The 56,697-nt window shown below is 38.5% G+C and overlaps 3 protein-coding genes and 1 long non-coding RNA gene across 14 annotated transcripts; 2 read left to right on the top strand and 2 right to left on the bottom strand.

Moving 5' to 3' along the window:
- Positions 1–20,599: 20,599 nt before the first annotated feature.
- LOC104414824 lies at positions 20,600–26,145 on the top strand. Of its 3 annotated transcripts, none has more exons than XM_039298993.1 (10): positions 20,600–21,053; positions 21,747–21,927; positions 22,610–23,043; positions 23,674–23,742; positions 24,162–24,220; positions 24,326–24,410; positions 24,800–24,939; positions 25,023–25,138; positions 25,556–25,682; positions 25,766–26,145. In XM_039298993.1, the coding sequence occupies exons 1-7, from the start codon at positions 20,994–20,996 to the stop codon at positions 24,929–24,931; spliced, it is 1,020 nt and encodes a 339-aa protein (XP_039154927.1). In that variant the 5' UTR covers positions 20,600–20,993; the 3' UTR covers positions 24,932–24,939; positions 25,023–25,138; positions 25,556–25,682; positions 25,766–26,145. The 3 variants fall into 3 exon arrangements, with proteins under 3 accessions (XP_039154927.1, XP_039154929.1, XP_039154928.1); XM_039298995.1 differs by having other exon boundaries at positions 20,602–21,053; positions 24,869–24,939; XM_039298994.1 differs by having other exon boundaries at positions 20,738–21,053; positions 21,756–21,927.
- Positions 26,146–27,051: 906 nt separating this feature from the next.
- On the bottom strand, positions 27,052–34,194 carry LOC104414823. Of its 9 annotated transcripts, none has more exons than XR_005545160.1 (10): positions 33,895–34,194; positions 33,019–33,199; positions 31,903–32,336; positions 31,206–31,274; positions 30,726–30,784; positions 30,534–30,618; positions 30,289–30,377; positions 30,153–30,199; positions 29,558–29,981; positions 28,675–28,809 (listed from the first exon to the last, which is right to left on the bottom strand). XR_005545160.1 is itself a non-coding variant. In XM_039298788.1 (9 exons), the coding sequence occupies exons 1-9, from the start codon at positions 33,952–33,954 to the stop codon at positions 29,821–29,823; spliced, it is 1,188 nt and encodes a 395-aa protein (XP_039154722.1). In that variant the 5' UTR covers positions 33,955–34,193; the 3' UTR covers positions 28,887–29,820. The 9 variants fall into 9 exon arrangements, 4 of the variants coding, with proteins under 4 accessions (XP_039154723.1, XP_039154722.1, XP_039154724.1 ...); XR_005545159.1 differs by having other exon boundaries at positions 30,153–30,202; positions 33,895–34,193; XR_005545163.1 differs by having other exon boundaries at positions 29,558–29,876; positions 30,120–30,199; positions 33,895–34,191.
- Positions 34,195–40,019: 5,825 nt separating this feature from the next.
- LOC120287670 lies at positions 40,020–41,045 on the top strand. The gene is made up of 2 exons (XR_005545902.1): positions 40,020–40,243; positions 40,485–41,045. It is a non-coding gene; the product is annotated as an uncharacterized LOC120287670 (long non-coding RNA).
- Positions 41,046–42,162: 1,117 nt separating this feature from the next.
- LOC104414821 (5'-nucleotidase SurE) lies at positions 42,163–48,946 on the bottom strand. The gene is made up of 10 exons (XM_010026009.3): positions 48,694–48,946; positions 48,199–48,293; positions 47,308–47,372; positions 46,857–46,900; positions 45,983–46,060; positions 45,685–45,841; positions 45,331–45,507; positions 44,774–44,833; positions 44,553–44,701; positions 42,163–42,411 (listed from the first exon to the last, which is right to left on the bottom strand). The coding sequence occupies exons 1-9, from the start codon at positions 48,837–48,839 to the stop codon at positions 44,615–44,617; spliced, it is 909 nt and encodes a 302-aa protein (XP_010024311.1). The 5' UTR covers positions 48,840–48,946; the 3' UTR covers positions 42,163–42,411; positions 44,553–44,614.
- Between the last annotated feature and the right edge of the window lie 7,751 nt (positions 48,947–56,697).

The raw sequence follows: 56,697 nt of genomic DNA, 5'->3' as shown, positions 1-56,697 counted from the left end.
TTAAATGAAGTGAAAGTAAGAAAAAGAGAAAAATGTTAAAAAGTAAAAGCGCATAACTGAATAGAAAAAGAGAGAGGTAGGCCCAAATGTGACACATGTCGCTCGTTAAATGAACTTATGTCAAAATTGACGCAGTATCACTTAAGCACCGGGTTGGAAGCACTTCCTACTTGCCTTGACCAACGATGGAGTGAAAGTAAGAAGAAGAGAAAAATTTTAAAAGTAAAAAGCGTATAAGTGAAGAGAGAGAAAGAGAATAGGCCCAAATGCAACACATGTCGCTCGTTAAATGAACTTGTGTCAAAATTGACGCGGCATCACTTAAGCACTGGGTTGGAAGCACTTCCTATCCAAGTCCTCCCACACCCTCTGCGTCGATGCTTGCCTTGACCAAGAAACCAAGGCCCTCCGACACTGCCTTCACCTAATCCATTGTCTTACATTCATTGTTGTCCAAATCCAACGTGTGTCGTCCACGGTGGAGTGTGACCAAGAGACCAAGGCCCTCGACACTGCCTTCACCTCATCCATGGTAAAGTGAAAGTAAGAAGAAGGAAAAAAAGTAAAAGCAGTAAAAGCGTATAAGTGAAGAGAGAGAGAAAGAGGTAGGCCTAAATGCGACTCGTGTCGCTCATGAACCATCGTCCATGGTGGAGTGAAAGTAAGAAGAAGAGAAAAAGGTTAAAAAGTAAAAGCATATGAGTGAAGAAAGAGAAAGAGAGGTAGGCCCAAATGCGACATATCATTCGTTAAATGAACTTATATCAAAATTGACGTGGCATCATTTGAGCACCGCGTTGGACGCGCCAACCCGGTAGAAGTTAAATGGACTAGGCTAAGAAGCTGTAAGCACATGCTGGCACACCACCTCGCAAATTTAATTAAAAGAAAGCTTGCAAGTGGCCGAGTGAATTTTACACTCATCACTTTTTCTCTGAATTAAACGTATGTGCTCACATCCATTCGACAGAGGGTGAAGATGGACAATTCATCGAGCCGACCTGGCCACCACCAACTCACTAGGCTCTCTTCCAATGAAACAAGAAAATAAATAAAGCGCCCTTTGTTTCGCAAAATAAAGAAATTTTTTTTCTAATTTTTCAACGTTTGACTCACCAAAAATAAATAAATTAAGGAAAATATTTTGCCCAAATCAAGCACATGCTCCTTAAACTTATTTGAATTTTTTCATTTTCTTTTATTTTTTTCATTAAAAATTTATTTTAAATTATTTTATTTTATTTTTTATCATTTTCTTTTCTTTCTTTTTCTTTTTCTTTCTCCTTCAACCGATCACCATGCTGGCCTTAGACAAGCTCATCCCTCGCATATGACTAGTCAGCAGCCATTGCGAATCAGCAGCTAGTCAAGGAAGAAAAAAAAAAAATTCAAATGTTTTAGTAATTTTCCTTAAGAAAATAAAATCAAGATTTTTATACCAAATGGTGGAAAATATTTTTAACTTATTTTCAGATTTCAGTCAAATATCAAAAAATATTGTCATTTCTCTAGAAAAATATTTTCCTAAAAAATATTCTCCAAAATTTCACATTTTTCATGAAGTAAACAAAGCCTATATAAAGACCTTCTAACCTTCTTTTTTGTGGATTTATTTACGTGATGGTATATAAAATACTAATGAAATGTAATCAATCAAAATGAAATTCTAATTGGAGTTCTCTAGAGAGAGAGATCATTGCGTTGCGAAAGCCTATTTTTAAATTGCCAGGTAATATTGTGCAATGTCCCTCTCTCTACGACTTGGACCAGTATCTTTGATCAGATAAGTCATTTCTTGACTGAGGGCAAGGCTGACGGCTATTTGGGCATGTGAGCAGCCTTGCCATCGAGGCCAAGAATTTCTTACTTCTTTTATTATTATTATTATTGAAAAAAATTCGAATACACTTATTCTTTTTATGATTTTTCGGTCAAGCTACTAAAAGTGTTCATTACCTATAATTATGACAAAGATAATCCGTACATTGAGAATTATAAAATTTCTTTAGTAATGTTGAATAAGTATTTATGGGGCACGCCCATTAGTAAATTATTTTTCTTCTTTCTTGTTATAATATTCCTGTCTCAATTATCTTAGGCTTTGTATTTGGTCGTTCAAATTTCTAAACAGGATATGACTAGATAGGATATGATAATAAATCCATGAATTTCTTCATATCCCATCAACTGTTTTGTGAACTACGGATTTAAAGTCAGATATTCTAATATCCTATCCAATCTACTGTTTGGTGGACTACAGATTTAAAGTCGGATATCTTCAAATCTTATTTAATCTATCGTTTGGTAAACTACGGATTTAAATTCGGATATTTTTAAAAACAATAACATTAGGCAAGTATAAATTTGTAGGTTTAATATTTACAAAATCATCCAAAACAATATATCTTTTTCAAATTAATAGATTCTCATCAAATTTCATGATTACGCATCATAATAATCTTTTTCGTTCCTTTGAAATAATCTTTTGGACACCCCCTTTAACATCAAACGTTTTTAGAATAACCTCAATTTCAATATATTCTTTACCCAATATATATTCACTTTGAAACATGAATTCTTTTTCTCTCTTACAAGTTTTCATTTGTTTCCATTTTGTTATAGGTCCAATACCAAATTAAACAAATGCCCAATTAGAACAAAGCATAAAGTCCAAAGTTCATTCGTTTTTTTTTTCCAGCTATCACGAGGATGCAATGATAGTTAATCACGTTAACGAACGATCTCTGAACAATTCGCATTTGTAAAGTACATTACATTTGTTGAATATCGGCTGCATTTTGACCAAAGTAAACTCATGTTCACGTCCATATAAAGCAGTAGATGCGAACTATCTTGACTTAAGGCTTCTTTTTAAGTTCATGGCTAGGTTTTTTGCCAAAGAGACAGAGAAACTATTTATGAAAACAAAAGACAAAGGCAAGAAACATGGTAGAAAATTTAATGATGGAAGATAACATGGTAGAGAAAATTTAATGATGAAGATAACATGGTAGAGAAAATTTATAATGATAAAGTCATAATTCAAACATCATATAGGAAATATATGTCTCAATAATGACAAATCAACACCATATTACGCATGTCTAATAGAAATGAGAAAAAAAAAACATCTTATAGAGCAAGTCTTGCAACAATGGAAAACAAATGATTTTTATAAATAATATGAAATCATACAACTCCTCCATGTCCTCGACTTGCATTCCACTCATTAAACATTTGTACTGCCAAATTTTGCCTCCATGTTGCCCAATGATCCGATGGCTCAACAACATCAATTGTTTCCACATCTTCAATAGTGGTAAACTTCATCTAACTATGCCTCGATTGGATCAATAGCCATTTCTCTTCTTATCAAGTTGTGCAGAAGGCAACAAGCTATGATTATTCGACCTTGCGTTCTAATTGGATAAAAAGATGGACTCTTAAGAATAGCCCACCGTAACTTAAGTAGATCGAAGCATCTTTCTATGACATTTCTAGCTTGAGAATGCTTCAAGTTGAAGTACTCCTCGGGTGAATTTGGTGTACGACCTTCTGTCCACTCAGATAGATGGTATCGAGTACCTATATAAGGAGCAAGAAAGCCCTCCCCATTTGTGTATCTAGTATCTACAAGATAATAATTACCTAATAACAAATGATGATATTATTAATTGTCTTAGAACCTGTAAAACCTACAATACATAGAATGCAATATATTGATAAAGGTTTATCTTACCAACGGGGATCTTTAAACCATTGGGTTTAACTATAGCATCTCGAAGCACTCTAGAATCCGCTGATAAGCCTTCCCATCCAGGTAAAACATAAACGAATCTCATGTCACGTGAGCAAACTCCTAATACATTGGACGTAATCTCACCCTTTCTATTTCGGTACCTCAGTTTATCAACCTCTAGAACATGTACCTTTATATATGTGCCATCTAATGCTCCTAAGCAACCCTAGAAACATAAAATTAATAAAATAACATTCTCTTTAAAGTATTAAATTAGTCCAGGAAATAGCATAACAAACATACCTTAAACCACTTCCATCTCTCATCGGCACATTCCTCTGGAACTGGTTCAGGTGAGACAAGAAACATACTATGCATTCTTATCACCGCATTTAAAACTAAGTTAAAATACCTACTTATTGTCTCCCCAGACCTCATAAATCTGAACTTGATGACTCGATTTTTCACGTGATGGGCAAGTATATGTAGAAACACGGCCATTTGTTCTTCTATAGTTACAAGTCCATCTTCTTTTAACCCACCAATTGTACGTGCCAACTCGCATAGTAGAGTAAATGTACGTCTATCCATCCTAAGTTGTTCCACACAATTCAAGTCATTGCTCTTAATGAGGCAGTCAAGATGATCTAAACGAGCTTGGATTCTAATAAATGTCCGATCCTTCAATATATGCTTGCGATAGTGCCTTTCTGCAACAGTGGACACTACTAGCATATACTTCATACACAAAAGCAACATTTGGAGGCTCATCTCCTCTAATATAAGAATGGTGAAAATTTCCTCTCTATCATTGTGATCCATTTCTAATGAGAAAAAAAAAATAACATTAGACAAGTACAAATTAATAGGTTAGATAATAGAAAAAATATATAAAATAATATCCTTTTTCAAATCAATAAATTTCAAGGAGGTTCTCCTTCCTCCTTGGAGCAAGGAGAAAATCCTCGATCTCGTGGATTTGCTTCGGCTGTTTTTCAAAGCCAAACTTTCAAGCATACCTAGCGAACATTCAGGTATATAATTCGTGCATTCTCACCACTCCCAAATCACTACCACATCAATTGTTTCATGGTATACTATATAGAGACTTCGAGCATTGAAATATGCTAGACTAGGTTTTTGATCTATTAAAAAATATTCTAAGCTTCTTCTGTTTTGGGTATTTGCCCCTTTCCTAACTAGATTTCCCCCGATTAAGTTAATGGTATCATGAAAACAATCTCTAGAATGAAGACAGGTGTGATGTTCTCAGTTTAGTAGGCGCTGCATAAGCTATTTCATAGCCAAGAATCTATTAACCTGCGACATGTGCATATTGTTATTTGCAGATTTTGCATTAGACATCACTTCCCTAAAATTTATGAAGTGAAAATTGAGAGCGCACATACGAAAAATATCCTAGTGCAGTGAGATTTTTTGCATATCTTTACATGATTGGTGTCTACATTTCTTTGGAAAAAGCTTTTTAGGTTCTTCTACAACACACGACATTTTCATCGTCATCAACAACGAATCAACATTTGGCAAGCCTCTTATCTAACTTATTCGGTTTCCTAAAGCTAATATGGGAAGCTCGTAACACTTGCCAATTGATCATTTGATTGAGTAAAATGGGCACATCTTGCTTTAGGAGCACCTAAAAATCTCTCGTGCGCGGTCGTTGTGGGAAAGGCGTTGGGGAGGGAGGGGGTGGTTGGAAAAGGGAGAGAAAAAGCACGGCAAGACAGGAACAATTGCGAATCTTTTGAGTCAGCCACCATAGGAACATTGTCGATTCTCCACAATTATTTAATTATCTTGGGGAGAGAGAGAGAGAGAGAGAGAGAGAGAGAGAGAGAGAGAGAGAGAGAGAGAGAGAGAGATGCAGTAGCCTTGGAAATCTGGGTATTGAAGAACAAAACCAAGAACAAACAATTCACGTTGAAGATATCAAATATTTTGCACAAAAACATAAAGGCCTTTATAGATCTACAGATTCAAAACTACTAAGAAGACGATCTCCAATCAACAAGCAAAAAAACCTAGAACTACAATTCTAACCTACGTAAGCTGAAACATAGATGAAACAGGAAAACAATCCACAACTACTTCAGAAATCAACGTTAGAGAGAGAGAATGATTATTTACCTTTGAAAATTCGTCACTTTCGTAAAATTTCGATGAGAATCGGAGAGCTATTGAGGAGAAGGCTTCAACGACCATACTTTGGAAACATAGAGTCATCTGTGGGTGAACAATAGAGAAAGAAAAAAAAAAAAAGCGAACGGTTTTATGTTTCGGATAAAAGAAATCCTATCCGACCTTATCCCAACCCCCCTCAAATTTTTTTATCCGGTCTATATCCCTTCTATATCCAACCTTATCCTATCCTAGACAGCTACCAAACACGAGATAGGATAAAACATATCCTATCCTAATTTTTATCCAGTCGACCAAACGCAGCCTTAGGGAATGAATAAAGTGAACGGATCAAGTGAGTAGGTTCTTTGATGAGTTAATATATGTATTATCTTACTTTTAATTTGTTCATTTGACATGGATTTGCATATTGTATAAATATGTATTAATGGTTGATTAAGAATGATGATGTATGACATACCTGGTCCCCCAACTCACTTTCTGGATGCACTCAAGGGCTAGGTGAAATGTAAATGAAATGTAACCTCTTGACACCTAAATTTTGGTGACCCTAAGGAAATAAAATAAAAAATTGCATCAAAGCAAATAAAAGGAAAAAAAAAAACAAGGGAAAATCAATCAGATTGATCATGAATGGAAGTTGGAAATTCTGATTAGCCACCCTTGCTTTGAAAAATATTCAAATCTTAGTAAATGTGGAAGCAATTCCCGGTCGAGGATCAAGAGCTAAGAAATCAGGTGAATAAAAGAAAGAATTTTGATAAAAGGGAAGGAATCGAAGCATTTTAGGAAAAATCAAACTGATCGTGAAATCACATTCCAATTTGCAGTCCACGAATTAAGGTAACAAAGAAAGAAAGCTCAAATATTGCCTTGGAAAGGGCTGTTTGGAACCAAAAGGGGGCATTTTGTGAACGGAAAAGAGGGGGAGAATCGGTGAGAAAAAAGCGTGAGAAAGTGTAGGAGAGAAAAAAAAAAAGCGGACTCCCATCTCGTTTTTTTTTTTTTTTTTGGGTCGAAAATGATAGTTACATTCATTCAAAACATACTTGACTTACAAGAGGATGATAGATAACATTCCAAACATAAGATCTCCGAAAGAACTTGTGGAGGATAGGACTTCCAATTTTCAAGTAGAGATTTTGTTATGTGCGCCTTCGCGAGCCAATCTGCGGCTTTAATAGCTTCCCTTGAGTAGTGGACCATCGTCATCGACTTTTAGATGGATAAAATGCCCTTGCATTGCTCAATAATGGGCTTCACATTCCAAGGAGATTCAGCCTAGCCCATTATACTTTGCATTGCAATTAAACTATCGGTCTCACATTCAACTTTCCCTATTTGTACTTGTCCAGTTGCTGCTTCACCCACATGCAGCTCCTTTCTGAACTGCAGAAGCTCCAGTCCGTGCAAGATTGCTAGGGTTTCAACTTGAGCAGGGGAGGAGGCTCGGACATCTCGCGCAAAGACATCAAGTACTTGGCCATCTTGATCCCGCAATATTCCGGCCACAGATCCAACGTGTTCTCCTTCTACCCACGATCCATCGACATTTAGTTTCAGTGACCCTCTCTCCGGCGGTCTCCATCTATGCTATAAGTTCAGATCTCTGATTTTCTCAGCCTCGTTTTTGTTTTGCCATCTACTGAAGTTTTGGAGATGTGCTTGCGCTAGATCAACTATGGTGTTCGAATCCGGTGTTTTGGCTCTGAAAATGGCGTTGTTTCAGGCTTTCCATACAAACCAAAGCACTGCTGCTACGAACTCCTTCTCGGGTGAGTCTTTGTTTCCTTCGAACCTTTCCATCAACCATTTATCAAAACGGGATATGACGTTGGGTGTGCAATTGAGATTGATCCGAGGGTCTGTCCATATGTTCTTTGTCCATTTGCAGAAAGAATAAGTGCTCCTTGGTCTCCTGATGGCTATTGCAGAGCACACAAATTGGGTCAGGTAACACCTTTCGTTTGTGTAGATTCTCTCTGGTTGGTATTGCATTTTGACAAATGCTCCATATGAAGAAACGCATCTTCGGGGGGATAGATAAATTCCAGATTTTTGTCCATAATGTTCTAGGAGGCTGGAAGGAGGTTGATGCTCTGTGTAGTTCTTTTCGTGGTGTATGCGCATGCTTTGTTGTAGCCGCTCTTTACTGAGTAAATTCCGATCTTGTTTCCTTTTCATACAAGTGAATCTTTCTTCTTGTTTGGGTTTATAGGGATAGATAGAATTTCATTAGCTATTCGTTCTTCAAAAAGGTTCAGCATCTCTGTTTCTTTCCACCCCCTGCTCTCTTCGCTTATAAGATCAACCACTAGTACATGGTCTTCTTTATTTGCCGACCGCCTATTACTCCAGATGCCAACCATTTATCTTCTCGTATTCTAATTTGCTTGCCATCACCTACTCTCCATTCCACCTCCTTTTCAATAGCTTCTCTCCCCGCCAGAATACTTTGCCAACCCCAAGATGGGCGCTGCCCTATTTCCTGCCTTCCACATATCCCCATTCGGAAAATAAACCCCCTTCAGAATTCTACTCTATATAGCTGAGGGAGATTAGGATAACCTCCAAGCTTGCTTACCTAGCATTGCTTTGTTGAAATTTGTGAAATCTTTGAATCCGAGCCCTCCTTCATCCTTTCTCATTTTCAAAAGTTCCCACTTCTTCCAATGCAACCCGCGCCTTGTATCATTGGTTCTCCACCAGAAGGATGCGATCCTTTTTTCAATTTCTTTACATATTGAGATGGGTAGTTTGAAGATTGACATTGCATATTGAGGAAGAGCTTGTATGACAATTTTAATGAGCGTTTCTTTACCTGCTTTGGATAGGATTTTCTCTTTCCATCCCTCCATCTTCATGTTTACTCTAGCTAGGATCCAAGCGAACATTTCTTTTTTTGACTGCCCCCAATCCGTTGGGTTGCCAAGATATTTCCCTATCTTATCTATGATTGGGACTCTGAGTTCTTGTGCCAAATTTTGCTTTAGAGTCGGTGGGCAGCCCCTGCTGAAATATACACTTGACTTGTTTAGATTTATTGCTTGTCCCGTTGTAAAGCAATACTAATTTAAGATAGCTGTCAGGTTTTGACATTCTGAAATAGTCTCATCCAAGAAAAAAATAGCATCATCAGCAAAGAGTAGATGTGATAATGTTGGGCAATGTGTAGTCAAGGTTATCCCTTTATAACTCCCATCTGCCATAGCCTTTTGCATTAACCATGATAGGACGTTCGATACCAGAATAAAAAGGTAAGGTGAGAGAGGGTCACCTTGCCTTAATCCCCTTGATGGTTTGAAGTAGTGCATAGGCTCTCCGTTTATCTTCACACTAAAGGTTGCTGTTGACACACACTACATAATTAGCCCTACCCACCTTGAACTAAATCTCATTCCACTCTATCATACGCTTTTTGCATATCCAGTTTCAGAATGGCCTGGAACTTCTTTTTTCTCTTCTTAATTATGAGCTGGTGAATTACTTCCTAAACTATTAATATATTGTCTTGAATTTGGCGACCTTGTACAAAGGCACTTTGTTAAGGATTAATTATTTCTGGAAGCCATCTCTTCAGCCTATTTGCCAATACTTTTGCTATGATTTTGTAGCTAAAATTACATAAATTGATAGGTCTGAACTGGTTTATGCTTTCTGGATTTTTTACTTTCGGTATGAGGCAAATATGTGTTTGGTTTAGGGAGGGGTCTATAATACCTGTCTCAAAGAAGAGTTGTACTAGCTAACCGGTCCTGAACCTGTTTCGATTCCGATTGGTTCCGGTTCCGGTTCTAATAGGAACCGGAACTGAACCAAATTACCGGTTCCCTCGGAAAATGGAACCGAACCGAAACCCCAGTCCCTTTAAGAATCGGGAACCGAACCGGAACCTGCTGCCTTTTCCCGATTCTACCCGGGAACCGCGCTCAATTTTACCGTAAAATTGCCCATGTAAACCATCGGGCCCTGGAGCTTTGAGTGAACCCAACTGGAATACCGCTTCTTCTACTTCTTCAATTTTCACATTGTCCATCAGTTGTGCATTGATTTCATCATTGACTAGACTAGGACACTAATCAAGGACTGGTTTGAAATTCCTCAGACCCCCCGTTGCATAGAGTGTTTGATAAAAATCCCTGATATGTTGCTTGATTGCATTCGGCTCCCTGCACCAAGTATCTTCATTTATCTTCAGCATTGTAATTATGTTTCTCTGCCTTCTTTGCACTGTTGTGGCATGGAAATACTTTGTATTTTTATCTCCCCAATTTAGCCAATTGATGCGCACCCGGAGTCCCCAATACTTTTCCTCCTGTCTCCATAATTTTTCAATTTGATCCACAATATGCCGATATTCCTCCTTGTTGTAACTTTCTGGGGGTCTATTTGTTATCTCTGTTAATGTCCTCTTCAGCTCTTTTATGCGAATGACAACATTAGGGAACTTGTTTTTGCTCCATGTTGCTAAAGCTTTAGAGAATTCTTGAACTTTGGCTGAAAAGTTGTTATCATTTAGAGCGTTTTCATGCCATGTTCGCTAAATAACCTCCCTACATTCTTCTTCATCTAGCCAATATGCTTCGAACCTAAATTGTTTTTTCTTTGTCTTACTTTCAGGGTGCAGCACAAGAAGAAGCGGGCTATGATCAAATCCGACAGCTGGGAGAGCTTGAACTTCAGCATTTGGGAAGGTCACCCTCTAATCCATGGTACAAAGAACTCGATCTAATCTTTTTTTAACCAAATCCTCCCCTGCTCTGTTGTTTGTCCAAGTAAATGCACAGCCTTTGCTATCTATATCCATTAGGGAACAATCATTCAACAGCTCACGAAACGCTGCTATTCGGTAGTAATCAGCTTCCCTTTTTCCTTCCTTCTCCCAAGCATATAAGATTTCGTTAAAATCCCCCATACAAATCCATGGAAGAAAGTTTTATGACTGTATTTCTCTTAATTTATGCCATAGGAGTAGCCTCTCCCCATAAATTGTAGGAGCATGGAGGAAAGTTACTCGCATGTGACAACCACTAGTTAGCTCATGGCATTCAACATCAATGAAAGCTTTGGTGCTGGAGATCACTTTTAACTCCACCTCATCACTCCACATTAATACTAATCCTCTTGCAATGCCTTCTAAATTCTCTAGAAATTTATTTGGGAACTTGAGGCGTTGTATAACGTCCTCAACCATTGCCTCCTTGTTCTTAGTCTCCATTAAGAAAACCATGGTAGGCCTTTCGAGAGCAACTAAAGCCCTCAGCTCTTGGAACGTCAGGGGGTTGCCCAACCCCTGACAGTTCTAGTAAATAATTTTCATGGCGTCTTTGGTGGCTTATTAGGGCTAGCCACCAAAGCCCAATCTCTTCTTTCCTTAACAATCTGAACAGGGGTTTCCAAAAGCTCCATTTCATCTATGAGCAGAGTAGCATTTTCTGCTGATCTTTTCTGTTTTTTAGTTTTCTGGATCTTCAAACCTTTGTTGCTATTATTTTCCTCTGTTTGAATCTTTGCTTTAGGAAAATCAATGCACATAATCTGTTTCCCTTTGTCTTTATTTCTTGACTCCATAGCTGCACCTTCTATTACATACTGGGAAGAGAAACATTCTACTCTTTTCTTGTTTCGGGGTGTAGTTGCCCGTGTCTCCTATTCATTGCTGACCTCTCTTTCCATGCCATTTCCTGATGCAAGCGTTTCTGGAACTACTTCTTTAGCGTCTAAATGTGTATCTAGTTTATCATAGAAGGCTTCCCAATGAGGGCTGTGCACTTCTGCCTTTAGCCAAGGTCCGTACTTTCCTACCTTATTTTTTGCCCATTTAGTCTGTTCATAGGGAATTTCCTCACAATTTGTAACATAGTGGCCAATTCTCCCACACGAGTAACAATAATGTGGAAGTTGTTCATACTTAAATTCCACCCACAGCTTCTTATTCCCAATGTCCAATATAGCCCCCAATTTTAAAGGTAAAATCAAATCCATATCTACCTCACCTTACTAGCTTTGTTTGGGCCATTTCCTCTTGCCTCCAGTTGTATTTCTTGAACCCTTCCAACTCTTTCAGCCAAATCAGCAAGCACTTCCTCTCTAAACCACCTTGGAGGTATCCCTCCCATTTGAACCCAGAAGGCGCGGCGATTATAATCATAACAGTGCTCTAGAATCTTTGGTTCACATTGTTTCAAAACTAACAAGTTACTTGCAAAAGACCACGAGCCTGTTTTTTTTATGCTGGAAGAACCGCCTTGGCCGACAGCCGCCACATAAACCCCCTAGTGTCACTAACGAGGAGATCACCATCCCGGCGCCACGCGTCAATCACCTAATGATCCACCAGCCTCCTTGCAACTTGCGTCGCAGAGACTTCAAACTCCCAACCTCTCCCTCAAAGGCCCGAAGCCTACCCAGCGGAGCCATCACGGCCGATGGTTTTATGATTCTCTCTTTATCCTCTTCAAAGTGGAAAACAAAAGAGAAGAGTCCAGGCTCTTTTTGTAAACAATCAATTTAATCTATTTTTCATGCCTTTTTCATTGTATTAGAAAGGGCTTGGAAGTTGACATTGGGTTTAGAGAACCCATCTCGTTCAAAAGCCAAAGAAAGGTCATTTCCCTCCTTCTCTGACAAGCTGCAGACAAAAAAAGAAGTCAGCGAAGTACAGAGGAAAAAGGAGAGAGGGGACGTGAGGAAAGAGAGAAAGGGATCATCTTCTTCGGAGAGCTGCTGCTGGTCGCCCCACACCGCAGTGGGCCGTCCGCCGCCTTCCTCCTTCCGGCGAGCACCGCTCACCCGTCCGCCGCTGGTCGCCGTCCGCGACGCTTGCAGCGCCTCCGAGCAACGCCCGCAGCAGCTCGCCTCCGCCTGCAACCCCCCTCCCCGCTGCTGCCGTCGCTCGCCCGTGCCTCCCTCTGCCCGAGCACCGCTCGCCCTTCCGCGATGCTGTAGCAACCAGCTCGTCCGCTCGTCGCTGCACCTCAGTGCCTCTGCTGCCTGCTGCCGCTCTCCATCCATCGCCGGAGAGCCGTCACCGCGACACTCGGCGCCTGCAACCAGCAGCACCTCCGCCCGGCGCCCGACGCCCGCGCCTCTGCCCGTGCGTCACCCCTGTCCGCGCGCCATCGTCTCTGCCAGCCATCACCGTTGTCCCTCGAGTGCTCGCCCGCCACCACTGCTGCCGCGCTCGGCGCCCGACGCTCGCACCTCACCTGCTGCCGCGCCTCCGCCTGCACATTCGGCCGCAGTAGCTCGCCGCCACACCAGCAGCCCATGCCACCTCTGTCCGCTCGCCACTGCTGCTGCGCCCCTGCCCTCCGCCCGCACCGACGCTTGTTGCCACTGACTCCCTCTTTCCAGCGCCTGCAGCGGTGTTCCAGCTCCACCGTCCTCCTTTTTTTTGCAGGTTTCCTGATAAATTCCCAGTGGCATACCACCACGACTAGCAAAACCCTTTCGTTGCCGTGCTTGGCTTCACTCGGACGTCCTCCAGCAAGTCCGACGTCCACCAAGTCAAGTCGTAACGCTAAGCACCAGTCCGTATTTTGATTGCGCGCTTCAAATTAGATACTGAGCTAATCCAATTTGATTTAAATATGCTAAAGTCAGATTGATTTCATTGTGATATTGAATATTTTAGGCATTATCCATAGAGTATTGTTGCCCAAAAATTATTATAATTATTAATTTGATTCGTAAGATGTCGAATCATTTTTTAATTATATTGATTTTTTGGCTTTGATAATATTTTGACTCTTAAATCATTATAATTATTAATTTGATCCATAAGACTTGGATCAAATTTTTAATTATTTTGAACTTTATTATATGTTGTGATGTTTAGGATTAAAATAATCATTAATTTAATCCATGAGATAACAAATTATTTTTTCGATGATTTTAATTATTCATTTGATGAATATCCTGAGTGTCTTGTTTATAATGTCTATCGATAAGTGCTTGTTTTGGAAAACATTGAAAAAAATTCAAATCTAGCATCGAAAATGATGGTTTCATAAGTTAGGATTGCATTTTTAAGATTACACGATTAGATAGTTTTTTGAATAGGTTAGGATTGATTTAAATAATTTTTTTTTTTATAGATAAGGTCTTAGATAATCTTTGCACATTTTAATAATTTTATTTTAAATAGTTTTCTAAGGTAGAATAGGGTTTAAGTCAATAACCCCACATATTATAAAATTATTCTTTCTAGACAATTTAATTAGTTTTTTTAATACGAATTTTGATAATAAAAATACAAAAATATTAGGTACATGTCAAATAATTTTCATGTTAGGTTCGAAATTGATTGTCTATAAAGTTAGGTTATGTAGTTAAAGTGCATGTTATATAAAGTAAGAGAAAACCCAAAAATAATTGTTTACTTTGTGTGTTTATTTCTTTTGGTGTAAGTCATTTGATTGTTTAATTACCCATTACATGATAGTGATTTAGGTTAAAATAAATCCACACTACCTACAAAGATATTTTTATAAGTAAAAAGAATGGTATCGAAATGGCATTAAAGAAATCTAATGTAATCAAGTTTCCGTACCCAAAATCTCTAGTTTATAAAAATAAAATAATTCTCCCATTATTTTACTTACATGTCTAATCAATTTACCGTAAATTGATTAGTGACGACTCCTAATTAAAATTCAACTTGAATCTAAGTCGCGAATTAATATGGACTTGAGAGAGCCTGAGCTAAGTCTAAACTTAGTAATTCATTAGCCAAACCCTAAGTAGTGCACCCGAGATTAGGTCTTGACAGAACCCATCGAAAATAAATTTTGCCTCAACTCTACCAAAAGAAAAAAATCGAAAAACAAGGCTTCATTGGGTTGCGGACATCTCTTTTCTATTGCTGGTTGAACATGCGAGCCAGCCTTTTGACTAAACGAATGATGGTGTTTATTCATGGACGAGTCATTGACTGACCGACAGCTGTAAACGGTGCCAACCTTTTCATAACAACGATTAAAACCTTCCTCTTTTTCGAAATAGTGAACTTTCATTGTCTGAATATCTCATTGAAGGGGTCGCGTGGGCATTCATTAACAAAATATTCTACATAATCCGACCATCGATATATTTTTGTCGATGCCTTATGCGCGTTGGCAGCAGGAGCGCACAAGTATTGGTCGTTAGTCTTTCTTTTCCATTTTTCTATAAAAAGAAAAGGCATGTCAAGTCGTTTGAACTAGATCCCAGATTCTCAATTGAAGCACATGCATGGGAGCACGTGAGTCATTGGCAACTTAGGATGCGTTTAGTAACGTTTATGTATTTTAGAATAATTTTTATTATAAATATTTTTTTTTTTTGTTCCTAGAAATAATTTCTAAATATTTTAAGTCATTTGATAACCCATTCAAAATTTCAATTCCTAAAATAAAATTGCGTTTAGCACTTTTCTCAAAATTACTATTTCAAATCATTTTCTTTTAATTTTTAAATAATTTTATTACTTTTTTTTTTTCTTTTTCTTTCCTTTCTCCTCTTCTTCTTCAAGGGTTGCCGGTCACCAGCCTTGGGATGACCAACAACTAGCCAAACGAGGGCCGGCGACCTCGGCTGAAGCATCGTTGGCCCTCACCAAGGCCACGCCTCGTTGGCCGAGGCTCGCCGATGGCCAAGGGAGGCCCGAGCGAGGCCCACCTCGCCGGACCTCAACCCGGCCTAGCGAGCCTCCGATGAGATCCCCAAACCTAGCCGATCAAGTTGCCGACGGCGGGCGATGACGACAAAAGCGGCAATTGAAGAAGAGAAGAGAGGGAAGAAGAACAAGAAGAAAGAAGAGAAAAGAGGAAAAAAAATGTATTGGCTTAGATTTTAAAATTAATCCTAGAAACAAAAATTCAACTTTTTTTTTTTTTTTCTCGATTATGTTCCAAATTTACTTCGGGAATAAAATTTTACCAAATGAATTTCTGTTACAAATCTATTCCCCGAAAACAAAATAATTCAAATTGTTATTGTTTGGCAAGTTGCCAAACAAAGCCTTAACATCACGCGCACGGACTTAATATTGCAAAAAGTCTCCAAATTTAACTTTTTACCTAATTTGTAAAAAAATCTTTAACTTTAGGTTCAACCCCAATTCTATCTTTATTTTTATTTTTTTGTCTCATAAAACACCCTCAACTTTAATCTTGCCATTTCTACCTTAATTTTTTTTATACTATGAAAAACCCACAACTTTAAATTTTGTCCCAATTTTTCCATCCAATCCCAATTTTCATTAAAATAAAAATAAAAAAACCACAAAATTTTACGGCCAAGAAATGAAAAACTCCCGAGCATGAGTGTCCCAAGTGTCAGCTAAACATTCCCAAACACAAGAAATCGAAGACCTAGCGCAAAATCACTAAGGGCAATTTTGATAGAGGGTTAATAGAGACAAATTTAGGACTCAAGTAAAAATTAATGATCTTTTATGAGACAAAAAAATTAGAGTAAAATTGAAACTGAATTTTTTTATGAGATAAAAAAAGTTTATGGTAGAATTGAAACTCAATCTAAAGTTGAGGGTTTTTACAAGACAAAAAAAGTATAGAGTAGAATTTAAATTGGATCTAAAGTTGAAGGTTTTTTACAAGATAAAAGCTATAATTGGGACACAAGCTAAAGTTGGAAATTTTTCAAAGTATTGGGCCAAGGCGCATGTGGTAATCCAACATCGAAGGCTGAGAATAGAGAGAGATCACAGTTGGAGCATGTGAGCATTTGTTCATTAGTTTTCTCTTCTTCTTTTTAATTAATAGAACGTGCAAGTTTAGTCAAACTAGAAAGATGAAATTGCTAACGAAAAATGAATTATAATATAAAAAGGATATGGGGTAAAATTGAACAAATTATAAAACTATGAAAACAATATATCGTATTCTAACATTACCCAGTTACGGTCGTGTTATATTTTTTTTTTTTTCTATACATCAATCTGTTTGACAATGAAAACGCTAACCTCTTTAATTGTCGGCTCGCAACAAAACATAAATCATACAAATCCTCTTTAGGTAAAATTGTGTTTGCTTTACTTAATAGTAGTATCAATAATAAGATATTCAATTAAACTTACATTCACTTAATCTAAGGCATGCTATAATTTTGACATCATAAGGATCATATTCATATCTTACACACAATTAATCAAAACCGTGAAGTGAATTTGACAACGACAGATTATATTCATATATCTTAATGGACTTTTATTAGATCTATTGCTGATGTAAAAATAACTTACACGTTCACCATTGGATTAGTGTCACGCTAACAGTGGACCTCTAAATAATCACATCGTAATTTCCTATGCCTTTTTCTATTGATATGCTGTCTTATTTCTTGTTTGGCAAGCTGCTTAGTATAAATAAATGAAGAGATTAAATGGATCAAATAAGAATCTAACTTATTCAAAACAAAAATGAAAACATAATTGATTCTTCATATTTATTTATTTCTTAATTTTAATTTTCTCCTATTTATAAGCTCATTTATCCAAGGAAACAAATTGAACTGGGAAATAATAAAATGAATTAGTATGCAAATAATAATTTGGGTGATGGGACATGCTAAATACGTATATGATTAGGTATAATCGATTATATATCATATTTCACTTACGCAATCAATATATCAATTTATCAACCTCATAAAATTTCTACTTTTAATAACGTTCACTAAATTTAATTAATATCATCCAATTAATAAAAATTATTTAAGTGATGTAATCATACTTTTTAAATATAAAATTTTTATAGTTATTTCGTGTTATAATTTCCAATGTGCTTATTGTAAACCGATAAGATGATTAAAGCATCGAGTTTTAAATTAAATAAAAAATATATTTAAGTTAAAAATATTTCGATTCGTATTCTATCCAATTTTATTGTATTAGAGTTAATTTTGGCCTTAGACTATTTTATTCAATGAATCTATTTTACTGAGAATTAATACAATAAATCAATCTATTTGTTACAAGATCAATTTAAAATTGGAAGAAATCGTTCTAAGATTTTGTAGAATCACTATCAACTATTCTAAAAGCTTGAGACATGATTTAATTTTTAAATATTCTAGTATATCCTTCACACATAAACTGGACTTTGATCTTGTATGCTTTTTATATACATATGTTTTCTCTCCATTTATAAGCTTAGACTTTTGAGTTAGACTTTCTAATTATTATTGTGACCTTTTTCATGAGTTTTGATGTAGTAATACAAAATAATCATAAACCATTAAAAATTATGAAAGATGAATAGACTTCGTATTTTGAGAATGTAGTCCTTTCTTCCACAAGTCGTGTCATTTTGTATTTTTCACCTGATGACCAAGATGCCACTTTTCAATTGCAAATCTGCCATTCAAAATAAAAATCACATAAGGTATCGTATGAGAAAAACACATGGATCAAATGTGTCGTATATGAATCTAGCATGTATTTCTTGGTTTTTTTGGGGGTCTTTAATTAAAAATTTATAGATGCCATTCACAAAATCAAATGGTACTTCAATGACAAAATTAAATCCAACATGTCCTTCCCTAAAGGTGGATCTATCAAAATGGATTTTAGACCCATTTCTTAACATATATTTGATGGAATTTATTGTTGTATGGGTTAGTTATATGTAGTAAATAAAACCCATAAGAATATGACTATTAAATTGACCCACAATTTATTTAGACCCAACCCACCTCAATGACTCTCTCTCTCTCTCTCTCTCTCTCTTACACTTAATTTTACATTCGCTTACTCCGTGCTCCTACCTCAATTTGGGTATGATTTTTTCTTAATTGAGTTAAATATGGAAGTGTTTTAATAATATGGTCAGGTCAAATATGAGTCATTAAATTTGTTTACTTGGATAGAGTTTAACACGAGTTAAACAAGTCAACTTAAGTCAAATCATTTTTGACTTGATTCAACCACCAGTTTAATAGGTCTACTTAAAGGGGACAAAGCATACTAGTACAAATGAATGCCAAGGGGCCTATGGTGAAAAAACAAATTTTACCAAACTTTTTCTAATTATTGCTATTTTTTTATTCAAAAAAAAATTCTTAATTACTTATCCTAATTTTCTATATTGTTGCTTTGAGAAAAATTATGATTTTTGTTAGTGCAATCTTTCTCATTTTCCTTTTTCGACAAGGCATTCTTCCTTGTTTGGGTGATCGGGTCCAGGGTGGGTAGGGTCTAGACCTGGACCTTATACCCGACCCTGTTATAATCGGTTCTCATTTTCTGAACCCTATACCCGACCCCGCCTTTATATTGGATCATGTATCCGACCCACCCTGTTTTTCCAATCAGGTTCTGTGGTCAACCCCGTTTTCATTAGAACATGTTTCGTAATCACTTGATATCTCATACAACTTTAAATTTTATATTAATATGCGAAAATAACATAATCCTCCTAATTTGTATTGAAACATTAAACACTTGTAATTTTTTACTAAACGAAAAATTAAGGATCTACAAAGCTAATTATAATAAATAAAATCATAAGGCAAAGAATTAGCAACAAACATAGGCTAATATTAGTCTTATTCCCACAATTACTACATAAAGCTATTCATTTATGCAAGTATAACTCCTTCTACAAAAGAGAAATTATGTAAGCCAATTCATGTGATACACAAGAATTTGGCAACAACAAACATCGTCCGTCCATCAGATAATGCGAGAGGGAGCCGATGAGGGAGGGAAGCAAGAAAGGAAGAGAAATGACAAAGAAGGAGTGCCGTATGTGTTTGAGAGAGTCAAGAGGAAAAACGTCATGTAATTGCAGTAAGAATAGAAATCGGGAGGAAAAAAAAAAGGTTTTGGTCCTCTACTTCCAAAATCGGTATAGGAACCTATTTCCTGGGTAATCACTTGGACTTGTTCCCGAATCGGGCTTTAAACTTGGTATTTTGGAACCAATTCCCGACTGTTTTCCGGGTGTGTGCCGATCCGGGGAATTGGGTATGCAGGTCCGATTCACACCCCTAGTTTGTACAAGGTGGTTGTCTAGTAAAATTGAAATGAGAAAAAAAATGGAAGGTTCACATAAATGTCAAGACACATGTGTAAGTATTGTGATCTTTCTTTAAAGACACTTATATCACCTAGGCACGTGTAGGCACTTCGTCCAACGCTAGTATGAGTAAAAAGGTATTGTCAAATGACGAGAAAATATTCAGTGGTTAGTGCGCGCCAGGTCATCTGCCGACCTGGTGCGCACAAACCAATGAAATGCCGGCACGTGTCCCCGAGCGGGACCCGCTGGAAAAGGAAGGCGCTGATTTTTGGTCGGCTCGGCTCGGCTCGGCTCGGCTCCACCGCGAAGAAAGGACGGTCATCGTATTCCTCCCGCTCAAAATTTTTTCTCTCTCTTCACTCGAATTTGCTGGGTTTTTCTCTCTCTCCTCTCTCGCCTCTCTCACTCTTCCCTCCCTCTCTTTCTCTCTCCGACGAACAGGACGCGACCTCCCAGTCTCTCTGTGCCCTCCCTCTTTCCGACCGGCGAACCACCGCACGGGACCGGCGAGAGGACCGTGAGCAATCGACGAACCACTGCACGGGACTGGCGAGAGGACCGCGACCTCCCTCTCTCTCTGCCCTCCCTCTTTCCTACCGGCGAACCAGCGCGAGCAAATCAGACCTGGTTTTTTTTTTTTGGGGGGGGGGGGATTTTTTTTTTTTTTTTTAAAGGCTGAGGGGTTGGGCTTCTTTGTTTGTGCTGGCCAGACGACGGAGAAGGCGACCATCAGAAAGGAGAAGCACCTGGAAGAGGAGACTGATGAGGACGAGGGAGTCATCTACAAAATCGAAGTTCCGGCGAACAGGTGACTGCGAAGTTGATTCGGCATTCGGTTAGATGTTGTGTGTTTCGGATGGGCGCGCTCTTCTTTTCAACGGAGCGCGCGCTATTTCTTCCCGCTTCTGCCTCTCTCTTCCTCAAGCACTCCTCTCCTCTCTGTCCCGAGTCCTCTCACTCACCCCAAGCGCCCCCTCCTCTCTGTCTCGAGCCCTCTCACTCACCCTAAGCGCTTCCCTCCTCGCCTCGTTCTTGGTCGATGATGGCGGAGCTCTGCTTGATGGCTTCGCATGGTTATCCGCCGAGCCTCGTTCTTGGTCAGGAGCAAGGGCGCGAGCAGAGTCGTCAGGGTGAGTCTCGACTTCTCTCGGTTCCTCTCGATTCCGTCCGTCGCGGATTCGAATCGGAACGAACTGGGTTTCGTGCCTAGGGATTGCCGAAGCGCTTTGGATAGCTTCCGTCGGTTGATTCTTGTGCGGTGTCGTCGATTTTGTTCTGTTGTCGTGGCAGCTCCGTGCTTGCTGCTTGGCGTTCAGTCTTTGATTGGGTCGTGTGGTGTTTTAGCTCTGTAGCTCGTCGTTAGCTGCGGCTTTTGTGAGTTTCGATGCTGCACTGTGCACGTCGTTGACTGGGCCCTGATGTGTTGCGGAACTCTGGTTCTCTAGGAGATTCATCTATGTAAGATCTCTTGATCACGAGTTTTTGTTTTTTCACCACTCTTTGTCTAAAAGATTGAAATTTTACAACTCCATCTTGACCTCCGTGGCTTGATGCTCCAAGCTTGGTGATTTCGGGTTTAAAGAGTGCTGCGAAGTTGCAATTAAATTTTGCTTTTCATTGGTGCTTGCACGTTGCGAAGCTTTGTCTTTGTTGATTCTGACCTCCTCAATTGTTTAGGGTGGTTTAGATCTGTGTGCAGTGATGTTTGCTAGGGATTTTCTTTTGGTCTATGTTAGATTATAGAAATGGCTAATGTTGGTCAGGTGTCGGTTCCTTGTTATTTTGCATCCTGCATTCGGGAAATCTAATTATGGAAAGTGCAGGATCTTCAGCCAATTTTGCCTGCTGCTAGGACAAGACAAGACATTATAAGATTGGGATCCATGACCCTCAGTCCTAATCAATTGAAGGAGGCAGTGGAATCCCTATATGTACTGTTAGCAGCAAAGCGGTGTGTGCAGATTGATTCTGTGGAGAAAGATCCCGTGATTCTAGATTTGCAAGGTATGCACGTAATACTCAGTTGAAGATATCTCTCTCTCTTTTTTATTATTATTATTATTATTATTATTTTTAAATCAATTCACGTTATATGTCAGCTTGTCCAAAAGGAGAGACCTTGAAATAAAGTGCTCGCGTTCCTTCTGGGTATAATTTATTTCTCATGTAAATTTGTTAATTACAAGCTTCAAGTCATTGATTTCATTTGATGAAAATCTCACCCTTCATGCCACAGAGATAATGAAATTTTTGGGGCCATTATTATTTATCACCCTTACAGTTTTAAATCGTCTTACCACAAAACTACTTAAGAATATGAATTTGTATCCTTTTGCAAGTGCTTGATGGTATAAGCAATTATATTAGGCCACACGAATTTGTAGAATCATACGCTTAATGGAAACTGAAATTAGCAATTTATTCATGGCACTTGCATTTGTATGGTCAGAAAATTCATGGAAACTGAATTTCAACAACAAATGGGGGATTACTGTTGAGGTTGGTAGAACTGGCTAAAGTGCTGAACCATTTATATAGGTTTAGGAGATCACTGAAACCAAGATCTGCTTCTAAAGAAAACAATATAGCTTTTGTAGGGCATGTGTTGCAGTGCTCTTTGCAGTTAAACAAGTTACTTGTCGTGAGAGGGGATGGTCAAGTAATGGTTTATTTATTATGATTGCAGATGTCCACTCAACTACTGGGCCCCTAGGCACCGGAATTGCCGAACGATCCACCATGCAGAGAGAAGTCTTTGAGTTTAGCATGTCTGGATTGAGTTGTGCTGAAAAGGCTGGACTAGATATGTCTCTAGTATCTGATTTAACGGGTCTTCACTCAGTGGAAACTGACATGCATCGCCTGCCCATCATTCCTTGTCTCGTCTACCCTAACTTTCAATTTTCCACTCAGAGCGCTCTCTCAGATTTCATGGGAGATTTGGTCCGAAATTCAAAAATAACCATTAACTCTGATGGTAGAGTCTTGATCGCAGCTAGTGGGGCTGAGATGAAGGATCTCCTCTCAATTGTAGCGGAGTTTTACCTATCGAGGAACTTAACTCAAGGGAGAAAGCTTTCGATGCCAGTTCCTTATGACAACAACCACCTCATATGCTTAGTGGGTCATCGCCTTAAACCGTTGTTAAATTGAGCGTATCTGTTTGTAGATGAACATGCAATTGAGAAATGCCAAATTGTTGCCCTGTTATATTTGTGTATGCGCTAGGCCAGTCTTTAGCACTTTATGGAACTGTATATCTACCTCAATAAACATATTTGCTTCTTAACAGATCTAACTGAGTGAGAACCTTAGTTGTAAGTATAACATGTGGGAAGTAAAATTCTAAACCACCCCATGTGCATCAACTTAGTTGCTTGACATTAGAGAAGCATGACCCTTGGAAGGAAATTAAGCTTAAAGGCTACAATAAGCAGGTGGGTTGAGCTGACATCTGGCATTTCGCCATACTGCTGGGGGATGTTTGTGCTCAGAAATTTGCATGCTTTTGATGAACTTCAAATAGTGTTATTACATGGCTTCTGCCTTATGTATGTGAGAGCCTCTGACCCAAGCGTTATAGAATCTTCGTTCAACAGTATATTAAGTCAATTGTTTCGTTTTATATGTTCCTGTTTATATTCTTCTTCTTATTTATATTACTGCTGCAAATGTGTACTTTTGGAAATAGACTGCTCATATCCTTATGTCACACTAATTTTCTGCATTATGGTTCTTGATCATTTCCAGGAAACTGCAAAAGAGGAGGTAGACAAAATTATGGTTACTGATGCACCACTTCTCTTTCCTCCTGGACAGGTACTTCTTGCATTTTCCTTTTCTTACAGTTCTACTTTTACTTGGTTCATGAGCAAATTTTTAGGCCCGGCAACTTGCTTTCAATTTTTGGATAATTTCCCATTAGGTTTATATACTCTATATGAGGAGTATAGATTTGTTCGAATAAAAGGAGTTGAACTCATGTCAGATGCTTCAACGTGTTAAATGGGTATCTGGGCAACAGAGAAATATGGTGCAGGAGCAATTTTGTAACCTTCAGAAATGTTGGCTGCAATACCGGTAATAGTGGATGTGTTTGGAAATTATAACTCTTGAGCGCTTCCAAGATCTTGGTCTCTACCTCACTGAATAAATCCTTTAGAATTTCTCCTTAGTTTGATGGTGTAGCTGAACTCCCATGTTATATTCTTAAAGGCTTTTTATGTTTTCTGGTGCAGCTGGCATTGGCGGCTTTGCGTCATGCTAATGAGGTGCATAGAGTTCTGGACTATGAAAGGTTAAAAGCAACTCAATTTTTTTTTTTTTATGAAACCAACAATAAGAATTACTTGCCATAGTTGTAATGATGATTGGGTCAATTGAAACTTATGCTTCTTTTCAGATACCTAGAGAACATGCTCATACGCCAAAATTCCATTAACAGCAGCACAGAGCTCATTCAGCATCTGAATGCGATAGATTCCTCGGTAAATCCTCAAGTTTTCTCGCATTTATCTCAAAATATAAAAGCATAACTGGTCTTGCGATCTCAATTCTAAAATGCAAGTCATGTGAACCAAATGCCGATTCAACTTCGCAGTCACCTGTTCGCCGGAACAGCAGGAATCAGCAGGTTGCAAAACCTTTTTAGATTTGGTCAGCAGGTTGCGATATTGACTCCTTAATGCTGTTTGCTTTATTTTGAATCATGTCATCTAGAAACTTCATTATTTAGTTATAAGTCAAGTTTTTCAAAGAGATGATGGGTTTATCATCATTTTAGTCTGTATTGGTAATTAATGATTATTCTTCTTGATAAATTCCTGCATGTAGTGTAGAAATGACTGTACTATTATAATAATAAGGTATCCTCTAGGAAATGCATAGATACGACTTGCTTTGCCTCGAAGGGCTTGCTCAGGCCCTACGTGTATTCAATAAGCAGGAGGAGACACCTCAATACAGTCTTCGTAACATCAGCAGGGATCAATGCTTAAGATGCATGTAAAACCAGAGGTACTGATATGTGAGGATTGATCTGTCTAGATTGATCTATGCTGGAATCATTTATTACTTGAGTGACCATTTATGTGTTGCAGACCTCACAAATCCGTCCATACGTTGTTTCTGCTGTCTTAAGAGGGATAACATTTGATGAAGCCAGTTATAACAGCTTCATTGATCTTCAAGACAAGCTCCATCAGAACATTTGCCGGTATTAATTTTTGGACCTTTAACATGCAGCATAATACCTGTTTTCCTTCTCTATTTCAAGATTTCAGGTTTGAGAGGGAGTGGCGGGAGGACAACACATTTTTGGGAAGCTTTTACTGTGTTCATTTGAACCTTAAATGTAAAGAAGAGCGACCGTGATCTTACATTGAGATGCAACGTCCTATATGGCTTGTCCAGAGCAATGGTTTTAAAAAATTGTAGTGACTATTTAGCTGTCATAGCCAAACAGTGTGGGGAAAGTGATGCTTCATCCACTTTTTGGGTGTCTTGCAATCAACAATTTGACAGATATTTGTGATGTATAGTCTGATTGATTAGCGAGCATCTACATTGACTGAAATGATACAGTTGACTAAGCTTCTTATCACTGAAAAGGCTAATTTTTTACTCCATGCAGAATTGTGCTGTCTCTGCCGCCAATTATCAATGGTGCACATCCGGCAAAAACTTTAAAGACAAAAAATGTTCTTATTGAATGTACTGCGATGGACTTAACAAAGGCTAAGATAGTTCTAAATACAATGGTGAGCATACTCAATTGTTTGTCCTTTTCTCTACACCCATCCTTCTGTATAGAGGACTAATGCGGGCAAGTGTTTTCCTTTAGGTGACAATCTTCTCAGCATACTGTGGGAAGAAGTATGAAGTTGAACCAGTTGAAGTGATATACTCTAATGGGGAGTCATTCGTTTATTCTGATTTGTCCCTATACAATATGGAAGTGTCCTTATCTTATGTCAACGATTCAATTGGAGTCGCCTTGAAAGCTGAAGAGGTATTGTGAATATTCATTTCAAGCTGGAGTTTAAATGTTCGCATTAGGTGGATGTGAGCTTATATTAGAGTTGGTTGGTTATATTATTCTCTCATCAGTTGAGTTAAATTTTTTGTTCGCCATTTGCTATTGTGCTATTTTGTTGCTACAATGATATCTAACAATGACCTTGTTTTATTTATTGGGTGGCCATCTCTCTCGCTCGCTCTGTCTCTATCTCTCACCTGAATGGTGTGCGGTGGTCGCCTTTGTATCTCTCACGGGTGCGCGTGAGATGGAGAATCGATTACAACAGTCTTAAGTGACCATTGCGACGGAGACAACCGCCACCATGGGGGTCGTTGTGGTGTTGGTGTCGCCCGCCATCGAGGAGGACATCACTGTTGTCCTAGAGTTTCGGGGGCAGTCATTAGGTCTAGGTTTTCTTTTTGTTTGTTTGATTTCTTTTCTAATCCTAGTATTTTATATTGTAATTTTTCAGTAATTTATATTAGAAAGCATTTGTAGTTCGTACGATTATATATGAAATGAGTCGTCAGATAAGTGATTTGATATAAAGAAGTTCGAGGATTGTAATTTTCAATCCCTCATTTTGTTCCATCTAACTCCACGCTGCCCTCTAGTCAAACACAGCTTGATCCTATTTTAGAATAGAGAGATCTCAATCTGAGATTGCCGACTCTATTTTGTTTAGATAGAGATAAGGGTAAAAAATGGACTCTCGATGATAACAACATAAGAAGAGAAAACAAAAGAGAAGACCTATTTGATTTTCTTTATATATTCACTGAAGAAAAAGAAAGAAAAATTGAAGGGAATCGATCACTTTGTATTCGATTTGAACAGAGAAAAGGAAAAAGAGTTCTGGTCTAGGACAAAGAAAGAGGAAAAACTCAAATGATTTTATGTCCCCTCGGCAGTCCTTCCTATCCAACAGGAGACCAAACCATTGCTGAACTTAGAGGCGTGCCACCATCGCCGCCACGGACAGTGGTAGGTGGCAACCGCTAGTAGAGAGGGCTGAAATGCGGCAACATATCACGCTAAAGAGGTTTCGGATTTCCCTTTCTTGCGTTTTTCCGCTTAAAGGACACACAAGAAGGCGCTGAACCAAATTATGAACCCACTTAGGCAAAGCAACTGCTATAATCATACAGGCTAATCATGGGTGTGGTTCTGGGGGGATTTACATAAAAAGCTCAGATCTACTCAAAATCGGCAATTTTCTCTTGTTTATGATCTGTATGCACTACTTCAAAACAGGGAGGGAGGTGGATTTACGCTACACTGCATTGACTCGAGTCTAATGCACAGTGCAGTACCGAACAAGATCCATAGAAGAGCTGTATATCAGATCGTGACCACGCAACCTGTTTTTCTGGGTTCATCATGAACAATCACATAAAATTTCCTCCATCTAGGACATGCCCAAGCAATCTTCAAAGTAATCTGAAAAGAAGGGTGGTTTTTGCTTGTCTTCCCCAATACCCTGAGTAAACACCAAATATGAAATGGATAGCTATATGTACATTCCAAAGATTGATCCCAGCAATTATAACTACTTACATATTCCTCTCCTGAAACCCCCCAGCGAAGAGAGGGAAGCAATGAGTTTGAACATGCTGTACACTTGATAAGAATAGACAACTTTACAGTAGCAAGAATTGCACCTAAGAACTTCCATAGGCAGTATCGGGGACAATTGACCAAGCTGTACAGCACTAATATGGTGATGACCACTCCAGCTTCTGATACATGTCTGCGAGTGCGTTATAAAGGATGGCAGCAGCTGGCGGCCTCGGCAACGAACCAAGTAGTATGTCCAATGCATTTATAGACTGGCTGCCATAAAATCGGCAATTTTCTCTTGTCCGCGTTGTCATGACACTGCCTTGAAGGGAGCAACCAACAAAAGCACCTGCCAATTATTTTATGAAAAAGTTGAGAACAATTAAAGACCTTCAGAAAGCGAAACGAGCCCCACAGACTGCTGGCAATGAAATGATAGGAAAATGAGAAATACAAATTCTAGACCTCTCCAACTTTTTACCATGAGCGTCTCAATTTAAGTAGGATCTATGACGAATCAAGCTCAGTGTTCTCTCAAATGATTGCTTATTCAAAAATATCCCTGCAGAAGCTTTCTCAACTAATGTCTCTCCCTTTTCCCCTTTCTTTGGCACTAAGAAAAGGGCAACAAGCAAGCTTCTCAAGAAATGCTCTTTGTAGAAACTTTTTCAACCAATGATCTAATGAAAACAGCTTCACATAGCTTGAAATGGTAAAGAGTATCATCATTTTATTGAATATATAAATAGCATTTGTGCAAGAGCATTTTAAGTAATCGGAGAATAGTCTTTTACATGACTGCCTAAGGACAGATACCCATGCCATACAAGCTAGACTACATAGCTCACCTCAGCAGCAGAGACAAATGAGGAAGAAAGAAAGTGAGAGAACAAGATCCTTTGCAAAATGAGCAATTTTTCTACATCCCGAGAACTGTTATTGCATCCACTTAGGACTTAATAAAAATAGAGAAATTACTATCACATTAAAACGGTTAATAACATAGGATACTATCCATGTTTTTTTGCATAGCAATGTATAGATACCCCAAAAATCAGTCCAGAGGACAACTCCACAGTTTAAAAGGAAAAATAGCTATATAGATGAGTACCTTTACTGCAGCTGTACGTATAACAAGCAGCACAGCCACCATCCCCCACTCGTACATCAGCTTCAGCAGCCCTTCCAATGGCACAAACTGCTGCACTCAAACCAGCCCCAACTGAAAAATGAGCAGTACCATCAAATGTCTTCACAGCCTCAGTTGATCTCAACACTATAACAAAGTCTGTCAATTCTCCTCCAGCCTGCAATCACCCTTGACTGGTTACTATTGACTGGAATAAGGATATCTCTACATAAAAATATAGCACAAAATCAAACATTTCTTGCAGGGATAATCTTTTCATTTATGTATTTGATTTTTACTATTATTGTTGTTATCATTTCGGGAGGAAGGGGAATCGACTAAAGATTTCTTTAGTTGATTTTTATGTTTTATGCAAGACTTCTTTGCTCGAGCTTAAGCCACACAAGCAGAAGCTATTAATGCGATAGACATGTTAACAGAAAGGGAACGATTATAAGTAACACAAGGGCAATCTCTGGCTCAGGGACTTCTCCCACTTCCACAAAAAAGCAAAACACAAATTCAGAGAAAGGGAACAGAGATGCAGAAAGGAACTTGAAAACTCAATGGCAACATGGTAATCAAACAAAAAGTCCAAATCTCATCCTGAGAAATACTGTTCTTAGATAGAGTTCCAGAAAGGAGAAACAAATGGCACATTCCATGAAATAGAAGGATGACAGACCAGACATTTACAAAGGAAAATTCTCACAGAGACCATGGAAATGAAGCAGACAATACGTCAAGCATTCCGGATGGAGTAAAAAATCAAATTGGTGTTTATTATCTAAACAATCATTTTGAGCACGTTGATTCACGTGGTTAATCTGCAGACTGCATGAAAGCCAAAAACACTTGTTGGTTCCGACGCTTGGCCCTTAAGGTTGATGAAATCAAAATCCAGGTATACGATAAAACAAGCCTACCTGTGCTCCCCACCCTATTCCACATGAAGAAATTGCAGAAGGTGGAGACCATGAGCTGTCTTCCTACGAGCAACCACAAGGCCTGTTCCAATATTGTAGGTTACCATCATACCAACTTTCACAACAGTAATTATCGCATACATGACTGTCTCGACCTGCTGATTTACACCACCAGATGAACACAAAATACACAGTAGTTTATGTAAATTCTCAACTTCCCTGGTCAGCGATGCTCCTAAATCAATTGCATTTCAAGAGCTCTTTCAAGCTGCTAGATGCCCACTGCTTTCTGTCACTTCCATACTGTGGAATATTTTCGTGATACCAAACAAGCTTTGAAGAGTAAGTTCAGCAACCATGGTCGCAGTAGATGCATATTTGGATGAGTGTGGCACTAATGATGATGCCTCAGCTGTGCATACACCTGCCATATATCAATGACTAGTTTCTTAAGAACTTGAAGCATTTCTGAGGAGAAGTCTAAAACAGGACAAACCAAGCAATCAGAACAGTTTGTAAGGAAATAATGAGAGCAGTACACAAGGGACACATATGACATACTGTCAAGCAAGAGATGACCCCTCTTGCATCTAACCTGCACTCCGCTTGGATTTGTGCTTCGATTTCTTGTCTCGTTTCTTACTACTGCAAAGCATCAATCTCATAGGTTTCACATGCCAATTGTTATCAAGAATAAAAGAAATCAGACGACAGGGGTTTGAAGGAATTACTCATCATGTGAACTAAGGCCCCAACAAGACCTCAGCTTCCTGTTGATGTGTTTCATATCTTTCTCAGAAGGGAATTTATATGTCCTAACCTGTATTCAGTCAGCAGCACGAAGAACAAATTAGAAACTTTTTATCAATACCTAGAACTTGGTTCACATGACTTGCATTTTCAAGTAGAATTGAGATCGCAAGACCAGTTATGCTTTTATATTTTGAGATAAATGCGAGAAAACTTGAGGATTTACCGAGGAATCTATCGCATTCAGATGCTGAATGAGCTCTGTGCTGCTGTGAATGGAATTTTGGCGTATGAGCATGTTCTCTAGGTATCTGAAAAGAAGCATAAGTTTCAATTGACCCAATCATCATTACAACTATGGCAAGTAATTCTTATTGTTGGTTTCATAAAAAAAAAAAAAAATTGAGTTGCTTTTAACCTTTCATAGTCCAGAACTCTATGCACCTCATTAGCATGACGCAAAGCCGCCAATGCCAGCTGCACCAGAAAACATAAAAAAGCCTTTAAGAATATAACATGGGAGTTCAGCTACACCATCAAACTAAGGAGAAATTCTAAAGGATTTATTCAGTGAGGTAGAGACCAAGATCTTGGAAGCGCTCAAGAGTTATAATTTCCAAACACATCCACTATTACCGGTATTGCAGCCAACATTTCTGAAGGTTACAAAATTGCTCCTGCACCATATTTCTCTGTTGCCCAGATACCCATTTAACACGTTGAAGCATCTGACATGAGTTCAACTCCTTTTTATTCGAACAAATCTATACTCCTCATATAGAGTATATAAACCTAATGGGAAATTATCCAAAAATTGAAAGCAAGTTGCCGGGCCTAAAAATTTGCTCATGAACCAAGTAAAAGTAGAACTGTAAGAAAAGGAAAATGCAAGAAGTACCTGTCCAGGAGGAAAGAGAAGTGGTGCATCAGTAACCATAATTTTGTCTACCTCCTCTTTTGCAGTTTCCTGGAAATGATCAAGAACCATAATGCAGAAAATTAGTGTGACATAAGGATATGAGCAGTCTATTTCAAAAGTACACATTTGCAGCAGTAATATAAATAAGAAGAAGAATATAAACAGGAACATATAAAACGAAACAATTGACTTAATATACTGTTGAACGAAGATTCTATAACGCTTGGGTCAGAGGCTCTCACATACATAAGGCAGAAGCCATGTAATAACACTATTTGAAGTTCATCAAAAGCATGCAAATTTCTGAGCACAAACATCCCCAGCAGTATGGCGAAATGCCAGATGTCAGCTCAACCCACCTGCTTATTGTAGCCTTTAAGCTTAATTTCCTTCCAAGGGTCATGCTTCTCTAATGTCAAGCAACTAAGTTGATGCACATGGGGTGGTTTAGAATTTTACTTCCCACATGTTATACTTACAACTAAGGTTCTCACTCAGTTAGATCTGTTAAGAAGCAAATATGTTTATTGAGGTAGATATACAGTTCCATAAAGTGCTAAAGACTGGCCTAGCGCATACACAAATATAACAGGGCAACAATTTGGCATTTCTCAATTGCATGTTCATCTACAAACAGATACGCTCAATTTAACAACGGTTTAAGGCGATGACCCACTAAGCATATGAGGTGGTTGTTGTCATAAGGAACTGGCATCGAAAGCTTTCTCCCTTGAGTTAAGTTCCTCGATAGGTAAAACTCCGCTACAATTGAGAGGAGATCCTTCATCTCAGCCCCACTAGCTGCGATCAAGACTCTACCATCAGAGTTAATGGTTATTTTTGAATTTCGGACCAAATCTCCCATGAAATCTGAGAGAGCGCTCTGAGTGGAAAATTGAAAGTTAGGGTAGACGAGACAAGGAATGATGGGCAGGCGATGCATGTCAGTTTCCACTGAGTGAAGACCCGTTAAATCAGATACTAGAGACATATCTAGTGCAGCCTTTTCAGCACAACTCAATCCAGACATGCTAAACTCAAAGACTTCTCTCTGCATGGTGGATCGTTCGGCAATTCCGGTGCCTAGGGGCCCAGTAGTTGAGTGGACATCTGCAATCATAATAAATAAACCATTACTTGACCATCCCCTCTCACGACAAGTAACTTGTTTAACTGCAAAGAGCACTGCAACACATGCCCTACAAAAGCTATATTGTTTTCTTTAGAAGCAGATCTTGGTTTCAGTGATCTCCTAAACCTATAAATGGTTCAGCACTTTAGCCAGTTCTACCAACCTCAACAGTAATCCCCCATTTGTTGTTGAAATTCAGTTTCCATGAATTTTCTGACCATACAAATGCAAGTGCCATGAATAAATTGCTAATTTCAGTTTCCATTAAGCGTATGATTCTACAAATTCGTGTGGCCTAATATAATTGCTTATACCATCAAGCACTTGCAAAAGGATACAAATTCATATTCTTAAGTAGTTTTGTGGTAAGACGATTTAAAACTGTAAGGGTGATAAATAATAATGGCCCCAAAAATTTCATTATCTCTGTGGCATGAAGGGTGAGATTTTCATCAAATGAAATCAATGACTTGAAGCTTGTAATTAACAAATTTACATGAGAAATAAATTATACCCAGAAGGAACGCGAGCACTTTATTTCAAGGTCTCTCCTTTTGGACAAGCTGACATATAACGTGAATTGATTTAAAAATAATAATAATAATAATAATAATAAAAGAGAGAGAGAGAGATATCTTCAACTGAGTATTACGTGCATACCTTGCAAATCTAGAATCACGGGATCTTTCTCCACAGAATCAATCTGCACACACCGCTTTGCTGCTAACAGTACATATAGGGATTCCACTGCCTCCTTCAATTGATTAGGACTGAGGGTCATGGATCCCAATCTTATAATGTCTTGTCTTGTCCTAGCAGCAGGCAAAATTGGCTGAAGATCCTGCACTTTCCATAATTAGATTTCCCGAATGCAGGATGCAAAATAACAAGGAACCGACACCTGACCAACATTAGCCATTTCTATAATCTAACATAGACCAAAAGAAAATCCCTAGCAAACATCACTGCACACAGATCTAAACCACCCTAAACAATTGAGGAGGTCAGAATCAACAAAGACAAAGCTTCGCAACGTGCAAGCACCAATGAAAAGCAAAATTTAATTGCAACTTCGCAGCACTCTTTAAACCCGAAATCACCAAGCTTGGAGCATCAAGCCACGGAGGTCAAGATGGAGTTGTAAAATTTCAATCTTTTAGACAAAGAGTGGTGAAAAAACAAAAAACTCGTGATCAAGAGATCTTACATAGATGAATCTCCTAGAGAACCAGAGTTCCGCAACACATCAGGGGCCCAGTCAACGACGTGCACAGTGCAGCATCGAAACTCACAAAAGCCGCAGCTAACGACGAGCTACAGAGCTAAAACACCACACGACCCAATCAAAGACTGAACGCCAAGCAGCAAGCACGGAGCTGCCACGACAACAGAACAAAATCGACGACACCGCACAAGAATCAACCGACGGAAGCTATCCAAAGCGCTTCGGCAATCCCTAGGCACGAAACCCAGTTCGTTCCGATTCGAATCCGCGACGGACGGAATCGAGAGGAACCGAGAGAAGTCGAGACTCACCCTGACGACTCTGCTCGCGCCCTTGCTCCTGACCAAGAACGAGGCTCGGCGGATAACCATGCGAAGCCATCAAGCAGAGCTCCGCCATCATCGACCAAGAACGAGGCGAGGAGGGAAGCGCTTAGGGTGAGTGAGAGGGCTCGAGACAGAGAGGAGGGGGGCGCTTGGGGTGAGTGAGAGGACTCGGGACAGAGAGGAGAGGAGTGCTTGAGGAAGAGAGAGGCAGAAGCGGGAAGAAATAGCGCGCGCTCCGTTGAAAAGAAGAGCGCGCCCATCCGCAGGCCTCTCCTTCTTCGCAGCGCCGTCGACCCCGCCCAAGTCCGCCGAGATCTCCCTCGCGATCGAGCGGGCTAGCGTCAGGGACAGCGCCCGGTCAGCGGCGGGGAGCCTGGTGCCGCTCGGGAACGAGACCGAGATGACCAGCGAGGCTTTTGGGCAGGCGGAGGCGGAGGCGGAGGCGGAGACAGAGGCGGGGGCGGAGGACGAGGCCGAGGCGGAGGCGGAGCCGGAGGAGGTGGGATGCGCGGAGAAGGAAACAGAGGAAGGCTCTGAGCGTTCTCGGTTCTTTTACGAGGAGAGAGAGAGAACCGGCCTATTCAAGTGAGGAGAGAGAAAAATTTTGAGCGGGAGGAATACGCTGACCGTCCTCTCTTTTCTGCAGGTGGAGCCGAGCCGAGCCAGCCGAATACCAGCCCTTTTCTCATTTTCCAGAGGGTCCCGCTTGGGACAGGTGTCGGTACTTGAGTGGTATGTGCGCGCCACGTCAGCGGATGACGTGGCGCGCATGAACCACTGAATATTTTCTCGTCAAATGACATAATGGATTGAGATCCTCTACCTCCGTGGATGTTTTCCTTTGATACCTCATCCATATATCATTTGCTAATGCGAATAAGGATAATTATGAAATTTATCAATATCGGAGATTCGTTAAGTCGTCATTTAAAGCACCAAACAGAATAGAGAATCTTTGTTAATAATGATGAGCTCTTCAGCAGTCTGTATATTGTGCCTCGAGGCATCAAGCGCATATGGTAAACCTACCTTAAACACGTATCTCTGCGCAAAAGAACACCCTAAGTATCAAAACTTAGCATAAAGAGACACTTAAGTGTCAAAACTTGACATAAAGGACACTTAAGTATCAAAATTAACATAAATTGACACTTAAGTGTTAAAACTTACGAAATGGACACTTAAGTGTCACTTTTTATGAAAAATAGGACACTTGAGTGCCGCATCCAAAGAAACATCGCAGGAAATCTTACGTGGTAATTTTTTATTAATTTTTCCCTTACATGGCTCGCTAGAAGACTGACTCAGCAAACCACACAAAAAAAAAACGACGTCGTTTAATACAATTTGAATTTTAATATAATAATTAATTAAATTAATTTTTTAAAATTAATTATTTTATTTTTTTTATTTTTTTAAATGAGGGGAGGAGGAGAGGGGAGGCGGCGACGGCGAGGGCTGCTCAACCCTCCCCCTCCTTTTTTAAAATTTAATTAATTATTTATTATATTAATTATTTACCACGTTAGCATCAAAACGACATCATTTGACACTGTTTAGCCACATCAGCATACAAAACGATGCAACTCGCCGGAAAATTGTCACGTTAGTGTTTTTACCGAATTTTCTCGCCGATGACACTTAAGTGATCCATTTTACTTCGATTTTAACACTTAAGTGTCACTTTCATAATTTTTGTACTTTAGTGTCTTCTTCCAACTTTTGGCACTCTAAAGTCCCAATGTCCATATCTCTGTGAAAAGGTGAGAAAGATAATAGAGATAATGCTCAGGGGCTTATTTTTGCCATGCTAAGGTTGCAAGTTATTTGTTCAAAAAAAAAAAGGTTGCAAGTTATGGCCTTCTCTTCTCGGAGGTTCATATCTCTTTAAGTAAGGAAAAAAAATAATTATGACAATCATGCTGTAGTTATTTTCATATATATGGTAAAGAATCTTGACCAAATCATAATAGAAGTCAATTTCTCTAGTTCCCTCATTCGCTTTTCGTGGACCGACTTGTAGTGGAAATTAATTTCCTTTTCTTAATTGCTGACCAAAAATTCAAACTCCATTATTCTGCAACATCCAAGTCTAATATGGGCTTTCCAAATTAAGGAATCCATATCTACGAAAATATGACTCAAATATCCACATGCACTTTTAGATTAGAATTTGTTTATAAGTTTAAATTCAAAACATATTTTAACGATAAAAATTCTAATTATGAAGGAGTACTTCTATGCATATTGTCTGTAGTTGACTCAAAGGTTCTGCCATGATCAGAGAGAGAACTCCTTTAGGGCCTGTTTGGCAACGTGCCAAATGATGCTTAGCCGAATTCCTGATTTTTGTTCTCGAATCGGTTTAGGACGAAATCGCGTTTGGTAAAATTTTTGTTCTCGAGAACAATTTTGGACAAAATTTGAGAATAAAAAAAAAAATTGATTCTCCGTCCGAGAATCGAAAAGAATCACCCTCGCTCTTCCCTTTTGTCATCCTAGTTGCCGTCCGCCGCCACCGCCGCCCGCCGCCGTCGTCCGCCGCCGGTCGCCGGTGGCCCCGGCCTCGCCCACCCCGGCGAGGCCGGCTGGCCACCGACAGGCTGGCGAGCCTCGCCGCAACTAGGCGAGCCTCGCCGGCAAGCCGGGCGAGGCTCGGCCTCGCCGAATCGGGCAAGGTCGAGCCTCGCCCGGTGCCGATGAAGCTCGCCTGGCCACCGGCGAGGCTCGGTCGACGAAGGCCAACCTCGCCGAGGCCGGACGCTGCGGTGAGCGTCACCGCCGAGCGAGATGAAGAAAAGAAGAATATGAAAAAGGGGGAAAAAAAGGAAAAAAGAAAAGAAAAAAGTAAAAAAAATTATTTAAAATTTATTTAAAAATTTAAAAAAATTAATTTGGAACATAATCAATTAACACGATATCAAACGGAATTCTATTCCGAATCAAAATTTTGAACAGATTCCAAACGCGCTTTTACTTAGAATCGGTTCTCGGGAACGAATCAAAATAATCATTTATAGTCGAATCGGCTCCGGAATAGAATCATTATCAAACGCGCCCTTAGCAGCCGCGATACCCTTCCTCGGCTCCTGTGAATTGATCTTAAAGTCAGATTAATATTGCATCAGTTCAAGTCAAATTGATTACCGAAAAAAAAAAAAAAAAAAAGTCAAATTGATTACGTGGCATCATTTCATAAAACTAGAGAAGCATCAATCCAACCCATTGATCGATTATGCACTTGATGCACCTTAAGTCAAGGTCAGTCCGACAAAGTTCAACTCTTCATCGATGTGGAGACATAAAACACGTTTCCTCATATTAGCCATTTCAGATAAGTTCAACTCATTCTCAAGAAGATGTATGACGTTAAAACTACATATACTGGCATTAAATATTTCGAAAAATCCAGATGACAAAGATCACTTTAACAAATAGATTCAAAAATAAACCTTCCATTCCGACAACCCTATTCATCACCAAACCCAACACAATCTACCGCAAGCAATGCTAATGAAAAAAAGCCACATTAGCATGTTATGTTAGCATATAATAAGTGTACATGCCAAAAGTATATGATTCATCAAATTGTGAAAAAAAAAAATCATCAAATTAAAGGGACTTAATTGTGCAAAGTAAAACATAAGAATACAATTGCACAAACAATGAGTTAAGAGGAGTAAACATAGCATTGTCACTTGTATAAATTTACCTAGACAAGGCACATTTGAGGTTGACATTAGGGACCACGGCCCAAGAAACCTTGTAATGGCCTGTGAACCCTATTCAAGTGGTACACGGGCCGTGCCCAATCAGCTTTGAATATCGCAATCATGTGCGCTAGACAAATCCGGATCAAGGCACGCGCGGGGACTTGCGGCGCTACTCTAGGTAGTGAATAAATTGATAAATGACTCTGAAATGGAAACTCAAATGGTAATTCATAGAGCTTAAGAGAACTAGCACAAGAAATAAGCACCTCCTTGAAAAGGAATAACCATCACCATGCAGTTCATTAAATTTTGCGGAAGGTTGCGGCAACCAAAGCTGATTGATTAGTCCCATAAGGGAAATAATTATTTTCTTCATGAAAATCACTTCTTCATTTTTTATTTTATCAATAACTTGTCACCTTCTTCTACAAAAGCGTACAAACAACGTCAATGGTAAGACAAACTCTCGTACTACCAAATTGTAAGAAGAAAATGGAGAAAATCATACCCCAAATCTCCAATTTTATGTACGAAATCAAATCGAATTCTAAAATTTCTAATTTATTCAGTCAAGTCCAACACCTTCATTAAAAAGTGCAACTGAGCTTGGTTCAAATAAGTCCCAAGCATTTATTAAAAATGCAATTAAATCTTGAAACTTATATCGAAACTTGCAATTTAAGGATGACATGTAAGCAATATTGAAAGGCATGTAAGCAACTCTAGGTACTGTCAATCATGTGAATGAGGAAAAATACGTAAACAGTTTGAAACAGAAGGAGAATGTGTATAGAGGACAGAAAATCAAGAACGACTGGACAAGGAAAAAAAATATGGAAGGTAGGCGCCATGAGAGACGTAGAGACCTCCCCGAAGACAAGAGAAAGAAACTCACATGCGAGAGAGAGCTCGTCAACCCTTCCGGTCCAGCTTTTCGCACAGGGCAAATGGTGGAGTGATAAAATATAGTAGTGAATTTCTCGTTAGTTCAAGAACAATCTGATATTGTACTGAAAACAAAAGACAATACTGGATTCTAATCCTGCCTTTATCCATTGAAGCATTCAAGTACAAATACTTAGGACTTTTCATTTCTCACATTAAATCTGATAATCTCCAACGCTAGACTTTTTGTACAAATATTCAGTACCTTTTCCCCTTCTAACTTATTCAAACATCGTATTGCTATTCATAATTTTCAACTGCCAATAACAAAAATAGATGAATGAAGTGAAATTACATACTCCGTCGTGGTAAGCAAAATGGGCCGGATGTCCACGAGAATTGCCCTAGAGACTGGGCCTTCAGTCTTACTGGATCGGTTCGCAAACTGAGCTTCCGAACCAAGTTGGTCAACGATGTTTTTGTTCCTTGACGTGGATGGTTGTCTATTTCCGGTAGGTGGTGAATCAGAGAACGAGAATGACGTTTTTCCCCTGCGCATACTCGTGTTATTGTACTCATGTACAAGCGAAAGCGGCAGGTGTTGGACAGTACAATATACCTAAAGAAGGAATTGAAACTTAGACAACAATGTATTAGAATTTCTAATGGGTTGTCTAATTAAGTTATCCGAAAATCACACATGCGCACTTCATACATCGTTCGCTAGAGAGATTTCTAAGACCTTCTTCTGATGTCATGATAATATCTTGCTTTTGAATGAGGGAGAGAAAAAATTGATCACCATCATTATATCTAGTCATGAGCTTTAGAAAATCAAATGTCGATATTATTGGTATCACCTTAGTATTTTCAACTGTCTTATATGGATTCACTCCTTTTATTTTATTTTTTTCCTATGTTAACATGACCAGAGAAGCCTCCTAACATTAAGGGAAAATTGAAAAGGATGGAGTCGAATCAAGAACGATGCCAAAAAAGGACCGAGTCAACTTTTGGAGTAAGCAAAGAAATTGGCTGACACTCTTGACTCTTCCAAGGCAACCCAAAAGGGACAATTGGACTTATGGGAAGAAGAACCTTGCCAAGGACTCTTCCATGAGGGTCTAGAACACAAGAGGTGACCCCAAAATGGAATAAGACCAAATAAAAAGAAGAAAAACCCACATCTCACTTTCACTAAACTTTAATACTATCGAACCCTCCAAGCCCAAAAAACTCGAAAAGGGAAAAAGGAAGAGAGAAAGAGGCTTGCGGTACAAGTGAAGGGTCGATAGCGAAAGAAGAGGAGCCAAGGTCTTATTTTTGAAGGGTGGAGAGTAAATGTTTGGGATTGGTGGGGGGGTGGGGATCCTTGTGAAGCAAGAGATAAAGGTCTGACAATGACAAGGCAACAAGAGTTAAAAAAAACTATTGTGATGTCTGCATGATTGGACTGCAAGGGAATGTGAAAAAGGCGTCCTGGACACGCCCCGGGTGATGATCTAAGAGCTCACCCTTCGTCGAAGCAAAAAACCCACGTCTTGTATTTATTTTTCCCTTTGCTCTCTCCCTTTCTCTCTATCCCACCTCTTTTCTCTATACGCCTGGAGTCTCATGTTTTCTTCTTCCCACACATGAGCCACGCCCCTCACTGTTCCTCCTCATGGGGTGGCTTCAGTCCCTCCTCTCTCCGTTGAAGAAGCTGTGGTTACGTCTCCACTCGCCTCCGAACAAGAGTACGTTCTCATCGCAGGCTGCCAGCTAAATTCATGTTTCTTACCTTGTACATCCATTGCCATTGATTGGCTAAGATGGCAGTCGAATTCCGTCGTGTTTTTCAGTCTTTTCAATTGTGTCCAGTTGCTTCGATTCTCTAGTTTCCATGCTCTGTACTTTCACATTGTTTAGACTCTCTCTCTCTCTCTCTCTCTCTCTCTCTCTATGTGAACATAAATTGACAGCATTGCTCTGTAACAGGAAGAGGGATATACATTCTGTACGAGGATGTCAAATCATGCCCGTGTGAGGACGTTCATGTGCTGTGGTCGATTCTGGTGGAGGCGAACGCGCCATCCTTGCCGTCCCCCGCCAAACAATGAAGGCTCCAGGCCACAGGGGGTTCTTCTACTTCTCAGGATACGCTAGAAACCCCCGGTCATGTACATAGTAATATATTATAATGTCGTCTTCGACTCTACACCTTCTATAGTTTTGCCCCATCTTTCTTCCGTCCTCTGTTTTCGATTCTTCGAGCTTGAGATTGTTGACTTATGTTAACTTAAATTTCAAGAATCCCATGAGGGGTACTTCTTCTTCTTCATGACCTTGAGGGAAAGCTTCATGATCATTTTGAGTAAGTGAGAGCTTGAAAGGCACTAAGCAGTAGGATAAGAGAGGTAGTTGGATGGAGAGAGTATATATTTTGGCTTCTTATTGTTGGCTTGTCAGTTTCAACCGTTGAGGTGGCAGTTAGTTCCCCACCTTTCATCTTTTGTTTACGAAACTCCCTGAAGTTGACTTCCAAGGAAGCTACAAAAATGGATGGGACACCACACGAGATTTTCATGTCCTGCCCTTTAACAAAATGATTATCTCATTGAAATGATCTTCCGTGAGTCATCGTGGTCTTTTTTACAACTAAAATCGAGCAAGGAGCAAGTAAAGCCTGCAAAGACTTCCGAGATATTAGAAGGTCATGACGTGCATTGTATTGCAATATATGGAAATCGCCCAAAAGAAATCTCGCTGAGTCTCCCATCAAGCTTCACAGCGGAGATTAGAGCCAGGAGAGAAACAGGCAAATGATGGTAAAGCACAAGATATATCCAGAGAAGAAAGTTCTGTTTCCGTAAGAGTAATAGAGATAGCAGCTGACTAGATGAAACTCCATTCACAGACCCAAAAGGGGTTAATCCATCGTGCGATCAATCTGAGATAACCATGAAACAGCAATTTGAAAAGAGAGGAAAAAAGATGAAAATAAGAAAGAAAATACTCGTCAGTTTACGTTGGTTCATTTTGTATGACTGCATGTAGACTTCCCCCATCAAACGTAGAACAGTTTAAGAAGCATTTATGCATACTCATTGTATGCGTAAGGTGATGGAGGCCTTTCTTTCAACATCTTTCAAGCAGGTTATATTGCACAAGCTTTTCTAATTATTGGCACTAAGCACGTGCGTGTAAGTTAGGTACGGGCTAGCACTTCGACATCATTATAAATCATTTGATTGCCAAAAACGTTGCAGGCCTACGACAACTCAATATATAAGACAACACTTGAGTAGATGAAAAGCTCTATAAAGTCATTGTCTAAGGATTATATAACTACATCTACAGAAACTCGTAATTCCAAAGGAAAGATAAAAAAAATTGACCAACCAGATTTTCAGTTTTTCCCAAATTTTGAATGCAGCATCTTTTCCAATTAAACAAACGCAAAATGCTTCCACAGATACAAGCCATATGGCACACACGCGACGTTTTTGAAAGATTTCTCCTTTTTGCTAACTATTTTATGAATGAGGAGGAAGATCTGATTAGGCTAATACAGAAGGGAAGGAAAAACAAGTTCACAATAGCGCAGTCCTCCTTATGTTACTATAAGTGAACCTTAACTACAGAAAACAGGGTAATGAATTTTAACAGGACAACATTAAGATCAATCCTGCACATAAATTGCATTGGGAAGATGCCATTATTTTCAGTAGTCAAATGTGAACGGACCCCATTTGTATTAACTGGGAAAATTGAGATCTCGTACAATTCTTACTTGACATTGACACCATTTACCGAAGTTTAAGATTCCCAGGCAAAGAGATGGCACAAGACATGGCTTAAAAAATGAATGACCTTGACAATAACTTGAGTTTGAAGTATATAATTTCCACATAGAGAAGCAATCCTGCATAAATGAGCAAATTTCATATTAAAAAGAGACTACAGAAAATAGCAAACAGTTGTTTTCTTCATTAACCGTTAGAGCAAACTGTTAGATTGACAATATATATATAGTGTTCAATTTTAAGTTTCATTAAACATCTTCACCTCAGCCAAAAAATATAAAGGGAATGTCTCTGTATTTGGTCATGGAAGAAAGTGGACCCAAGAATTCAAGTTTTTCTTTTTCTGGGTGTTTTGCCCGTGTTTTCAAAAGGAAAAGGTTGATTTGCACTAGAGTGAAGAAGGAAAACAAAAACTATCTACAATATGAGATTGATACCTCCACCATTGACATAATCATTTAGATGGTAACTGAAAGCACTGAACCCAGTACACTAATTTTAGGGGTTTGCGGGTGATAATGTGGTGGTAAGATATTTTACCACATTATGAGTTTTTTTGTTATAAATATGATGAGATATCTTGACATATCTCAGTCAATCGATATTAAGGTACATAGATTTGTACGAGATTTACTTACTAGTCTTCTTGTGAGACACTATATAGTTTTACAGCTATTTCTATGCAGATTTATAAATTTCAAGGATTAAATGTTGCTTAAGATATTATTATAATTCCTGATTCTGTTACATTAAAAACTAATGCTTCCACAGACTACCATAATGTTTGGATCAAGTTGGATCTTTGTACTAGTTAGCCTTCCCAAGCCTCTCCATCCAGAACATTATGCCCATAATCACTTTATTACTTCCCAAGAGCAAAGTCATGCAGGTGTGCTTCTCGTTCAAGAACTGATTCTCAAGAAACAGGTCTCCTCAATTAAATTTCTGACAATTTTCCCTGTCGCAAACAGCTGGGTAAGAACCACAGTTTCCCAGCCTAATCATTCTCTAATTTAATCTCCATATTTTCTGAAATTCCACTTAGTCCTGAAATCATAGAAGCTTATGCTATATGAGCGAGCATGAGAACTCCTATCTCCATGTTGTATTTACGTATGAATGCCCATGAATATCCAAACGTTCAAGTCCTCTATCTGCTTAGGATTAACAACAAATGCAAGAAGTCAAGAACCTTCATCACTCTTCTAATCAAACCAAATTTGTGCACAAAGCAATTTTTGTCCTGATAGCATTTATTATTGAGATTCAAATAGCCTATCCCACTGAGGGCAAAAATGACAGACATAAAACAAAAAGTAGTGCTTCAGATATTCTTTTATACAAATATGCGCTCTCTATATACTCTTCATGTATACTTTTCATATTGACAGTGGATCAGTGCACAGGCTGCAGAAGACGGGAAATCAGGACAATGTTTTCCTTCTACATCATAAGTATGGGCTAACTGTTCCCTTGCTAACTCTGGTGAGTGATTCACAAAAGAAAATTGCAAGTCCACAAAATAAGAACAATTACCACAAGAGTTACAAGTTCTGACAGCAAAAATAGAACAGCTAATGTTTTGTAAATCTAAATGGTCAAAGTTCATGCAAGCATAAATCTTAAATCAAAGATGTCCACAAAGGAGGTGCATTCATGAATTTTTTCCTTCTCTAAGTCTGACAGTGCTAACACCTGGTGGGGCATTGTTCATATTGCAACTTCAAATTACGACTCTTCAGATGTTTTAAATGAGTGTCCAGAACTGTTTGGAATTAATACGACAGATATTCATGAACTTTGTATAAGAATGGTTGTCATGATGATTTCCCTTCCACATTTCATCAAGCCACGAATTGAAAAGCTTCCACCTTTGACCAAAAATCCTGTTACTACATAAGAAAACTCTTTGACAAAAGGAAACAGTTATATACAGATATACTGATAAATCAGTCCGTCCTCACTACTTTTTTATTTCTCTGCTTTTTTAACTTTTCAATGTTCTTTAAAATTATTTACAGTCATTTACATTATCAAAACTTAGATAATATAAAGTACCAAAGATATTATTCACTGGAACCAAGCAAAGTAAATTCATCAAGCTAAAAAAAAAGGATAAGAAATGAGAATGCTTGGGAACTATCTCCATCCATGCCTAATTCCTTCTAATATGATGCCACAGATGCACTTCATGGAAAATATGATCATAAAAATAAATAAAATTCTTAATAGACTTCATAACAAATGGAAAGGTACAAACCTCAACTCATATTTATTAGTCACAAAAGGCATCTAACAGCGTTAGGAAGCCAGTGAAGGGCATTAAGCCACATTTGGCAGCCAATCCTTAAAAAAGGCCTCACATTCCACATTCGCTGGGGAAAGAGCACCAAGGGGCGTAACAGTGATCTGGCAAAAGCATGCATTAGTTATGTCCTATGATCGATGAATATGATCCATTAGATAGAGCAGACAACATACAAATCCTTCCTTCAGAAATCGATGATCTGTAGCATCATCATCAACTTGGGCTCCTCTTACCTAAAAATTTCAAACAGAAAAATTAATAAATTAAGCCTTACAAAATCAATAAACTTCAAGTGTAAGAACACTTTAGAAAGCATCTTTAGAGCATAAGATAGATTTTATTGTAAAAACATTATTTTCAACCAGCCAAAACATTATAAATTTTAGTCATAAACCAATAAACTAAAAGTGTAAGAATACTTCAGAAAGCATCTTTATAATAAAAGCTAGATTTTATTTGAAAAAAAAATTATTCTCAACTGATACATAACAAAAGCGAAATATACAAACACAACAGAATTCATGCAAGTGTTATTTGTTTTCATAGCCTGATATCAAAATTCAGTTGTGATAATTTTATCAGAGATTCTGGTAGAATAAATTTTAAGACATTATTAAAAGGAAAAACCAAGCATATTCATAAGTTTCCTGGTTCAGAACATTGAACCAATCAAAAAACCATAATGTACAGCTAACACAAAAGTACAAGGAGTCAAATTTAAGATTCTCACTTCTCTCTTAAATAGAAGATGTTCCTGAGACGTAGATGATACATCTGCTTCTGTCGACACCAGTGAATCCATATCCATTGTCATTGTCGATAACATCTTCCCTCCATGCATGTCCGAGGTCACTTGTCTCCATCCCATCTGGATTATGCTTCTCCCCTGCTTAGTGAGCTTATAGCCCTTTTATGGGTACATGAAATGGAGAACATTACCACCTTGCGATGCTAACCAGGCAATGACTTTTATAGTTATCCAAAGGATAAATTAAAGAGAGACAAAAGCTCTAGAGAGCAGAATAATACGCATCCAAGCAGCTAAGGCATTTCATGTTTCCCCAATAAGCAGCAGTCGCTTTACCTTATGATTTGCAACATCTGTTGGCAGATCTATATTCAAGAAACAATCTCTGGGATAACTGCTCTTCTTGATCTCAGACAAAATCGAACCAATAATAGGTAAGCAAGCCTCAGCAGCAAGTGTGAAGTCTTGCTCGCTGCGTATGCCTCCAAACACCCTGGATTTCCAATACAAAATATTACTATGCAAAAGTACGCCCACCAATCATATGATAATGAAAGGATTTTTGCCAAAGGATGAATAGGCACTAATTGAGAGATGGCCTTGATATAAACAATTAGTGCAATAGTATGCCCACCAATCATATGATAATGAAATAGAGGGCACCCCATGGAAGAACGCCTCGCGAGCACCAGCAACTGTGCCAGAATATACACTGCAATATCATGCAGCTAAAATCATAAGAAACAGCAAGGACTTTAATGGATATGATGGACACCTATTGACTGCCAGGCATCAATCTATTCGATAGTTCTTGTTTAGACAAATGCATTATTTTCAATTTTTCAAATCCTAATTCAAGAAAACAAAATACTTAATACAATTATTTGAGAGGCTAAGCCGCCAAGCAAAGTAAAATAATGACCGCATATATTGACGTTAAACATGGCTTGAAGGATGAAAAACCTAAGATTTTCTAATTAAAACTGTGCAATAGTTTAATACAGAAAACTGCACTCTGCTTCCTATTATGCACAGAATCAGATACTTACAGCATCCTGTCTTTTCAGAAACTTCAAGTTGCATATTGTGAGGTACAACTCATCATGCTCTTTCTATTACTTAGCAGAAATAGTTGTGCTAGTCTGTAATAATATTTCAGACAACCATCTAACACAAGTATTTAAGTAACAGTCTTGATATGAATGACTTGTTTAGTGGCTTTGACATGCAATTCATCTTTCGATGATAGTAAAGTTTTCTAACATTTCTTCCTAATCTTAAAATTAAGCAGTGATCTAATTCCCAAGCATTTTTCTTTTTTCTTTCGCAACTTTTTTGTTATTTTATACAACAACAAAGGTCCATGAGACTTTGCTTGGTTGTTATCTTCGTAACTTAGGGATGAATGATAAGCTGGAGCAAGATGAGTAACTCAGAAGAGAAAATCTAGAATAAAATTGCAATGAGTAAAAAAAATTGGGAGACAGAGAAGGCAAAATTCCACTAACATGTGATATCCACAGTTGCTACCCATGTTAATACCACTGATTACCTGCCAGAGATAAGAGGAATGCATGAGACAGACAAAATCAAGCTGTGCAGCACAGAAAGAACAACAACAGGGCTCAGTCAAACAAAGAGAGACTGCAACTTCCTCATGACGCAAAAACACTTCAACACAAATAGTATAAATGACAGAACGGTAAGAGGCTCTGTGTGTGGTGCTCGTTGCCATATTGTTAGTGCTTCTTGCCCCAAATTCAGTCTCTTCGTTCAACAGAATGACTGAATCTGCAACTCAGAATATCAAAATTTGTGACAAACTCTCTTGACAGGAGGCAAAGCGTTTCTTTCAGAAAAATTTTGGACGGAAAAAACTAGCCAAACTAAACTTTTGTCCTATAATTTGCTCATGCTCATTGATGCGGTCATGACTACCCAGTAAAGACTGAAAAGTACCAGATCAGCGACTGATGGGAAAAGTGCCTTAGAGATTCCCAATGAAGCAGAATCTGCTGGTGTGCCTGCAAAATGCGAAGCCATTACTAGGAGAACATAGAATCCACCATAGGGCCTCTCCAACGTTGTTGGGAGTGTTTGTTGAAGATTAAAAGCTATTGAGTAGTTCTCTTTAATGCTGAAAAAATTCTAAACAAGAGGTTCAGTAGGAAGAGCATCATCTAATATCGTCTGAACTATGTAAATTGCAAAAGTGCTAGTTTATTCACAAATAAAATGTCTTACCTCGAGATAAAAACAATGCATATATATGAAGTTAAGAAAAAGAAAAGTATGCCAGACTTGCCATGCAACATCAGCAATTCATCTAGGTGCTAACCCCAGAAGCATAACTCTCCATCCTTTGTCAGAAACAAATAAACTAGCACTTTTGCAATATATAGTAAAAAAATTACTTCTTCTGTATTGAGACACAAAGCTTCCTGCAAGCTTCAAAGATCAACTACATGAACTAGTAATAGTAAATTTGGAAAAGTAGGAATAAGGTTCAAGTCCTCCAATTTGGAAAGAATAGTACCCTTCACAAAACAAACTCTCTTGCTCCTTCTAAACTAATTATCCTCACTTTCTACAAATATACGATCTCTGCCAGGACTATGTGCATGTACATCATTCTTATTCCTTTTTATTACAATGTTACATATTTAGGCCTCTCACGGCAAATTGCCTCTTCCATGTACACGTACATTGCCTAAAAAGCCACACGCATCTCAAATCCTAAAGTAAGACTAAGGCACAGAAACAAACAAAGCAACAATCTTAATCTTGTAACAACATATTGCAAACCAAACATGATCACGAAATAGGAACGAACAGGAAGTATAAACAAACCTGCGACTGCAAATGCAGTTGCTCCTTCGATGTCCACTCGCCTAGCCGCAAGAGGGTGCTGCCATGTGATACTATGGCTAACAGCCGATTTTTCCCTGTCGATTACGCAAATCAGAACGAGGAAAAGAAAAGCAGCGACAAAAATCGACAGCTCCACGAGCGATGGAACAGGAATTCCAGCATCAAATCAAAATCATCAAATTCCAGAACAACTAACACGGCGATCACAACAACGTTCATCGAATAACACCGAGAAGCGAGCACGGAGATGAATTCCACATGACCACAGCACGCTATAACTCCAGCCGCAGAGCCTACTCAATCAAACACCGCACCAACATTGCCGCGAAACAGAATTTTCGATCGTCAGCTCGCGACTCGTCCGATCAGAAGGCAAACCTCGAGCCTCCACGAAGACGATCGAGCTCCACCGCGCTGACGTACGCAAGAATGCGACGGCGAAAAATAGAATGAAAAATTGAGCGAGCGACGTACGAATCAGGAGCGCAGACTTGGACGTTGTAGCGGCCGGAGGAGACGAGGACGCGAACGAGGGACCGCAGGCCGGGGGCGTCGATGCCGTCGTCGTTGGTGACCATGACGGTCGGCCGGTCGGCGGCGATCGCGCCGGGGACGTCCATTTTCGCCGTCGTCGTCGTCCTCCTCTTCTTCGCGCTCGAATGAGTAAAGCAAGCGGAAGACGTGACGGGGTAGAATTCCGTTTGCTCTGCTCTTCGTCCGTGGTGGTTTGATCGGCGTTTTGTGAAGGACTGCCATAACGGATAGGACGACGGGTCGTACCGTGGTGAGTTCGGGTCGGGTCGGGGCCCATCGTGGGGGGACCGCGGAAAGCGACTGGTCGAGCAGTGCGTAGTAGCTTCCTATTCGGATTCGTATTCGGATTCGGCGTTGCCTCTTGCAGGGGATGGGAATTTTGTTTCCGCAACCTTCTAACTTCCACTTTCATATGCCACCAAAATGTTAAATTTTCTTAGGAAAAATGACACAAATAACCCCTGAAATTTAATCTATTGTACAATATGATTTATATGCTTTTAATTTGTTTAGTATGGTGCTTAAATTTTATCTCAATGTAATGGTTCGTGAGCTTCTAATTTATTTAATGCAATCCCTAGACTTTTGGTAAATATTCAATTTAGTCATAAACTATATAAAAATTTTCAATGTTATATCTCAACTTGAATTAATGAAAGTATAACATTGAATATTAAACTAAATTAAACATATATCAAAAGTCTAGGGACAACATTACACAGTGGGACAAAATTCAGATATCATACTAAACAAATTAAAAATCTAAGTATTATATTGCACATTGAGTTAAAGTTTGGGTATCATTATTTTTCAATTCAACGTATGAATATTCCGACAAAATTGGAAATGAACTATATCGGAGGAACTCGATTGATAATAACAAGAATATGATTACAAATTATTAGATCGACTAAGGTTTGGTGAACTGCGATGTTTTGATGTCAATCCTTGTGTTCTGTCGCATTTCTCGATGTTAATCGTTGTAAATTAATAAGTTCTTAAGGTGGATCAGATGTGCTAATTACTTTCTGGAACTATTCTCAAGAGCTTGAGGGATGGAAGGTGCCTTTACAACTTCTCCGAATGGAGTGATTCGAGCGAGACAAATTGAGTTTCTCTTTGGACCTGAACTCGCTTAATTTACATAACGATTTGTTTTAATCCGACATTTCGGAGTTAGCAATTGACTAAACGTTAGGAGAAACAACAGTACCATCGTCTTCCCTACGAATTCCTCGCGCGACTATTCTCTACGTCTTGCAAATGTCGTCGTTGATCTCCTCAAATTCCGGTTGATCTCCTCAGATTCCTCGACAAAAGACAAATGAGGTGCCATGCATCCTCCTTCTGTCGAAGGCACTCGAAAGTTTCGTGTCGTTATGGCATCAATGCACTTGCGAAAATCCAACATACGCCACGTCTTATAACGTATCTCCTAGATGTGCGAATCATGGTACAGAATATGTATAAGTCTAGTCTATCGAATAAAAGTCCGGTGCTAAACTACAAAGTATCATTTGAATTCTATTACTTGGTGTTACAAAACTTATGTACAAAACAACCAACGCATTCTTTTCGTCGCAATATGTAGTCAATGTATTTCATACCGCACAACTTAAGTCTAGAGCGGCTGCTAGTGTTTTTTCCCTTAAAATAGAATCAACGTGACCCGAACAAAATGCGATTGTATCAAACGCAAGAGTTATGCTATTAATATATGCACTTTTGTAAAGTATTGCGTAACAAATTTTTTATACTCCAAAGGTGAAGTAAATATAGTTGAGGAATGTAAAAGAATAATTAGATGTAAAAGATAATTTACTTCTTTGGTTATGAGAATCTTATTCTTATAAATCATTATACACTCTCAATTTTCAAGGAGCTTGTTACGTCGTCACAATTTTTTAAGGAGCATAACAAAATAGCATATTTACTAATCAACGGTTAAGTGAATTAGATCGATAAAATGTTTTTAAAAAAAAAAATTGAAGTCGTTGATCATTGATGTATGGTAAAATTCATTGATACATAGTCATAAGATAAGCTTTTTTCAAAAAAAATTGCCAATTTTTATATAATGAATCATTTATTGTAATTTTCTTACAATTAGGTATGTTAGTATTTAGGTTATTCTTTTATTAGTTTACATTGTCATAGGTGTCTTTAGGATAAAAACGAAAAATTCAAAGCCTAATGATTCTTCGATGTCTTGAGGGTAAAATCGAAAGTCGAAATGCGTCAGATTATATGTATTTAGGATAAAATTGGATACTTAAAATGTCCGGAAACATACTTAAAATGTCTGGAAACAGACTTGTATAGGCGACGACCGGTTTCTCTACGGAAGGAGAAGGAAATCGAGCTCAATGTATATAATTCAACTCCAATTTAGGATCATTTAATGCTGGAGACGACGGGTCGGATTTTGCTTCCGAAACGAAGGATCTAGATGTGCATGATGGTCTTCTTTCAAGAAAACGAGGAGATGATGTCCGATATATTCCAATCCCAGTCTCTTTTAAGGGTCCCGAGGAAGAATCCAAGTTGAGGTGAGATTGGTCTTTTTCTTTTATTTTAATTTGAGTCCACTAAATATCTCAAAACTGGACTTGAGCATGTGCTTAAAAGGCTCACGAAGAAAACAGGTGGGAAAACTAGCCTGGGGTGAGAGACCCCGCGCTATCCTCATATTCCCTCTTTATCAGGAAGACAAAAATATACATGGAATTAGGGGTCTCACGGTGGTAAAGGTAGACACCACGTCAGAACTTCTGTTCTGGCTACTACCGAGTAGACAGGTATAGTAGCATCCCGCGCTTGAAGTGAGTGAGGATGGGTTAAATGTCCACAAGCCTTGCGGCACTATTCTCAACCACAAATTGACCTAGTTCCCCTTAGGAAGAATCCAAGTTGAGATGAGATTGGTCTTTTTCTTTTATTTTAATTTGAGTCCCACTAAATATCTCAAATTGGTACTTCCACAACATATTCACCTCCTAATTAATTTTCATGTTATAAAATTTTTTAATCTTATGTGTATGTGTCACATTTGCTCAAACTAATTTTTAGGATAATTACGATGTGGGTATTTTTTTTATTACACATTTAGAGTAAACATGGCACGAGGGCATCAATTTGAGATCTTATAATGACGCAAAAATTAATTTAGGATAAATATAACATAGATGTACCGATCTAAGATCTCTTGTGGCATTAATAATTTCTTTTTGATAAGTAAAAGGGTAATGCACATAAAAGTCTCACATATTTTACAGAAATCTAATCCGGATAAGTAAAAAGGTGGAGAATATGAAATTTTCAATTTGAGCATAGTTACTCAATCAATAGGGAAAAGTGCAAAAAAGTTCTAAACCTTTTGCTTTTGTACCAATTTAGTCCTAAACATTTTTTTGATGCCAATCTAGTCCTAAACATTTTTACATTGTATCAATTTAGTCATTTCCGACCAATTTTGGCCGGATTTCGCTAACTGGATATCGGCCGACTAACATGGCTTCATTGGCGATGACGTTGACAACTTTTAATAATTTTTTTTATTTTTTATTTTATTTTATTTTTAAATTTTTGTCTTTTTCCTCCAACCGATCGCCGAGGTCCGGCGACTCGCCCGAGGCGATGGCCGGTGAGGGCGAGGCCAACCTCGTCGGCCACCTCACGAATGAGGCTCGCCTCGTCGTATTCAACCAGGCAAGACTCGCCCTCGCCGACCCCCGCCCATGGGCGAGGCAAGCCTTGCCAGATCCGGCGAGGGTGAGCCTCGCCCGAGAGGTGGCTAGCGAGGTTGGCCTCGTCAGCCATTGCCTCTGGCCGGTCGCCAAGGTCCGATGACCGACTGGAGGAAAAGACCAAAAAAATAATAATAAAAGAAAATTAAATAAAATATTAAAATATTATTAAAAATTGTCCACATCGGCGGCGTCGATAAGGCGCACGTCGCCGACCGGCGTCCAAATCGGAAATCCGGCCAAAATTGACCGAAAATGACTAAATTGACACAACGTAAAAATATTTAGGATTGAATCAACACTAAAAAAAGGTTTAGGACTAAATTGACACAATGACAAAAGATTTAGGACTTTTTTGGCACTTTTCCCCTCAATCAATGTATAGGTGTACTAGCTAGCCATCGCGAGTCTATTAAAGTATAAGAAAAAAGGAAGTCTCTTTGCATGAGATAGCAAAAGTTCGAGACAAAAGTCAGTCATATATTTGGTCACATAATATATTTGAATTTGTGATCTCGTAAAAGACTATGTAATCCATTTATGTACGGTGTATCTCGGAGGGTGGCGAATTTGATTTTTCTTTATTTGGCTGTTTATTAGTCTATATGCGGGTGGCGACTTTGATTTTTCTTTATTTGGCTGTTTCTTAGTCCATAGGCGGAGCACCCGGACACTGGACAGCTTTCCTAGTCCATGCGTTAATTGGTCCGTCGAAATTTCCAAAGGGAATCCACTCTCGTCTCTCCGCCTTAAGAATGGCGTGACAGCTGCTCATCCACTGCAATTGTGGATACACCTTTATCTATCCAACGAAGCCTAGGAGAATTAAGATGCACTGGAAATTTACTCGAAAAAAATCACCAGATGCAATATCGTCTCAAACTTCTGATTTATTTAATATAATTTTTGAATTTTGGTCCGATCTATAATGCTTAAGAATCACATTGAACAAATTAAAAAGTCGGAGATAACATTCCATATTAGGCCAAAATTAAGGGCTACATTTCACAAATTAAAAAGTTCAAACATGATTTTTTATATTGAATTAAAGTCTCGAAACTATCATCCCTTTCTACTTTTTGTCAATGGAGCTTACATGCCCCTGTCTCGTGCATCTTTGATTGAATGAAGCATTTGCTTCACACTTACTTTAAGGCCGTGAAGATGGCAAAGGATGCGCAGCAAACGATTACGTGGGACCCACCTACACAAGCATTAGCTTCTTTATCTAACTCTTGCTTTAAGATTAACGTTTCTAATTGTGGAATTTACCACCGTGATTTTATCCATGAACAATTTTCCACAAAAGAATAAAATCTTAAGCAGCAAAGTGTACAATAAATAGTGTTTTCTTCATTAATCTTGGTACATGTTTTCAATTATTAACTTTATAATATTTGGTTTGGGTGACTTTCGGCTTTAACCTTATATTTGTTTATAAGAGGACTTCATCTACTACTGAATGCATCAATTTTCCTTCTTCTTCTTTTTATGTCCGAAAGCACCTCGACTAGGTATTATTAGGCAATTTGAATTATCGACCATAGTTGTTGGAAATAGATTTACACTTTACGTCCTTGCATTTTCTAATATATAATGGGGATTTATGGCAATATCAACATGAGGGACACAAAGTTGTTATCAAAATGAAATTGAATTTTGATCTATATTGATCGCAGTCATGTTTAAACTCAAGTAAACTCACTTCGTGTTATTGGTAATTAGTTGAAATTTGAGTTTTACATCTAACATCCGAAGTTGACCAATGTAACCTTTTTAACTAGCAAAAGAAGAGATGGATTTTTAGTCATATATGATACAACCCCTTTTACATTGGGAGTGCATTTTAAATTTGTCGATTATGTTATGGTAGAAGTTCTATTTATGGCAACATAGTCGAAGTGGGGGAAGTTGTAGGTGTTATTGCATGTCGATCTATTGGAGAATTAGGGACTCAACTAATATTAAGAACTTTTCATGTTGGGCGGAGTATCACGGATTACGCAATGGGAATGCTAAGAAAGAAAATCAAACTTGACAAAAGTTAAGGAAAAAGGATGTTGACTATGAATAATGCAAATGATTGTAAAACTAAGGAGATTAAAGTGCAAGTAACGGTAATTAAAGGTAATGAGAATGATAAAAGGTGCGTTAATTTGAAAGCGCCGGAAGGGTAAATTCGGAAGGAAAGTAAAATCAAAAGGAAATTTGCATAAGAACAAAGTGTTTAGGTGTTGATTGGTCATACTCAATAATTACAAGGTAGACCATTATATTCCACCATCAGCAGTTATTTAAAAAACAGGTGTGGATTTTGAATCCAGGACTAACCTCCTAGCTCCATGTTATAATTATTGATAAACAGTTATGTTTTATGGAATTTTAGACATGATCCTTTGTCAACTTACCGTGATTTTCCGCAACAAAACCCGAAATTATAGGCATCACCACTTGACAATCATGCGTCCGTGTCAATCCAACATTTTTGGCTTCGTATGATGTGTTGGCAAATCTCTGTTTTGTTCATTAATTACACAACTTCAACACTTAGCAAAACCTACAATTATTTGCCGTCAATGATTTTTTCAATGGATTTCCTTCAAGTATGTTGATTCGTGCCTATGTACTAATCTGACCATCTCGTTGTATCAACATCCAAGATTATCAATGAGCTATAGCTCACTACTCATTTTGTTCATCAATAAATTCTGCTTTAGCCAAATTTTGCTCTCCTCGACATATGTATAAACTTTTCATTTCTCATGCTTTTTAAGATGCCATCTTTCTATTCGAACAAATAATATGTTAGATATTAAATATTTTCTTTTTTCAAAAGTAGAAAAGAACATGGTAACATGATTTATACACATATACTCATCATACTATATAGATATTTTCACTGAAACTAACATAGACAAAAATGCATATCCCAATACATTGTTTATTCATCTATCTTTCTTTCTTTCTTTTTTCCGTTTTTAGTTGGCCCATCAGATATTTATATTGATGCAAATCAATTTACAAACAAAAGAAGTTTAGTTGGAAACATTGCACGTGGCATGTCATCATTAGTTTGACATGAAACCCAGAAGCCCAATCCAGATAGAATCCTATCCCTGACCAAGCAATCCAAGTTTTTTTAAGTACATAAAATTCCTAAAAATTTCAGTAGCCTCGTATGCATTCCATGAACAAGAATATAAAATTCAAATTGAAAATTCAGACCTCCCTGTCGTCTAGGGGTGAAGCGACAGCTCTAGGGTCGACCCGGACCACCTAGACCGGCCCAACCCCGCTTGGTCCCGGTCCTGGTTCCTAAGGGGACCCAGGTCGGTCCTTGGTCTCGAATCCCGGGACCAACATCCGTGCGGGCTTGGTCATCGGTCTAGAGTTTTGGGTCGGTCCAACCCCGACCAACCCCGTATATTATATTATATTATATTATATTATTTATAATTATTTTATATATTCAAACCTAAGTACAATGTATGTTATATTATATTATATTGAGATATTTTATCAATAGCACTAATAGTAATTTCAATTTAAAACTTTTGTTGAGTATTAATTAAGTGTCGTTTGTTTTGTTTTAAGGTGTTTAGAAGTTCAAGTGAATTAACAAGATGTGAAGTTATATATTCATGATTTATATTAAGTATTTTGAACTTTTTATGGTTTAATTATATTTTACTAATGAATTTCAACTGCACTTTCCTTTTCAATTTGTGTCAAATGATAGAAGTTTTTGAAGAGTAGAGTAGTAGATCTTTGCAGCTTGCTACGGTAATTTGCTAGTCAAGTGGTGTGAAGCTCATTTTTTTGTTGAATGGACTCTACATGATCAAATGCAGAAAAACGCTTTTGCATATGGTGTTATGAATATTAGAGATAGATGATTACAAGAACATTCCATATTGTCACATATTTCGATGAGCCGGTTAGCGCACGAAATTTCTATTATTGTGTCATCTTAAATTTGCTAAATATGTATTGGTATTTATAGTTTAGTTGCACAATGTTGCATTGTCGATGGATGTGTAATTTGAATTTGTAGGTTTGCTTTTTTTAGGGAATATAAAAAAAAACGAAAAAAATTATCGATCGGTCCCGGTTGACCTTTAACCGGACCGAACCCATTGGGCCGGTCCCGGTCCTTGGTCCCAGGCCAATAGGGTCGGTCCCGGTCCTAAAATTGAGG

The sequence above is a fragment of the Eucalyptus grandis genome, chromosome 8, assembly GCF_016545825.1.
Source record: "Eucalyptus grandis isolate ANBG69807.140 chromosome 8, ASM1654582v1, whole genome shotgun sequence".
NCBI lineage: Eukaryota > Viridiplantae > Streptophyta > Magnoliopsida > Myrtales > Myrtaceae > Eucalyptus > Eucalyptus grandis.
This window is presented reverse-complemented; position numbering and strand designations above follow the sequence as displayed.

Bases quoted from the DNA above. Each gene is read 5' to 3' on its own strand.
- LOC104414824 (XM_039298993.1), top strand. From the start codon at position 20,994: ATGGTTATCCGCCGAGCCTCGTTCTTGGTCAGGAGCAAGGGCGCGAGC. The intron at 21,054-21,746 runs GTGAGTCTCGAC...TGGAAAGTGCAG, and splicing joins GCGCGAGCAGAGTCGTCAGG to GATCTTCAGCCAATTTTGCC. The intron at 21,928-22,609 runs GTATGCACGTAA...TTATGATTGCAG, and splicing joins CGTGATTCTAGATTTGCAAG to ATGTCCACTCAACTACTGGG.
- LOC104414821 (XM_010026009.3), bottom strand. From the start codon at position 48,839: ATGGACGTCCCCGGCGCGATCGCCGCCGACCGGCCGACCGTCATGGTC. The intron at 45,842-45,982 runs GTGGGCATACTA...TTGGAAATCCAG, and splicing joins ATTTCATTATCATATGATTG to GGTGTTTGGAGGCATACGCA. The intron at 45,508-45,684 runs GTAAAGCGACTG...TACCCATAAAAG, and splicing joins CAGATGTTGCAAATCATAAG to GGCTATAAGCTCACTAAGCA.
- LOC104414823 (XM_039298788.1), bottom strand. From the start codon at position 33,954: ATGGTTATCCGCCGAGCCTCGTTCTTGGTCAGGAGCAAGGGCGCGAGC. The intron at 33,200-33,894 runs GTGAGTCTCGAC...TGGAAAGTGCAG, and splicing joins GCGCGAGCAGAGTCGTCAGG to GATCTTCAGCCAATTTTGCC. The intron at 30,785-31,205 runs GTACTTCTTGCA...TTTCTGGTGCAG, and splicing joins TTCTCTTTCCTCCTGGACAG to CTGGCATTGGCGGCTTTGCG.